This window comes from Stomoxys calcitrans, chromosome 5 (genome assembly GCF_963082655.1).
Source record: "Stomoxys calcitrans chromosome 5, idStoCalc2.1, whole genome shotgun sequence".
In the NCBI taxonomy this organism is placed as follows: domain Eukaryota; kingdom Metazoa; phylum Arthropoda; class Insecta; order Diptera; family Muscidae; genus Stomoxys; species Stomoxys calcitrans.
Genome location: NC_081556.1, coordinates 23,414,565 through 23,486,653, shown reverse-complemented (window position 1 = coordinate 23,486,653; position 72,089 = coordinate 23,414,565). Strand labels below are relative to the sequence as shown.

Below are 72,089 nucleotides of genomic sequence, written 5' to 3'. Positions count from 1 at the left end.
ATTTTGCACGACGTGTTTTCTTAATATATCCAACAACAGTTCCAAGTATGGTTCAAATCGGTCCATAACCTGATATAGCTGCCATATAAACCGATCTTGGGTCTTGACTTCTTGAGCCTCTAGAGTGCGCAATTCTTATCCGATTGGAATGGAATTTCGCACGACGTGTTTTGTTATGATACCCAACAACTGTGCCAAGTATGGTTCAAATCGGTCCATAACCTGATATAGCTACCATATAAACCGATCTTGGGTCTTGACTCCTTGACCCTCTAGAGGGCACAATTCTTATCCGATTTGAATGAATTTTTGCACGAAGTATTTTGTTATGATATCCAACAACTGTGCCAAGTATGGTTCAAATCGGTCTATAACCTGATATAGCTGCCATATAAACAGATCTGGGGATTTGACTTCTTGAGCTTCTAGAGGGCGCAATTCCTATCCGATTTGGCTGAAATTTTGCATCACGTATTTTATTTTTACTTTCAACAACTATGTCAAATAAGGTTCAAATCGGTTCATAACCTGATATAGCTGCCATGTAAACCGATCTGGGATCTTGTCTTCTTTACCCCTAGAGGTCGCAATTACTATCCGATATGCCTGAAATTTTGTACGACGGATCCTCTCATGACCATCAACAAACGTGTTTATTATGGTCTGAATCGGTCTATAGCCCGATACAGATCCCATATAAATCGTTCTCTCTATTTTACTTCGTGAGCCCCAATGGGCGCAATTCTTATACGAATTGGCTGAAATTTTACACAGGTCTCCAACATATAATTTAATTGTGGTCCGAACCGGACCATATCTTGATATCGTTTTAATAGCAGAGCAACTCTTTTCTTATATCCTTTTTTGCCTAAGAAGAGATGCCGGGAAAAGAACTCGACAAATGCGATCCATGGTGGAGGGTATATAAGATTCGGCCCGGCCGAACTTAGCACGCTTTTACTTGTTTTCACTGACACGAAGTGTTATCAATTGAAACGGCCACATTTTTTATAAAAATATTTTTATTCAAATATATTTACTATCCTAATCCATATGAGGGGTATTTTCATTTCGTCATTCCGTTTGTAACACCCCGACATATTGTTCTAAGATTCCATAAAGCATATATATTCTTGATAGTCATAACATTTTTATACGATCCGTCTGTCCGTCCGTCCGTCTGTCTGTCGAAAGCACGCTAACTTTCGAAGGAGTAAAGCTAGCCGCTTGAAATTTTGCACAAATACTTCTTATTAGTGTAGGTCGGTTGGTATTGTAAATGGGCCATATCGGTCCATGTTTTGATATAGCTGCCATATAAACCGATCTTGGGTCTTGACTTCTTGAGCCTGTAGAGTGCGCAATTCTTATCCGATTGGAATGAAATTTTGCATGACGTGTTTTGCTATGATATCCAACAACTGTGCCAAGTATGGTTCAAATCGGTCCATAACCTGATATAGCTGCCATATAAATCGATCTTGGGTCTTGACTTCTTGAGCCTCTAGAGTGCGCAATTCTTATCCGATTGGAATGAAATTTTGCACGACATGTTTTGTTATTATATCCAACAACAGTGCCACGTATGGTTCAAATCGGTTCATAACCTGATATAGCTGTCATATAAACTGATCTGGGGATTTGATTTCTTGAGCTTCTGGAGGGCGCAATTCCTATCCGATTTGGCTGAAATTTTGCATGACGTATTTTATTTTTACTTTCAACAACTGTGTCAAATAAGGTTCAAATCGGTTCATAACCTGATATAGCTGCCATGTAAACCGATCTGGGATCTTGACTTCTTGACCCCTAGAGGTCGCAATTATTATCCGATATGCCTGAAATTTTGTACGACGGATCGTCTCATGACCATCAACAAACGTGTTTATTATGGTCTGAATCGGTCTATAGCCCGATACAGATCCCATATAAATCGTTCTCTCTATTTTACTTCGTGAGCCCCAATGGGCGCAATTCTTATACGAATTGGCTGAAATTTTACACAGGTCTCCAACATATAATTTAATTGTGGTCCGAACCGGACCATATCTTGATATCGTTTTAATAGCAGAGCAACTCTTTTCTTATATCCTTTTTTGCCTAAGAAGAGATGCCGGGAAAAGAACTCGACAAATGCGATCCATGGTGGAGGGTATATAAGATTCGGCCCGGCCGAACTTAGCACGCTTTTACTTGTTTTCACTGACACGAAGTGTTATCAATTGAAACGGCCACATTTTTTATAAAAATATTTTTATTCAAATATATTTACTATCCTAATCCATATGAGGGGTATTTTCATTTCGTCATTCCGTTTGTAACACCCCGACATATTGTTCTAAGATTCCATAAAGCATATATATTCTTGATAGTCATAACATTTTTATACGATCCGTCTGTTCGTCCGTCCATCTGTCTGTCGAAAGCGCGCTTACTTTTAAACGAGTAAAGCTAGACGCCTGAAATTTTGCACAAATACTTTTTATTAATGTAAATCGTTTGGGATTGTAAATAGGCCAAATTTGTTCATGTTTAGATATAACTTGTATGTGAACCGATTACCAGAATACAATTCTTGAGTCTCTAGAGGACACAGTTCATATCCGATTTGGCTGAAATTTTAAAAAGTTTCTACCATGTGGGTACAAGCAAAAAAAAAAACGTTTGAGACATTTTTAAGAGAATTACAAAATTGTTCTTTTATTGTAACAATGAAACCTTTCGCTTTAACCTTTCTAACTTAAGCCATAAACGTAGCATTATTGAATGTAACTAACTTTCTTTAGTGTAAGCCTTTTAGCAACTTCTTGGATTTAAGTCCCTTTCTTTTGTTGTAAAACCAAAAAATCATTAATGACAAAAGCGTTTAGATAGCCGAAACGAGTGTTCGTTTACCGCACCAATATCAATTCTCTGGTGTCAATCCTACTAGAGAGAATGGGTGAGACTAGTGATGGGCAAAAGTCTCGCACTATGTACGTACACATGACAATAATCCCAAGCAAGGCCATATGCTTGCACATAATTGATATTGTGTGCTCGTCACAAACAAAATTTTTTTCCTTTTTTTACCGACCAAAGAGCAGTCAGCTTGTTGAGCAGTTTGTCGAGTGCAGATCGAAAATGACAATTTTTAAATGTTCGCCGTTGGTACATTAATGTTGGCATGTCCAGATCTTTAGAGCAACAGACAAATGGCTGCCAGGTACAAGGAAACACAACCAGAATAGGCACATACATTGTTTGATAATATTTAAGCGATAAAGAAATAACTATCTCAAAATAGGTATTTAATTGTGCGAAAACAGCAACTACCATAAGTAATTTTTGTTTCACTATACCCTCCACCATAGGATACTAATTTCTTCATTCTGTTGATAACTCCTCGAAATATGCGTCTCGTATTCTTGATCGTCATGACATTTTAAGTCGATCTAGCCAAGTAAAGCTAGACGCTTGAAATTTTTCCAAATATATCTTATTAGTGTAGGTCGGTTGGGATTGTAAATGAGCCAAATCTGTCCATATTTTAATATAAATTCCATATAAACCGACCTAGGGTCTTGACTTCTTGAGCATCTAAAGTGCGCAATTCTTATCCGATTTGGTTCAAGTTTTCACGTGGTGTTTTGGTAACCTTTCCAAGAACTGTGTCAAGTATGATTCAAATCAGTGCATAAACGGATATAGCTAATTTTCGAAGGAGTAAAGCTGGACGCTTGAAATTTTTCCAAATATTTGTTATAAGTGTAGGTTGGTTGGGATTGTAAATGGGCCAAATTGGTCCATTTTTTCGATATATTGTAAATGCCATATGAACCGATCTTGGGTCTTGACTTCTTGAGCATCTAGAGTGCGAAATTCTTATCCGATTTGGCTCAAGTTTTCACGTCGTGTTCAGTGAAATCGTGCAATAAATGTGGCTTTTACAGGCTTAAGAACCAAAATCGTCAGACCGATCCTGTGTCGAAATATGGTCCGATCTGAACCATATTCCATTTGGACACCGCAGGGCATAGTAGTACGCATAATTCCAAATTTCAAGGAAAAGGGTTAATGCAAGCGGCTGTTATGCGCTAAAGACCATTAATTGGGAGATCGGACTTTATGGCAGCTATATCTATATATGGCCTGATTTTGCTATTTTTATAAACCAGCAAATTTCAAGATTGCAAATGCAAATTTGTTCATGAACATAATATTAAGGAACAGCGGCACGGGCTCACATATCAATGAGTGCTGTCCGATTCAAGTTTGGGTTCAATGATAATGGGCCTCATTTTTTTAGCGCGGGTCCGAAAGGCTTGCTGCAGTGCGATAACTCTTTGGGAATAAGATTTTACAAGGCTGCTATACCAAATGGTACAGAACCCCGCAAATGTCACCAGCGTTAGGAAGGGAAAACCAGGGCTGATTATTTTTTCTTATTTTCTCGCCAGGATTCGAACCCAGGTTTTCAGCGTCAAACCTCTGCGCTACAGTGGCCTCCTAATCATTCAAATTACTCTTTGAAATTTTGAATGCTGAGTGTTGACGAGTTATGGAGACCAAATTCGAATTTTCGAGGCCCTTAGTAGTCCGCGTGCCTCATAGCAGGGCCCTAAAGTCACCTCCGCATTTTGAAAAATAGTTCGGGCTGCCAAATCTATTGATTTCTGTAAACGAAGATAGAGGTGTGACCGTGAGTGAGTTTTCCTGTCATGCGTGAATTCGTGACTGTGATCCAAATCCAAGAATGTGGTCTTGCGTGACCGTCATTGAATTACAATCCTTCACGCGTGAGCTAGTAAAGTCGTGCACAGTCGTGAGTTGCGCGTGAGTAAATTGTTTGTCTAGTGAGCGTGCTTGAATGTAAAGACCAAAACAGAATGAGCGTGTTGAGTTTTGTTTTTTGCGTCGTCTTGCAAAAACAAATCCCACAAATGGAGGGTATACTAATCTAGTCATTCCACACATAATACCTCGAAATATTGATCTGGGGCCCAACAAAGTATATATATTCTTGATCCTCTTGGCATTCCAAGTCGATTTAGCCATGTTCGTCGGTCTGTCTGTCTAAAGGACGCTAACTTTGGAGGGAGTAAAGCTAGGAGCTTTTTTTGGAAATCACCGTAGTGCAGAATTAGGATATCCGCCTATGACGCTAAATGCCTGTTTTCGAATCCTGGCGATAACGAAACAAATTTTCAGCGGTGGTTATCCCCTCCTAATGCTGGCGACATTCGTTAGGTACTGTATCATTTGGTATGGCAGTCATATAAAAACACCTCTACGAAAAAGTGACGTGCTTCGATACGCCGTTCGGACTCGGCTATAAAAAGGAGGCCCCTTATTATTGGCTTAAACTTGAATTGGAGAGCACTCATATGAGAGATGTTTGTTCCCTGACATTTCGCTACACATTTTGCACAAATACTTCCTATTAGTGTAGGTCGGAATATAGCTACCTTATAAACAGATTTTCAGATTTGACTCATATAGCCTATAGAAGGCGAAATTTCCACCAGATTTCCAGATATATCTGCCAAACTAGAATCATTTCTAGTTACATGACATTGCCAATATAAGAGGCACCTCATTTTATTGATTTCAAACCACCAAAAGCATTGGCTTCTGAGTTTATCCAATAAGAAAGTAGAAAATCACAATCAGCTGTTGTTGGTGAACTCAAACACCTCAAAGTGAATAAAATGCTTGTTTATCACAACATAAATCCTTATTATGATACTGGTAGCGGTTTGCTCTATCCCAAAACAGACAAACTGGCACAATTAGGAGAATAAGAAACTCAAATGAAAGTTTATGAGAGAGAGTCGATTGATATCTAATTTAGGCGCCATCTGCGGGGCCTCACCACACCCAAACGCACATGTAAGTTGGTTGGGACAATAGGAGACACAAATGAATCGTCTGTAGAAGTATAACACAAATTTGATCCAAATGATTCTGACTCGACTCTGACTCAATTAAAGGTTAAGCTCAATGTTATAACCAAGTCTGAACAGCTTGTCGCAGAGCAACACCTCCTTGGAAAGAAGTTTTTACAAGGCACAGTACCTTACTAATGATGCCTGAAGAGGATATCCACCGTGAAAACTTTTTCTCATATTCTTATAAGGAATCGATCATAGTCGTTCAACTCGATATGCGTGCACGCTAATTTTTGCGCTATGGTGCCTTCCGTTTTAGTTTACTCAGCCCAAAAAATATTTGCCTATATTATTTGGGTCAACTTGTATAAACTTTTCATCGCAACTCATCAAGTCAATTTCTCTGTTTTTTTTATAACTAACTACGTGTACTCTCAATTTAAAGTGTCAACAAGTTAATAACAATGATAATTTTTTTGAGAACGTGTTCCTACATAGGCCTTAATTATTTAATGCTTATCAGCAGTTCTTTTGAAAATCAAATAAGTAAATTGAAGCAAATAGTCTTTCCGAGAACCATGCTAGAATCAAGTGAAATCCCATTACCAAATCAAGTCACACATTTGCAGTGAAAACCTAATTTCAAACGAAATAATTACCAGGAATTGCACGTGATTAAAAAAACGAAAATTAGGGGGCAATAAAGCATATCTATGTAATGGAAACCCGAAACGAAATCAGATCAACAATATGGCATATCAAACAGTATGCAGGCATAAAATTGCCCCAGAATAGTCACACTCCAACATACACTTTCCTTCACATTACCAAGAAATTCCATTTGAATAAAAGTCCCAAAACAAAAAAAAAAAAAAAACTAAAAGTCATATACTAAAGTGCAGACAGAAATCTGGTAAAACGTATGCAGGCAGAAGACAAACGTCCGAGAGCAGATAAAGTCATAAATAAGAAGACCAAACAGAAACCCCAGTGAGGTGCGTTATGGTTGGACTGTAATATTAAATGAATGGAATGAAAGGAAGAGCTACCCAAGAAGCATATCCTCATCATATCAATGATTGCAGTTCCAAAAACCTCAAAACGTCTGCTGATGAAGATGACACTGAGATGCTGGGATGTGAATTCAGAATTGATAGCATCTTTATGTAGAACAACTCGAACAATATATGTATATATGTTTTTTTTTTATTTTCTTAAACTAAAGAAATCCAGCTAACAAACAGAAGTGGTAGTAGAGATGCGTTCATTCATCCATAATAATGGACTTAAAATTTCCAGAGTTATATCAGACAGATATATCTTAAACAGCAATGTGGCAAGAACACACGCCCGCAATAACAGGAAACACAAGCAACCACTGAGCCAAGAAAAGGAGCCCAGCCTACAACTTACCAATCGACCAAAACTTGGAGCAATAAATTTCACCTCCTCACCGCCGTTTGCAACTATGACTTAGTTTGTTGATATTTTTTCAGGTTTTATCAAAAACAAACCAATTTCAACCTCTCGCCATGGTCTGCTCTCCCCACTACAGGCCCATGTATGGTTTACATGGAATAGATTTTGGTATGGTCACGTACTTCGACTGTCTTTTCCTACTGAAATTTTCCCAAGAATATTTCCTGTGTGTCGCCTCAGAGTCGTAGTTGGCTTTTATCATTTACTAGACTTCCCAAAACAAAAATCCACAAGCCCACAAGGCAAGAACAACATGTCAATAAAAGGTGGCAAACAAATGTTCACAAAATATTATCACACGGAATGAATGTTGGTTGTGCGTGTGTCCTGCTTATGGCCATATGCGAACAATGCGTTCTCCATTTGATTGTGATAGATACGAGTATGTTTTTGTATTGCCTTGCATTGTCCTCCTTTGTTGCCAGAACAATATCATCATAACATTGAATTTATGACCCGACCGATGACAAAGATGTTAAGACATGACTTTAGTCATTCTTACTAAACAGGTGGAGCTCGTTAAATGCGTAAATTTACTATACTTATATCTTGCCATAGCAAATCGCTTACTCTCTTATTTAGTTGGTTCCTACGTTCACATCCGCTAAATCAGACAGATTCTCAAAGAAATGAGAACCTAAAGTGGAACTCCTTCTGACTGCCAGTGCGGAACACACACACAGCAGATGTTCTATAGTCTCTACTTCTTCGATGTCCTCACAGCTTCTGCAAAATTCTTTATTGGCTACCTACTGTCAGCATGTTTTCCGATTATACAGTGACCTGGCATGACGCACACAATGACTGAGTAGACCTCTTCAAGTCTAGATTAGGCCATATAGTTTTGGAATGCTCACAGCCCCCTCTTTGTGATAATCTAACATTTGTTGCCTTTCGATCCTAATCCTGAAAACTTAGCTTTAATGGCGCCAGAGGCATACCCACAGATTCCAGTTTGCCTGGAATATGGAAGGTAGTTCCTTCAAATGCAAATTTGCCCATGAACATTCCATTTAAGAGCAGAGACATACTTCTCACATATCAATGAGTGTAGTCCAATCTAAGTTTTAAGCTCAATGAAAAGGGTCCTCCTTTTTATAACCGTGTCCGAAAGGCGTGCCCCAGAACGACACTTATTTTGAGTTCTTACATGGCATAGTTCCTCACAAATGTCGCCAGCATTAGAAGGGGATAACCACCGCTGAAATTTTTTTTTTTTATCGCCAGAATTCGAATGCAGGTGTTCAGCGTCTAAGGCGGACATGCTAATCTCTGCGCTACGGTGGCCTAGTTCCTAGTCTCGCGAGCTAGTCCGATTAACAATTCCTTGGAATATCTCTATGACCCGGCACCCAGAACAGGTGCATTTTGAACTGTTCAGGCATCTCGTTGAGAGATCAGCTACAGTTGAGGACGGTTTTTGTGTTCAGAACAACGTTCTCGAGGGATGTAATGGCTGTCTGGCTGTCTGAGAACATACATATGCCAACCGTCGTTACGACATTATATCTTAGCCATTCCACCACTTCCTTTATTGCAAAGATATCCGCTCAATACACATTGCAGTGATCGGGAAACCTTTCCGATATGAACAGTTGTAGATCTTTAGAGTACACCAGTAAGCCCACCTGGTCGTCTAGCTTGGAACCATCCGTATAGAATTATCAAGGACTTCGTAGTTCCAATCGATTCTATCAGGAATAGTGGTACAGTCCTTTTTATCAAACAGCGAGGTAGGATGTAATCCACGCTGACTGGAAAAGTGTCCGTAGCCGCCACATGTCTAAAGAGAAAGCTTCCTTAGCGTCATAGCAGTAGTCGCAGCAATTTGTCTAGCTACAACGTTCAGAGGCAATAGATATAGTATTAAACTAAATGGTGTCGTCCTTAGTACGGCTGTGATGCACAAACAGGCCATCCTTTGGATCCGGTTGAGTAATGAACAGTAGTTGGCCTTTTGAAGCGCCGTCCACCAGACCACCAGACCACAACACCATATAGCATTATAGGTCTGACAACTGCAGTGTATACCCAATGCATGACGCGTGGTTTAAACCCCCAAATTTTGCCAATGGTTCTCTTGCAGGTGTATAGAGCAAGAGTTGCCTTCCTTGCCCTTTCCAAGATCTTAGGTTTAAAATTCAATTTCCTGCCCAGCAAAACACCCAGGTATTTTCCGCTTTCTGTAAATGGAACAATATCGCCTCCCAAGGAGACAGGTGTCTCTGTGGGCAACTATTGTCTCCTGCTGAAAATAAGTGCTTCTGTCTCGCACGTATTTACGCCTAGACTACTTTAAGTTGCCCACTTTCCTGTTGCTTCCAGAAGTATATCTCTTAGAGTGCTGGGAAACTTTTCCATAACCGCAAATGCCACGTCATCAGAATACGCTCCCACTTTTACACCTTTTTCTTCCAGAGACAATAATATATTGTTAATGGCTATATTCCAAAGTAGAGGAGACAGTACAGCTCCTTGAGGTGTTCCTGTGCTGACCCATCTTTTTAGATCCACAGATGCCAAGCCTCCCGTAACGCATCTTTTAGTAAATAAGTTATTAATAAACGTTCTTACGGTAGAGTTGATGTCTAGAAACTCCAACTCCTTCATGATCGACGTCGGTTTTACATTATTGAAAGCACCAAGGAATATGAATTTCTTGACAGCGAGAGATCCCTCTATATAGCCGATTAGGTCATGAAGGGCTATTTCAGTGAATTTGTCTTTACTATATGCATGCTGCTTCCGCGACAGGCGATCTCCAGGGATCTTTGCCCTAGGATATGTTTCTATCAACATCTCAAGAGTCTTCAGGATTACAGACTTATAAGATGAAAATCTTTCGTCTTCGTGTGGTCGGGATTTCCCGCTTTCGGAATGAAAATAACCTTCGTGTCCCTCCGTTCCACAGGTATATATGACATTCTGATACAAGCAGAGTATATCTCCCTAAGCCAGGGAACCAGTCTATCAGACACAGCTTGTAATTCAACGGGTGATACATCATCAGGGCCTGACCACTTAAGGGAGTCGAAACTTCTTATCGCCCAAAGGATTTTCAGTTCAGACACAATTTCCCTAATAACCACCGACGATTGCATACCAGTGACAACCTCTTCTGGCGCCATGTTGTCCATTGAAGAATTTTCCGGGAAATGTGTATCAATGAGTAGCTCTAGTGTTTCGTCACTAGGCATTGTCCATACATTCTCTGACTTCTGAATATACCCCACCGTAATAGGTCTCAGAATCTCCCTTAGCCTAGAGGCCTCAGATATATCCTCCACGGAGCTGCAGTATTCTACCCAGGATTTGTTCTATGCCTTTCTCAGCTCGCCCTTATATTTTCTTAGCTCATCCTTATAGATGTCCCAATCGTGTGGCGTTCATGTGGCTTTTGCTCTGTTGAAGAGTTTTCTGCAGTTCTTCGTTAGGTCCACCATGGAGGTCGCTGTTTGCCTCTTGGCTTGACACTAGAACAGGCTGACACAAGCGATCTTTGTGATCTGCTTGTGTCTATATCCTCCGTAGTTTCCACTTCCTTTTCTGGTCTAAAAGGTATAGACGTGTAGAATTTGTGCCGAAATTTATGCCAATCCGTCTTTTTCTGTTTAGCCGAGGGACTACTTCTACAGTATTTTTGACAAGGCTGAAACTAAAATAACGATGATCAGAGAAGCTGTGGTCATCCAACACACCCCAGTCGAATATTCTTCCACTTATATTTTTTGATACAAAGGTAATATCTAGTACCTCCTGCCTGTTTCTGGTAATAGAGGTCAGTTTATCGCCTTTATTACAAATCGCCAGATTGCAACTTATAATATATTCTATAAGCAGCACACCCCTTTCGTTGAAATCAGAACTTCCCCATATCTGGTGATGTGCATTAGCATCACTTCCTACAATGTGGCTCTTTTTCCCCCACAGAAGCGGCTTCAACCAGCGACTTAAGGTTTGAATGCGGCATCTTTGAATCGTCGGGTCCCGATTCGATGCCATCCCCTGCTCCTTCGATTGTGGCAGGGGGATTTTCAGTCTCTTGCAATCCGTCAGACTTAAGCGATGTGGTCGATAGTTCTTCAGACAAACTAATAGGACGAAAATCTTTTGCCTTCGTGTGGTAAGGTTTTCCTGCTTTCGGAATGCAAATGTGTCAAAAGTGTCCCTCCATCATACAGGTATATACGACATGCTGATACAAGCAAAGTATATCTCCCTAAGCCAAAGAGACAGTCTGTCAGACTCATCTTGCTATATAACGGATTATATATCCTCAGGGACTGGCAACTAAAGCGAGTCTAAACTTTTTATAGCCCAAAGGATCTTCGGCAAAGGCACAATTTCCCCAATAACCTTCGACAATGCTCTTTTAGTGACATTCCCATTTTTTTGCCATTTGCAGATACGTTTCAACTCTGTTCTTGTAGTCTTACCTGTTTGCATCCAAATCACGCACTACGTAACAAGTTCAATTGACCTGTCCCAATTCCACGAAGATAGAGACATGATTTCATTCATACACTCTTACTTCCATATATCCAAAGACATCCATAATGTCGTCACACGTTTTTCACTTACGTACAATTCAATTTTCCTAGGAAGTCAATGTTCATCACTATCTGTGCTCCTTATCCTTGGGCGCATCGTTATCAGTGTCTCAAACAAAACTAACAGATATCAGACATGTTTCAAAGTATTTACGCTTTTGTTGTAGCTCCTTCACTGGTGTGGTGTTAGCAACTACACACAAACACAGGAGATAAGAACGTGTAAAAGATGTCCCTATAATTATTTGAACACATTTGGCTTTGGAAGAACAATTGATGCTGCCTCAAATCTTCAAATATTCTTTGAGTAACCTGAATATGCACACAAGTCAAAGAATAGATATGTTTACACATCTTGTCTAGGTTATTGTGGGTCTTCTTATTGCTTGTGGTCAATAGCATGTCGTAATTACTATGCGTAACACGTAACGGGCCACCTCACATTTATCTTGGACTCTCCATCTTTGCCATTTCCGAGTTCCTTTTCAGTTAATAAGCATATGTTTGGTGTTTTGGGCTTTCACCCAAGTGAAATCATTTATCGTCTGTGTTTTTATAGACCTAAGGTAAGATGACCTTACACAATGGGTGGCAAATCATGTTGCTATGGGCTATGTATTGTAGAAAAATGGCACCGAAATGATTACAGTGATTACGAACAAAAGTAACAGGCATGGAATTCATTAAGAATATTGAGTAGTAAGAAAATTAATACTAGGCAAAGACTTTTACTTTCCGTAACTGCAAAGGTGTATGTGTGTGTCCTGATTATAGTAATTAATTGAGTGAACGGATGTAGTATCCAATACTGAATGTATTCGTTCGTTATAATATGTTTTACAAGAAAGATATGTAGTATGACTTGCTTAGAACTAAACTATGGAATATAAGTAAAATGGCATTAAGTTCGGCCGGGCCGAACATTGGATGCCCACCACCTCGGGTATATATGTAAACCCTCTTTCGTCACAATCCGGTGAAAACTGTAAAACTTATGCACCCATATTCGGCACGGACATTGGTCTAATCAATATTAGTCGCTGTTGAATTTTGCATTTCAAATTTCAACAATATCGGGTAATAAATAAAGCTTTTAAGAGCTTATGAGATTAAGGGTCTTTAATCGGCACATCGGTCTATATGACAGCTATATCTAAATATAGACTGATCCGAACCACATTTGGGACGGATGTCGGGAAACCTAAAATTACCCACTGTTTCAAATTTCAGTGAAATCGGGTAATAAATACAGCTTTTATGGGCTTCAGACGCCTTATCGGTTGATCCGTCTATATGGCAGGACTATATGGACTATATCTAAATATAGTCCGACCTCAACCATATTACGTTCGGATATCAAGAGGCTCAAATCAACTCACATCAACAAGTTTCAGCGCAATCGGGTATTAATAAAGCTTTTGTGGGGTAATAAATAAAGCTTCAGACCCTTTATCGGCAGAACGGTCTATATCGCAGCTATACCTAAATATATTGCCAAACCTATAAAGGTTTTATGGGCTTCAGACCCTTGTCGGTCCTGCTTCGAGAAATACTCGTCCTCAGGGCCGACACCCTACAAACTATAGTACCAGCTCACCAGCCCTAGTAGACGTCCACTCTAGCAAAAAGCTTACACAGTGGAGGTCTCACTAATTCCATAACAAGATCTGCAGCAGTTAGCGTTCCATTTCAGACCAGCTCGTCGGCAGCTTCATACCTTGCTACAGCTTGATGGCTTTGGACCCAGCAAAGCCTGACAACCTTTACCATATTTTGAAGAAGCGCTTTGCATTTTTAAACCAGTTTTGACACCACGCGACCCGACGCCAGAGTGTGACTATGCACGTACATCGTGACATTCTGATCATGCCTCCGCATCAACATCATCTTCAGAACCTTTGAAAGCCTGAAAAACCTTACAGCTTGATGGCCTTGGACCCAGCAAAAACTGACAGCCTTTACCATGGTTTGAAGAAGCTCTTTGCATATTTTAACCAATTTTGACATCACCCGGTACGACGCCAGAGCGTAAATCGTCACAGTCTGATCATGCCGCATCATCAACATCATCTGCAGAGTCTTCGGAATCGCAAAGACTTTCGTCTGAAAGACGTTGCATCCGCCCAAAAGTCTATACAATTTCCTGATTCAATGGCCTAAGTTCGAGGAGCGCCAGGTTCCTGACTCCCTTAGTCTCATGGCAATCTTCGCCTGCATTTTAAAAATTTGGAGAAGATCTTGGCAATCCTTAAAGAATGTCGGTTTATACCGATGACAGTCCATTAACTAATAGTTACTCCACATGTTTCCAGTTATGGAAACATGTGTGCTTCTCCTTAGTTAGTAAGGATGGTTAGTAAGCTATACTTAGCGACATTGCCACAATACTATTGTTTGGGAAGGGATGTTCACTAAGTAATCAAATTCGGCTGTACCGTTCTCGAATAAAAAATGGGACGTCTGGAGTAGTTCACCAAACCAAATTAAGGGAATCTTTCTTCAGACTGGAGAAAGTCTCACCAAACCTCTCAATAAACCAGGGAAAATACCTCTACGAGAGTCCTTTGTTTTTGGCAGAGAGGGCCGACAACCTAGGTCAATGCCAGACATGCGTAGACGATATTGGACCGCTCTTGTCCTCAAGACCCAAATCAGGTGTTTATGTCAGAGGTCTCGGAAGGGAAGTCGCCTAGTGGAGCCTAGTGCAGTCACTCCACAAGTCAAGGTTTTTGCATCATACAACATGCTGTAGGGTCTTCGAAGTCCAGGCGATTTAAAGCACCTAATTTCGCTGAGAGGACAATACTGTTGTACCTATCCTGAATAACTGTAAGATGACCATGTACTATTAATACCTACTGAAGATACAATGTGATGTCCGTTGGTCAAAACACGTATTCAAAGCATTCAAGTGTTTGCGCTTTCTTAAGCAGTGCAAGAAATATTTCAACTCTTCTGATCTTCTCAATATCTATACTACCCACATCAGGCCGAGGATGGAATATATTGGGTTGCCCAAAAAGTAATTGCGGATTTTTTTAAAAGAAAGTAAATGCATTTTTAATAAAACTTAGAATGAACTTTAATCAAATATGTTTTTTTTTAAACTTTTTTTCTAAAGCAAGCTAAAAGTAACAGCTGATAACCGACGGAAGAAAGAATGCAATTACAGAGTCACAAGGTGTGAAAAAATTTGTCAACGCCGACTATATGAAAAATCCGCAATTACTTTTTGGGCAACCCAATAACTCTCATATATGGGCAGGAGCTCCAAAATCATCCTTGGAGCTACTTGACAGGACATGGTGTTGATTGGTGACAGTAGGGTATCCAACTATATTGCTTCCCTTGAACATCGTCGGAATGTGGATATTGCTCTATCGTTATTTTCATGGCGTGTGTTCCAGGGATATTCGTCTTCTTATCCCTGACGTTAGGATGTTCACCAGGAATACAAGACTTGCCAGGAACTTACACCCGTTTGTAATCGATTGGTAAGTCGACCGGATCATGTATTACCGAGAAAATTCATTTTTCGCCCGAATTATTCGTATGTGGAATCGACTTCCAGCTAATGTCTTTCCCACCGATATTGATGTTCAGAAATTTAAGACTAATATCAATAAACACTACTCCTTCTTTCCCCCATCCAACCCTTAACTTTCATAATTGCCAACCCAATGCATTGCATGTATAGGGGACATCCCCTGTGTATTGGTTACGTGAAAAAAAGAATACCATATCGACTATGTGACAATAACTAAAAGTTGTCTGTCACAGCCAATTATCAATTGAGTTTCTTCTGCTAAGTTTTTTACATTAAAGAAAAATAGTATATTTTTTTAATATTTATAAAATAGACATAACATTTTTCGTAATTTCAAAACAATTTATGAATTATTCATTTTCAGTAATTTAATGCAGTACGAACATAATTATACATTTAATAAGATAATTAGATCTCCTTCTTCTAATTGACTCTTTCCTAAATATCTAATCCTTAATTCTCTTATAATTGGGCTGCAATGAAATGTTGAATAGTTTCATTTTGCTTTGTGTTACATAAGGTACACTGTGTACTAACCGCTCGGTTAAAAGAGTTGACATTTAATGACAGTATATCTGCTCTTGTTCTCATTATAATGGACATTTTATCCAGATTATAGAAATCGTTCATGTAATCTACGCCAGCATTGTAATTTAAAAATCTGTAGTAATGGGTTTCGCTTGTTAGGGCTCGATCAATTTTTCCTAAATAATTTCGTAACTTGAGTTCTTGCATCAATGCATTAGTTTTTATATTCCATTCTTCTGCAGCTCTTATAATATTATCAGTTGAGACATTTGCTTCTGCCCAGAAAACGCTACTTTATGCGGCAGAATTTCGTTTCCATATTGATACAGCGCCTTGGAAATATAATTTATATGCATTTGTAGCGTCTAGAAGTGATTGTTAACTGTATCGGTTTCTAACGGCAATATGTAGTTAGGTATAAAATCAGGGAGTTTAAGAGCCCTTTTAAGAAAATTCCATTGATGCTTGTCCACCTCTTCAAACCAGGAGTAGCCCTATATGTGAGAAGCATACGACTACGTGGATCTGCATACACTCTTAAAAATTCTCCACTTTGACAAAAAGGGTAATCTGTGGTCGGTGGTTTATCAGTGCTTTCCACGTTGAATTAATGCAGCTTTTGGATAATCTATTCCTTTTTTCAACATGTTTTGTGAATGACATCGTGGGTGTTAGTATAACTAACAAGTAACAATATTCATTTACTATTTCGATGTTCTGATTTCGGTATGATACAGGATGCTTAAACTAATAAAAATCACATTTATATTTAGTCAACTACTAATTTCCGAAATGAACCACCCACACCAAATAATCCCTCCAAATCCAATGGTTTTCCGGGACGTAAACTTTCATCGGTACCATAAAGGGCGTTCTCCTTAAAATAATCGCAATGCAATTCAAACAGTTTTGTATAGTCTTGTATTGAATCGTTGAAGGAACCATTTTCCCCACCATAATCCCTAGGCAAGTATTTTAAAGGCACGTATTGGGCTAACTCCTTGATGCCATTGCTCAAAATATGAAGCTGAAATAAAAAATAGTTTAAGCATTGTTTTATATTAGAGCATCACTAGCGATTTGTTTACCCTTTTGCGTAATTTTTCGGATACTAAGGAGATGGCAATTTTCAATATTGCTTGAGCTGCGGGTGGAGCGTTAATAATGTAGATAGATTTTATTCGCACAGGCATTGATTTCTCCATGAATGAAACTACTTTCTTAAGAACTGTGGGAGTAATTTCAAGCAAATGTCTTGTAGTGCCTTTGGCCAAATCGTATATGAAAACAAAGCCATTTATGCCAACATAAGGATCGTTGAGCATTGCCAATTCAAACATGGAACATGCCGGATAGTAGATATCCTCGTTTGAGAATTTATCGATGCAGTAGTTGAATTGATATACACAAATGCGTGCTCCTGTCTCATGCAGAGGTACTGGTAATAGTGTATAACAGCTAGAGTGAAAAAGCAAAACGAAATCAACTGGATTCATTTTTATTATTAGGTATCTAGCTTCCACCTCTACTTACCCCAAGCTATGAATTTCCTTAAATTTAGGTTCATTCACATCTGTAGCCCCAAACATTTCAGGATATTTAGTTTTTAATGAGTAAAACAGATCGATTTTCTGTTTGGCCTTCTCCAGACTGTATTTACTACCCCTCAAGAATTGTATTAGGAATTGATCATCGATTCGCGCCCTCAAATAAGGTTGTTGTTGAATCCATGTTCTAAGAGCTTGCAAATCTTCTGGTATTCGAGACGGTTCCTCATTTAAATCTTTAATTGCAACTTTTTGTAAATCATCCGGCAGCGGTCTGATATTGGCCATTTTTCGTTTGGTTCTGTTTGCCTTTAGAGTAGAAATACTTTGAATTACACTAGAAATAAGTTTTTACATAAAAAATTGTTAATCAAATGATATTTTTTTTCTATCTTACATTACTATTACTATCGAAACCTGTTTTCTTATGTTGGATTTTTTGTCATTTATTCACCATCCCACAGAATGGCAGCTATAATAACATTTTCATTAAGTTTGTAACATAATCAAAAATTAATTTTGGGCCTATGGAAAATTTGTGCTCTTAATCGCCCTAGATCGATAGACAGACTGAATTCATTCAGTAAAATGTTAAAAGTCTAAAACGTAAACAGTTTTTAAACTTTTGAGCTATTGCTAAAAAAATTTGCCATTATTTTATTTTTTCTATAGATTTAGTTGTTACTAATTCCATCCGAAGCGAAAACGGTAAATATTTGTCGGCTAAAACCGGCTTGCACCCAGGCTATAAATCTATTCAACTTCATTATAAACAAAAATATTTTATGCTTTTAATTTTCGTATTCTAAATTTGGATATTTTATGAATAGAAAAAGAAAAAACGCAAAACACAAGCGGCTTGAATCCAGTTTTGGAGAGGAGATATTAGAAGGTGCAGATGTTGAATGAGTATGCTATGCTATGTCACGCGCATTGAGAACAGAGGCGATGACGTATTTTTATACCCTACACCACTACTGTGGTACATGGTGTTGTAACTTAGTACATTTGTTTGGAGCACCCAAAATGAAACCAGTAAGAAAAGACAAAAGTCGGACAGTGACGACTTCATAATACCTTACACCTACTCTATTGGTACAAAGTGGGAGCTATATCTAATTCTGAACCAATATTGATGGACCTCGGCGGATGTTTTCAGATGGGTTATTAAACAATCCGTATCAAATCTCGAGCAAATATGTTCAAACTGTAATAAATACAGTTGACAAATGACAACATTATTGCAAATTAGCCAAATTCTGACGAACATGTATATGGGAGCTACATCTAAATCTGAACCGATTTTGACCAGATAAGATAAGATATTGTGGTAAGCGTCGAAGAAAGAGTTGTGCACATTTTTTTTTCAATATTTTTCAATATATATATATATGAGGGCTATATCTAAATCTGAACCGATTTCTATGAAATTCACCAGTAATGTCGAGAGTCTTAAAAAATCCTTCCTGCCAAATTTTGAAAGAATAAGTTAACAAATGACCATTTTATTACATTATTCCTGCAAATCGGACGAACATATACATGGGAGCTATATCTAAATCTAAACCGATTTTGACCAAACCTCTTAGATATTGTAAAAGTCGTCAAGGAAAGCTTTGTACAATGTTTTGGGAAAATTGGTTAATAAATGAGGTTGCAGTAGCTCTAGGAGCGAAAATCGGGCGATATACATATATAGCAGCTATATTTAAATCTGAACAGATTTCTATAAAATTAACCAGTAATGTTGAGAGTCATATGAAAATTCTTCCTGCCAAACTTCGAAAGAATTGGTTGACAAATGACCATTTTATTACACTATTACTGCAAATCGGACGAACATATATACGATATATATGAGAGCTATATCTAAATCTGAGCCGATTTCCATGAAATTCACCCATAATGTCGAGACTTATAAGAGAACCTCTCGTGCAAAATTTCGTGAGAATCGGTTTACAAATGACGATATAATTACAATTGTAGTCCAAATCGGACGAACATATATATGGGATCTCTATTCAAATCTCAACCGATTTTTTCCAATTTCAACATGCATCGTCTCTACGCCCAAGAAAATGGTTGTGCCAAATTTGAAGATGATCGGATGATCATCTTCTGTACTTTGTACACAAATTAACATGGACATACAGATAGGCAGACGGTCATAGCTAAATCGAATCAGAAAGTGATTCTGAAACGATCAGTCTTCCCTCTGGGTGTTACAAACAAATTCACTAGGTCATAATACCCTGTACCATGATAGTGGTGTAGGGTATAAAAAGATGACCACATTAAAAAGTACATGGATTTACTCAGAATATGTTTCTGATTTGATTTAGTTATGTCCGTTTGTCTGTCTGCTCATGCTAATTTGTGTACAAAGTAGCACAAAAAATGTTTTTGCCCTAAAGACGAAGTTTATTGGAAGAAGTTGGTGCATGTTTGAATAAAGCTCCCATATATATGGGACTTATTTTGTAATAAAATGGTAATTTTCCAATCGATCTTCACGAAGGAAAAATACGCTAGTCACGAGACACCCATTACTTCAAAATCGTTTTAGATTTTGTTACACCTACCATACCAGAGGTAGAGGTTTGCATGTCCGCCTATGACGCTGATCGCATGTGTTCGAATCCTGGCGAGATCATCAGAAATAAATTTTCAGCTGTGGTTTTCCTCTCCTAATGTAGGCAACATTTGTGAGGCAATATATCATGTAAAAGCTACTCTCCAAAGAGGTGTCGCACTGCGGCACTCCGTTCGGACTCGGCTATACAAAGGAGGCCCTTTATCATTGAGCTTAAACTTGAATCGAGCTGCACTCATTGATATGTGAGAAGTTAGCAACTGTTCCTGTTTCTTAGTGGAATGTGCATGGGCAAAACTTACTTAACTTTAACATACAAATGTCTAGCCCGATTTTCAAGAGGGTGCGGTTATTAATCCGCCCCACTCCACTTTGGACATATAGCCAGTAATCGGCTTGTTGTTGCGCTCTTAATACTGAAAGTAACCTTGAAAAAGAAAATTTAAATCAGGAATTCCGTGCTGCTTACATAATCTCTAATTATTTTCCATACCACGCCTCTTAGTTGGTTTATATCTGGTATTGTGTCCCCACCTATGTGTCGGTGTCTGTAAGCCGCTAAATCCGGATAGTGACATAGGAAATCCTCCAATGTCTCATCATCTTCCCCGCGTATCCTAAACATGCCATCACTTGCCGCATCGATTTTGCATAAGTGAGCTCGTAGTCCGATGTGTCCTGTTATGATACCGAAAACTTTGCTGACCTCCTGCTTGCTTTCTTTCGGTAACAGCCTCATCTTCTCACAATCCGGATCTCCCTCTTGGAGTTTCGTCGTCCTGCCGAGCGTTTCGCTGTTCCACCATTCGTAGCCACCGCTCTTAACTCGGCCTGCGTCAACCCGAAAGGCTTCGGGTTATGCAAGCTTTCTTGACGGCAGTCCTCTGGTCTTCACTGCTAAATCGTCTCCATTTTCGTTTCCCCTTACTCCGCTATGACCCGGCACCCAAACGATGCGAATCGTGCCATTCTCAGAGAAGGCGTTAATCTCCTTCATACACTCCAAAACTGTTCGTGACTCGACCTCAAGTGTCGTCTCAGATATCCGATCGGAAACCTCATCATTCCCTCGAGGTTTCTTATGGTTACCTCGATTATACCGCGGTGGTATGACCTGCTCCTATCCTCTATCCATTCTTCCCTCGCCTTAAGTCTCATAACCGCACACTTAATCTGTATGTCTATGGGTCGGATATCTAGAATAGTCTCCAGTGCCCTAGTGGGCACGGTCCTTATCGCTCCCCTATGTCAAGACAACATGTTCTCGGAACCTGTTGTATTATGCTAACGTTGCACTTTTTTCCCATAGCAGTTCACCAAACTAATGAGGCTTAACTAAGAATTGATATAATCACGCTCCAGTGGACTGTCCTCGGATTCAGGCCCCATTTCAAGGATTCTTCTATTTTATGCACAACTTCGTGCAGGGCAGTCTCCACCCATCTTCCCTTGACATAGGTATGCTGTTTGTATTTGAGCAGTTCACTGGATTTCCAACTCTTTATCATGGTATCCACAATGCGTTCCATGGTTTTGAGTATCGACACTAAAGACCTGTAGGTATTTAGTGTCGCATACAGGCCAAATGGGGCGCCAGATAGTCTCCCTCCTTCTGTAGTAACGCCGAAAATATTCCATCATGTCCGGGTGACATAAATAGTTCGAAGTTCCTCAAGGCATCCTTTACCATAATTTATGTAATGACAAGCTTTCTCTCAAACTCATCGAAGGTTATCACATTGTATTCTTTGAGCCGTGTGTAATACACACATCCCAATGAATTTTCGCATTTTTACAATGTTCTCTGGTATAAAGTCTGTAGACTTCTTTCCCGATGTTGCGAATCTTTCCGGTCATTCAGGGGTTTTCTTGGGCTAAATTCATTTCTCGAAGAGGACAACTATTTTCGAAAAAACCAACATTTGCAACCGTTATCCTGTTGACTTTGTTATTTATATCTTCTATGCTTGGACAATCTAAATTATCTTGCCCTAGTCTTCTTCTGAGTAGTCTTCCGAATTATGTCCAGTTGGTTTGCAGCTTATCGGGTTCGGCGCTGGCCACGCTATTCTAAACCTAATGTAGCGATGATCAGGGAAGGAGTGCTCCATGTATACCCTCTAATCCTGAACCTCATCGATTCCAGAGTCTTTGTCAGCGAATTTCTTTATAGTTCGTATCAACATTTTGCACAATGTTCTCTTCAGTTGTTGTTGTAGCAGTGTGATGTGTTCTATCTTTAGTCTGCTTGATTCTGTTGAATATTCATGTCCAAGAACTCTGCGTCTAAGGAAGGGTGCATTCAGAGTTATCTGAATTTGAGTCGGGAGGGTCTAGCTAGGCAGTCAAACAGATGACATGTGCCGTGTGGTCGCCGCTCACAATCGGAAAATGTGTGGCTCGGTATTGATTTTTGTCGAAATCGGTTAAGGTTTGAATATATCTCCTCTGTAGATAATGCTCATCCGATTTTGACTAGGTTAGGTTTTAGTGGCATTCTGGCACCAAATTTACCCAGACGTCCATTGTGATACCACAAGAAGAGGAGAAGTTTGTAGTTTCTACCGTTGAACCATCCAGATCGCTTTAAAAAGTCCAACAACTTGCGAATGTTCACATCTGCTATATCAGACACGTTCTTAAAGAAATAAGAAACTAAGTTAGAACTCGTTTTGTATGCCAGTGCGGGATATACATGTCGTTACGGCTTCTGCAAAAGTCTTTGCTTGCAACATTCAGTTTGTCAGCATATTTTTCGGTCAGACATGGATCTGTCTTTACGGTCACAATGACAAAAACGTCTGTTCTAGCCAGCGACAGCAAAGCGATAGACCTCTTCAAGTCTAGATTAAGCCACATATTTTTGGAATGTTCACAACCCCCTCTTTGTGACCGTCTATCATTCGTTTCCCTTTGGGCCTTATCCTAAAGATTCCAGTTTTCCTGAAATGTGTTAAATAGTTCCTAGTCTCGCAAGCTCGTCTGCTCTACAATTCCCTGGGATACCTGTGTACCCAGAACAGATGAATTTTTAACTGTTCCGCCATCTTGTTGAGAGATCTGCCACAGTCGCGGATGCTTTTTGAATTCAGAAAAGTGTTCATCAGAGATTTAATGGCTGTCTAAGAAGATATTTGTGCGAATCGTCGCTATAATATTATATCTAAGCCATTACAAAACTTCTTCAAATGCAAGGATCTCCGCTTGATACACACTACAGTGATCGGGTAATCTTCTGGATATGACCAGTCCTAGTTAGTCAGAGTACATCCCAAAGACCCTGGTCGTGTATATTGGATCCATCTGTATATAAGTCTTTGTATATTCTATTGTAGTTCCAATGGGTTCTATCAGGAATAGTGGTACAGTACTTTTATCATAAAGTGGCTTAGGCAATATGTAATCTACCCTGCCTGGAACATCCGACACTGTATCATGGACAACACAGTATCCATAGCCGCTTCCTGGCCAAAGAGAAAGCTCCCTTAGCCCCACAGTAGTGGTCGCAACAATTTGTGTAGCCATAATGTCCAGAGTCTTTAGGTTTAGCATTAAATTCAGTGCATCAGATGGTTTCGTCTTCAATGCGGCTGTGAGGCACAAACAAGCTATCCTTTGGATCCAACAAAGTATTAGGTTGACTTTTGAAACGCCGTCCCCCAGATCACAACACCATAAGGCTTTAAAGGTCGGACAACAGCAGTATATAACCAGTGCCAACTTTTGGCAATGGCTTCCTTGCAGTTAAATAGGGCAAGAGTTGCCTTTCTTGTCCTTACGATTTTTGCCAGTAGTGAAGTAATTTGATCGTTTGCTAACCTAACTAAATACTAATTGGTAGCGACACCAATAGGTAGAGATGTATTAACATAGCAGGATACCTCACAAATATAGCCAGCATTAGTAACGGATAACCAACGCCGAAAATCTTTTTGATGTTTACTCCGGAAATTGAACCCAAGCGTTAGTCGTCATAGGTTGACATGCTAACATCTGCTTTACGGTGGCTCCGTTTGCTATAACATTAGTATGTAGCATAACACGCTGTATAAACCCATAACTTTTGTCAATGTCCATCATATTGGTGTATAGGTCAAGAACTGACTTTCTCGCCCTTTACAAAATTTTGAATTTTAAGTTGAATTTCGTTTATTTTCAACTTTTCGTAAGAGAAACATTCTTTACTACCAAGGAGACAGGTGCCACCGTGACTACCTTGCATCTCCTGATAAAAGAACAACTATCATATTAGATTGATAACTAGACAATTTCAGACGCCTAATCCGCCGTTGTACGCAGGGTTTCTTGAAGCATATCCCTAATTGTGCCAGAAAATTTTCTCCCTAACGTTTAAGCTCCGTAATTTATTTAACCCTTTGTTTGGTTGTAGAACTACTAAAGCGAGTCGTTTCTGCTCCGCTGGACCATCAAATGGATGTCCTCCAAAGTTCTTACTTCCTTGTCAAATCCACAAGGAACACCACCGTAGAATTTGTGGTTAAACTTATGCATCACAAGGGCCACTATTCATTGAGGCTGAAGCTAACATTGTATTTATTTTATTTTTTTTTTTGAAAATCTATTTTACAAAATTACAAAATTGTACTCTTTTTTTTACTAAATTTAAGGGATTTCTTGTATGTGATAAACATTTCTATTACAAAAAGTTAATTCCCACAAACTCTGAAGTATTGCACGTATGTATATGGGATAACAATGACAGGTCCTCGTGCATTGTAATAAATTCCTGTTTTACATATTCGATAATTGTGTTCGAAAAAGATTAGTTTACTTCACCTTATGACCATCATTCGCTTTGAAATCTTAACAAAAGATAGCTCCAAATTTTGTTTGCTTCCTTTATTATATGTCAACTAAATTTCAATAGGCTATGGAAATTGGAGCAATAAAAGTGTAATCCACATCCTTATTGACCTTTAACATTTGTAAACTCTTGGAATAATAAGAAAGTCCCATCCACAGAACAAGTGCCTACTTAAGCTCCTTGAAACTCTTGCCTAGCTAGAAAAATACTTCAAGCCATTTGTCTTATACTTCCACATTTATTGAATGTTTAACAAAAAGATTAAATTCAAAATAGAACTGCCCATGAGTGGGACAAGATTAAATCTCCCTCTACAAATTTCCATTCATACCACTTGTTTTCACTTTTCCCCCTTCTGTTAGTTGAGAATAAAATCTGGGTTATTTTCATAAATCTGTCAAAATGTTCATTGTTCATTGAAGATTTTCAACAAAAAAAAAAAAAAAAGAAATGACAGAAAACTGACGAAGATTTGAGAACAATTAATGAAAGGCCTGTAAAATTTCATAAATTTCAAGCTTAGCTTAATAACCATCCATATTCATTTCCTACGCCACCAAAGCGGCAACATGCATTGCACCAACCAACAACAGGGCAAATGATTCATAAATTTCCTTTCAAGTTTAAATTGAAAATGAAATCATTTGTATGCGTTTTGTTGGAATCTTCGGTCGTAAGGTTGTGTCTTAGTGGAGAGTGGAATTATGAGGAATGAGTGCTTCTTAAATGTTTTTTTAAATAACCTAATCCTTTTTGTGTTAATGTCAAATCACACCCAAGAAGCAGAAGAAGAGAAAAAAAAGAAGAATGCCATACCATACGAGAACAAAAATCCCAATAAGATTCTAAACCATATTTCGTATTGAACAATACAGTTTTGTTTGTTTTTTAGTCGTTTTTATGAGCAGGGCCTTCCCTACGCATGAAAGGAGAATACAATTCCAATTGTTTCTGAATGGGTTGTTGGAATATCTCTTCTGTGTCTTCTATTACATCTTGTTCTTTTGGAAAGGTTCTATTCTTTACTTTGGAAATTGTTCTTTTTTATTCTTAGTCTCCAGTAAGTCTCTGAAGGGTTTCCTCTTGGTGGCCTTTTTCGAAGTCGAAAATGCTATACAATGTTAATTGGTGTTCGGTATGGGAGAAATAACTACGCTTTTTGTGAAATAGACCACAGCATTTTGGATAGATTGATTTTATGAAAATTTCATATTAGTTGAAGATAATGTGAGGATCACTGATCACTTAGGTTCGAAGATTAGGTTCAGTCTTCTATTTTATTAAATTTATTATTTGGTGACTGTGCTCAAAAATTTTCTTGAATAGTAGAGAGGGGATGCAGGTGCATACATAAGCCACCCCTGGTATATAGTCCACCTTATCATATCCGGAAATACCATCGATATGATGGATGGGAACCCAAATCAGCCCTATATAATGAACCTGGTTTATATTAACGGAATCCGTTATTCCAATACGAGCCCCGACCTCACCATCCACGATTCCAAGCCCTTGAACGCCGCCATACAGCGTACTTAAAACCGAGTTTTGAAGGTGGATTGCTTTACTGGATATCGTAAAGGCACAGATCTCTCTCTATCACATGGCCTGGGTTGATTGAAGCCACGGCAAATGTGTGTTGTTGTGGTATGCAGTCTGCGGTCTGGTATGCAGTCTGCGAAATCCATGCTAATGTTCGGCGTATAGAAATTCTCCAACTAGGCTCGGGAGGAGTAGTCCCTCTATCGTTTTGGATACTTGTGAGATAAGGAAGATCTTTCGGTAGGCCTCCCCCTTAGTCGGGTTCTTTCCAGGCTTCAGTAGCGGGATCACTCTGCCCATCTTCCAGAGGATTCAAGGACAGTTGTAAGCTACTCGACTCCAGATTCTTCAGCACCAATGTAGAGATTCCCTCGGGGCCCAACGCCTTGGATGACATGGCACCACGGATGATATTCAAAACTTCGTCCACGGTAAATTGTGATGGTTGTCCATAGGCTCGAAAATCACGGATAAGACGAATGCCACTCTCGGGATGCACTATAAATTGACTGTTGAACGGTATAGCGCAGCTTCGTTGCGAAAAGTGACTGAGGTCTTGTCATCCCTTCTACCGGGGTTCGAGAGTGACTTTACCGTAGTCCACAGCTTGCCTATACATACACCGGTACCTATTTTACATTGCTCCAAATAATGCCGTCTATGTTTGACTACCCTGTTTATCTCCAGATTGAGCTCCCCTATTCTGGGGTTATTGAGGTCCGTGCAACAAATCGTATCACGCTCGTCTGCGAGTACTTTTTTCGTTATGTTGCTATGTTGCCAGGATTGCACTTAAACTCCGACTTAGCCAAGGCTGAGTGATTTGATTTAGATGCCGAGAACTTTTAAACAAATCACTGTTTCATAGAAATCGGGCGATACCTCCGATTATTATTGGATTAAGACTTTAAATTGGTCTATTTGACAGCTTTATCTGAACCATTCTGTGATCGGAAAATAATGGAAATCGGATAATAAATATTGATTTTATAGGCTTGGTCTATATGGCATCTATATCCATATATGGTCTGATTTGGCCCCCTATAGGAAGTTAATCTGAGCACAATTTCAGCTCAATATCTCAATGTTTGAAGGTTGAAGAGTGATTGCAGACACCAATACTACCCGAGCTGTTGTATGACTCGAAAGCATGGGTGTCTGCGAAAGCAGATGAGTCAGTACTTGGAGTGTTTGAGGTAAAAATCCTTCGCTAAGTATATAGACCAGTTTGCGTTTATGGAAAATATAGCTTCATGATGACTATAGTATAGATAAACGCTTGAAAATACAACGCTGTTGTCACAATTGATGAAGAAACCCCAGTAAAGAAATATTTTGAAGGCGATCACGGTGGTAAGCGCAAAGCGGGACGACAAAAGCCCGATGGAAAGATCAAGTGGTGGGAGAAACCTCGAAACTTGGTGTCAGGTATTTTGGAAGGAGGGCAGAATATCGAGGCGCTTGGAACGCTATACTACGTTAGGCTAATGGGACAAATCTTCTGTAAGAGTGATTACAACAGACTGACGGACAGTCAAGCGGACATCGTTAGATCGTTTCAGAATTTTAGGGCGAACAAGAATACATATACTTCTTGGGGTCGAAAATGGATACTTCGATGCATTACAAACGGAGGGAATAAGTGAATATACCCCCTATCCTATAGCGGAGTGTATAAAAATGGCTTGGCAACCATGCAAAAACTTCTCCGCTTGGTGGAAACGTTCCGGCTTGAGATTTTGACCAAGTCACTGTTTGTCACAAACGTTATATCTTTAACTTGTTCCCTGAACTGGTTGTAGACGTTCTACATTCTAGATTCAGATATTAAATATAATCAGAAACGAGCTCATCTCTATGTTTCGAGGTTACTTTTTAGCATTTGAAGCGCACAACAAGTCGTTTACTGTCTTAGGTGCATGTCCATAGTGGCATGGGGCGGATTAATATCCGCACCATCTTTTCAACCTAACCTAACTGACTTCCATTCTTCGTGTCCGTGCTTCTCCATATATCGTGACGTCCACAAATATTAAGTCGTGCCCCCATTTTTTGTGAAACTTGCCATGTCCGTCTAGCCATCCTACCATCTCTATGGCGAAATCACGTTCGTATTCGAGCGAACAATATCTGTGTTCGTGAAATTTTGTGTTTTGTGAAATTTTGCACAAATATTTTGTATACCTTCCATTGTAGGATGAGGGGAATACTAATTTGTCATTCCGTTTGTAACACCTCGAAATATGCATCTAAGACCCCATATGGTATATATATATTCTTGATCGTCATGACATTTTAAGTCGATCTAGCCATGTCCGTCCGTCTTCCCGTTCGTACGTCCGTCCGTCTGTCGAAAGCACGCTAATTTTCGAAGGAGTAAAGCTATGCTCTAGAAATTTTGCACAAATACTTCCTATTAGTGAAGATCGATCAAGATTGTAAATGGGCCAAATCGGTCCTTGTTTTTATATAGCTGTCATATAAACCGATCTTGGGTCTTGACTTCTGGAGCCTCAAGAGGTGGCAATTATACTCCGATTTGGCTAATATTTTGCACGTGGTGTTTTGGTGCCACTTTCAACAACTATGCTATGCATGGTTCAAATCGGTTCATAACCCGATACAGCTGCCATATAAACCTATCTGCCAATTAGACTTCTGGAGCTTCTAGAGGGCGCTATTCTTTTATGATTTGGCTGAAATTTTGCAAATATCGTTGAGGAAATATTTCCAATAACAGTGTTAAGTATGCTCTAAATCAGTCCATAACCTGATATAGCGACCATATAAACCGATCTGGGAACTTGATTTCTTGAGCCTCTATAGGGCGTATTTCTTATCCTATTTGGCTGGAATTTAGCGCGTGGTATTTTGGTATCATTTATAATAACTGTGCTAAGTATGGTTCAAATCGGTGCATAACCTGATGTAACTGCCATATAAACCGATCTCCCGATTAGATTTCTTGATCTTCTAGAAGGCATAATTCTTATCAGACTTAGTGAAATTTGACACATATCGTTAAGGAATGACTTCCAACATCTGTGTCAATTATTTTCTAAATCGGTTGATAACCTAATATAGCTGCCACATAAACCAATTTGACACTCTGTGCCACAGGAGGGCGCAATTTTTACTCGCTGGAGCTCATAATTTACTAATCTACACAGATAAAAATAATTTAGAAAAACATCAACTTTGGTGGAAAAAACAACTACGAAAGTTGTTAATTTTCCTGCAACAATTTATTTTGAATCTCAACGACGCGAAATACAAATTCGTTATTGAAAGCCACTCTTTGCAAGCCAACATATAACAACAACAACAATATAACCATAAGCAGGGCAAAAACCCATCTAACCAGCCAACCGCATGCGCTTTGATTCGGGTGGTGGTGTTTTTGTTTTCTATGTTCTTTCAATAATTTTGTCTGTCAAGTCTATTGTAGAGACTCACTTACGTACTTCCACAAATAATGTCTTCGATTTAATGCTAAAATTCGTTGAGAATTTAAAGTTTCACAAACAAATTTGGTAGTTGGTTTTTTCTAAGAGTTATTTTTTTCTGTGTATTTAAGAATGGGGACGACACGCTTACTAAGCATCTGCACTAGCTCACCTGCATAATCTGGTCCATTTAAAATCTGACAGATAATGTAGATAAAACAAAATGAATGGAACCTCCTTTGAACCCCTGAAAATACAAATGTGATGAAGGGAAGTAATTTTATCTACCATGGGAACACCATAGACGAAGAGGACGACAAAAGATATCGTTCAGGAAACAGACCCGTTCTAACATAACGTGTTTTTAAATCCCAAGACAAATTTATTAACTTAAACAAATTTTCAATTCCACTCGCAGTTGAGTATATTCAGATCATAAAATTGTTTTCTTTATATCAGAACATGCTGTCACCCTTAAGCACAAAACCCTTTTCCATTCATACATTCCCAATTCATCAAAGTGCATGCATACATATATCCCAAATGGACAGCAAGCAGGGTGTAGTTTTATCATCATTTTAGACCATCAGGGATAGTTGAAAGTATATGTGGTTGACTTATTTGCCACACAGATGCATCAGTGATAAATAGTACATTGGCATTGCATGATGCATTGGTGGATAATATTGATTTTAATGTCTTTTACTGATGTAGCAGCTAAGACAACCGAAACCGAAATCTTTTGGGGGTTAGACAGACAGAGAAACAAACAAAGAATACCAGAGAAGTGCATTGAGATCTTAGCAAACACACTCCAAAAGACATTTAAAGAAAATTGTTATGCCAGCACTCTGTTACATGTTTTATTATTTATTAGCTTAGGGATTTACAAAGCCAAAGCATCAGGACTCACATGGCCTGAGAGGGAGATATCCAAACAGCAGCAATGAAGGCGGAGGCGATATCGATGGACATTGTAGGCAACTCATGTTTAGCTACTATCCACTTGTCTTCGATGGCATTGCCCTAAAGGAAAAACGTCCATCAGCCTGACTATTCCAAGCTCATAAATAAGTAGTTCCTTTGAAAGGGGAGAGATAGAAGGAGACAGAAAATCACATTATTTCCGAACATTAAAATCTCATGAGATGTTCATTTGAGCAACACCAGTGTGGAAACATTAACGAACGAAAATTGAAAACTGATTACTTAACCAAGATCCAGAGAGATTACAGAGGATTCTGTTGATGTTGGTGACATATATAGGAGAGATCGTTAAAACACCCTGGCAATGGCATTCAATTCTAATGAGAGTGTTCATTTTTGAAATCAGTTCGTTTTTATTACATTTTCGTTTCCAATTTTAATGATTTCAAAAATTCCTTGACATTTTTATTACCCAGCACTAAGCCTTAGTAAAGAATGGACTCATAAATGTCAATGAGGGTTTAGTATTTTTAAAACCCATCTCTGACTATTAAGGACCAGATAAAAGTGAAGTTTGTGTTAACCAAATGTTGATGAGAACAACTCGCTGCAATACTGATTTAATTGAGTAAGATAGTGACGATATAAATTGCAACTGATTTATTTGAAAAAAGTATCCTTTAAAATTATGTGCTACAATTGAAATCAATTTTCAATGAAGGACTTAAAAACCTAAAATCAATTTTAATTAACAGATACCATAAAACAGTGATACTTGTTGTTGATTTGAGGAGAATAAAATGAAATCGGAATGGTTTCAGAACCATTAAGAATTCCTTCTTTTTAAAACAGTTATTCGATCATTTATTTTGACAGTTAGAGATCAGATCAAGCGTAATAGAATTAAAAATGAAAATTTACCCATGAACTTTCCGTTAAGGAATATGGGCCCGAACATCACCCGATTTGGACTAATATTGCAATAATGTGGTCATCTACAAGCCGATTATCGCGAAATTCAGCACAAAGTATTCTCTCTCGACTCCCGGCGCTGCTATTGAATTTCATAGAAAACTGTTTGGATTAAGATATAGTTCCCACATATCGTCTATATGTTTGTTTATATGTCATTCGAGTAATAAATATGCCGTGTGAGCACGGGTAGGTATATCTCTTTGAAATCTAAGTCATCTTCATCTTTGAATCTCTAAAGTCTAAAGCTGGCCATGTCTGTATTTCGAAAATTTGTTGGGGCTGCCAAATCTTCGTTTGTGGTCCGATTTCCAAAATTGTAAAAAAAAATAAAAGCGTGCTAAGTTCGGTCGTGGCGAATCATGTAAACCCACCATCTTGGAGTCTGCTAAAAATTAATACAAACTAAAATTAGTTGAAGGGTATAATTTTATTCTAGATACCAAACTTCTGTCAAACCAGCAAAGTTAAAGCTTCTAGGAACCGAACAAGGATAATCGAGAGACCGGTTTGTATGGGAGCAATACTTGGCACAGTTGTTGGAAGTCATAACAAATCACTAGTTGCAAAATTTTAGCTAAATCGGAGAAAATTGCGGCTTCTAGGAGCTGAAGAAGTCAAATCGGGAGATCGCTTTATATGGGTGTTGTATCAGGTTATAGATCGATTTTGACCGCACTTGATAGATTTTGGAAGCCGTAAGGGAACACAGCATGCAAAATTTCAGCCAAATCTGACAAAAATTGCGGCTTGTAAGCACTCAAAAAGTCAAAACGGGAGATCAGTTTATATGGGAGCTATGTCAGGTTAAAGACCAATTTGAACCATACTTGGCACAGTTGTTGGAAGTCACAACAGAACACTATGTGCAAAATTTTAGCTAAATCGGAGAAAATTGTGCCGCCAGGAGCTGAAGTAGTCAAATCGGGAGATCGGTTTATATAGGAGCTATATCCAAATCTTTTCCGATATGGCCCATTTGCAATCCCCAACGACCTACATCAACAGTAAGTATCTGTGCAAAATTTCAAGCGGCTAGCTTTCGCGTTCGACCGCTATCGTGTTTTCGACAGACGAACGGACGGACGGACATGGTTACATCGACTCAGAATGTCGAGACGATCCAGAATATGTATACTACATGTGGTCGCAGATCAATATTTCTAGATGTAACAAACGGGATGACTTTCAAAAATTAAAAATGACTACTGCCCGAAATTTGTCACAGAAATATTCATAATACCCATTTTGGATAATTTTTAGTAAATTTCCTGTGGAGGCTACTTACATTGTTAGGAGTAAAAAATATTTTGCATGGGTTAGGGGAACATATGGAATAATAACATAAAATGTGCCCTAATCGGGGTTCTGGGCTTTAGAATTTGAGAACTTGATGAGTTTTTTTCAAATTTTTAATAAAAAACTAGTAAGGAAGGTCAAAAGTCGGGCGGTGCCGACTGTATAATAGTCTACACCTACACTATAAGTAAACTGTGGGACCTATATCCAATTCTGAACCAATTTTAATGGACCTCGGCGAGCAGATATGTTCAAACTGTAAAAGCTACGGTTGACAAATGACAACATTATGGCAAATTACCAAAAATCTGACGAACATATATATGGGAGCTATATCTAATTCTGAACCAATACGAGCTAACTTTTCAGTTATCTAGTAGTCGTCGAAAGCATTGTGGAAAATTTTGGCAAGATTGATCAATAAATGCGCTTGCAGTGGCTCTTGAAGTGAAAATCGGGCGATATACATATATGACAGCTATATCTAAATCTGGACCGAATTCTATGAATTTCGCCAGTTATATTGAGAGTCATGAGAAAATCCTTCCTGCAAAATTTCGAAAGAATCGGATAAAAAATTATCATTTTTTGCAATATTTCTCAAAATCAGACGAACCTATATATATGAAAGCTATATCTAAATCTGAACCGATTTCGAGAAAACTCTTCAGATACTGTGGCAGTCGTCGAGGAAAGCGTTTTGCAAAATTTTTGGCAAGATGGATCAATAAATGCGCTTGCTGTGAATCTAGAAGTTAAAATCAGGCGATATATATATGAGAGCTATATCTAAATCTGAACCCATTTCCATGAAATTCACCAGTAATATTGAGAGTCAAGAGAAAATCGCTCCTGCCGAATTTGAAGAAAATCGGTTAACAAAAGACCATTTTATTGCAATATTACTGGAAATCGGACGAACATATATATGGGGGCTATATCTAAATCTGAATCGATTTTGACCAAACTCTATGTATATTTTGGTAGTCATCGAGGAAAGCGTTGTGCAATATTTTGGCAAGATTGGTCAATAAATGTGCTTGCAGTGGCTCTAGGAGTGAAAATCGGGCGATATATACATATGAGAGCTATATCTAAATCCGAACCGATCCATGAAATTCATCAGTAATGTCGACAGTTGTTAAAAAATCCTTCCTGCCAAATTTTGAGAGAATCGGTTAACAAATTACCATTTTATTGCATTATTATTGAAAATCGGACGAACATATGGGAGCTATATCCAGATCTGAAACGATTTTTTCCATTATCAATAGGCTTCGTCTCTAGATCGAAAAAACATGCCTGTACCAAATTTGAAGATGATCGCGTGAAAACTGCGACCTGTACACAAATTAACATGAACAGACAGACGGACATAGCTTAATCGAATCAGAAAGTGATCCTGAGTCGATCGGTATACTTATCAATGGGTCTACCTCTCTTCCTTTTGGGTATTACAAACTAATTCACTAAGTTATAATAACCTGTACCACAGCAGTGGTGTAGGGTATAAAAACTATCGTATTGAAGCAAGTTTTGTCAGTAAAGAGTAGTCAATGAAAATCCTTTTTTGAACCAATAAATGCAAAAAAACCCTTTTTCCCATTTTTTGACTTCCAAACTGTATAACTCTTAACTGAATAATCAGATGTGACTGCTTTTAGCGGCAAAGTCGCAAATGTGAAGTTTTATTGAAACACGTAATTTTAATAAAAGATTTTCTAAACTCAAAATTTAAACAAAGTTTTTTTAACAAAATTTTACTTCTTCAGCCCCTAAAGTGCGCAATTCTTACAAGATTTGGCTGAAATTTTACACAATGACGTCTACTATGATCTCCAATATTCAGTTCAATTATGTTCCGAAATGAACCATAACTTGATATATTGTTCCAATAACATGGCAATTCTTTTCTTTTATCATTAGTTTGCCTAAAAAGGGATACCGTGGCAAGAGCTCGACAAATGCGATCCATGGTGGAGGGCATATAAGATTCGACTCGGCCGAACATAGCACGCTTTTACTTGTTTGAACTTCATGTAGCCATGATTGGTTTATATTCACATTTTGGGAGGTGTTTAGGAGATGGTAAGGCCTCCCTTTCTTGAACCACACTTTTAATGTCATATTCGTATTCAACTTTCGAATTCTTTTCATTTCGGTCCGTATTGACATGATCGTCTAATATGCCTATTTTGGGCGGGTTTTGTGTGGCCCTCTAGGTACTTGGATCCAATTTTTAATTTTATATTCTTACTCTACTCGCGAATACCTTTTATTTGAGTGCCATCGTGCCCCGATCGGTCCACTTTTGATTTTGGGTAGTACTTTTGGCGTGGTTTTGGGCTCGAGGCGGCCACCTGGTTATTCTTGCTCTACACCTGAATACCTTTTATTTCCCGGCACGGGATAGTTGTGAGCACCACAAAGGTTGAAGCATTGAGGTCCAATCTCTGTGGTATTCATCGCTGTCACGACCTTACTTAGCTGCGAGCTACAGGTCGCGTCCACAGGTTGCGGATAATGGAATGCTCAATACGGAGTAGCTGCAATGGCAGTCACGAACAATCAGCGGTATTGAGCGAAGAGACCGGGCCGCACCGGCTCTTGCACAAACACTGTGTGCTGATGCTCTATATAACAACGTGAGTTATTGGCGCCTTTAAATAACCAATGGCCACCCTGTTCCCACGGCGATCGGTCCTTTGGACCGGAACGAGCTTGGTCATCTACAGGAGTTTGGCGAGGATCGCCACCTCCACATGAAAATGTGGCTACAACAACAACCTTTTATTTGAGTCCCATATTACCCCGATCGGTCTACCCTTTATTTTTGCGTGGTACTTTTGGGGTAAGGGGGAGGGTCCGCTCCCCACAATCTGTGAACATTTCAAGAAAATCGGTAAGGGACATACAAATTTATGCATTGAATAAACAAACAACTATGACTTCTACTACTACATTTTCCATTATCATTCCATTAAGGAACAAGAGATACTTGGGGATGTTCTTTCATATCAATGAGTGCAGTCCGATTAAAGTTTAAGCTCAATGATAAGGGGCCTGCTTTTTTATGCCAAGTCCGAACGGCGTGCCGCATAGCGACACAGATATTTTAACACGGCAGGATATCTCACAAATGTAGCCAGCATTAAAGCCCAACAAACATACACAATATCATTTTTTATATGTATAGATGGGGTCGCAGATCGATATTTCATGGTGTTACAAACAGAATGATTTGGTTAGTATGGTGGTGGGTATAAAAATTCTCCAGAACGGGAATAAGTCAAGATTATATTAGTGCAGCTTGCAACTCGTTTTTTTAGCCGGCTCAGATAAATAGACAAGGAAATACAGTCATATCGAGTAAAAGTGTACGGATTCCCAAAATTATATTACTTCCACACTTTCTTTTATGAATCAATAAAAAATGTGGTCCTTTGAATTAGCAATACAATGTGACAGTTATCCTTTATTCGAAACCCGGTCTTAGGAAAAAAACGGTTTATTGATCACCCTAGTATATCCCCATCTTACGGTTGAAGGCATATAATTTCACGGAAACTCATCGCCCAATAGCTTTCAGTTAAGCCAACAACGTTAATTACATACTACACTCTTTGAGCTAATCACGCCAATAACAGGCTTCAAAATTCTTAATACTCTTTTTATTGAACGTTTTGTTAGTTCGTGGAAAATCCGCTTAAACTTCTTACCACGAAGAATATATGTGACAACCGAAAGGCGTTAAATTCTCTACATACTCCAAAGCATTCTTGGCATTAAGGAGGTAAGGCTTTGTCTCAAAAAAAAAACGAAAAACAAAATTAATGAAGTGCATAATGCCACCTTGTAAACTTTAAAGCCACACATACACTGGTATGCCAAAACGCCAAAATACATGCTATTCTGAAAACGCCCATAAAAACCCATCACTCTTTAATGGAGTAAAAAAAGGGGAAAAATTCGAAGCAAATTCTCCACAAAAAGGGAACGAGCGGCTATAAAACATGAAACACATGTCACAGATTTGTTCCTTTTACAGAAGCTATGTTTTCAGCAAATTTGTTGCCTTCAAACGACAAACTTACTTACGCTGAATACTGCGACCGCCAAACAACAGCGCCAGACTCCATACTACTTAGCCGACTGACTGGCTGGCAGAGTAAGCGCTTGGATGGGACTCCAATGATTCTGTTTGGAGCCTCATTGTGTTGATTACAACTCATTTTGGGTGGTACAAAACATTATGCAAAAATTTCTGCCTGTCTGTCCGCATGTCGCTCTGTGTCTTTTCTGCCTTACCGAAATGAAATCCTCCATAAAATAATGATGTATATGTTCGCAGTCTGCTGATGGAGGGATTTGCAGTGTACTGCACAGTGGGTCAAATTAGAACGAATAACAAATTCAATGTGTTGTTAACAACTCCACATATACGTAGCTCCAAAATTTCAGGTTGGACTCCCAGGGAAAACAGCGAAAGATAAATTTCACACTTAGTCATATCCTTACTGATGCTGGCAATTTTCTAGACACGGGCATAAATATGGTCTTAGTTTGGTTCGTCTGATACACACCTCAAGTTCAAAATCGTTTTCATCTTATATATAAAAATCAATTTGTGTTTGTTTGTCAGATTGTTTGTTTGCTTGCGTGTTCCTTATAGACTCAGAAACGGCTGAACCAATTTTCTTGAAATGTTCCCAGATGGTGCATAATGATCCCGTGGTGAGTATAGGGTACTAAATTTTTTGATGTCTGAAGGGGGGCGGACGGAAATGGGTAGTGCGATTTAAGCCAAATTTTGTGTGCTCTTTTAAAGTAATCTAAAAACAAAATTTGGTATCCAAATTTCGGATAGGATACCGAGGGGGGCCGCCCCACCCCCTAAACTTACCAAATATATATATAGACCAATCACGACAATATGGAATTCAAATGAAAGGTATATAAGATAAGAAAACATATCTTATATCCAATTGTCGGACTAAGTGTTTGGAGTACCAACCCAACCCCCAATACACCCCTAAATTGGATATATTTACCGATCATGGCAATATGGGACTCAAATGAAAAGTATTTGCGAGTAAATAACGAATCTGATATCCAAATGTGGGACCAAGTTTCTGGGGGTCCACCCCTTCCCCTTCAATGAATCTGATATTAACATTCGGGACCAACTTTCTAGGGGACGTGTCACCACCATAACAACCCCCAAACAGGACGTATTTGCTCACTAAGACAATTTGGTTCTTCAAGTAAGTGGAGCTCGATATTCATAGTTTTTAGGGCCCATACCCCAAACCGGACATATTTGCTGGCATTTGCTATAAGGGATTTAAATGAAAGATATTAGAGTATAGAAAACGAATTAAATATCCAATTTTGAGGCCAATGCCAATATGGGGTTCAAATAAATGATATATAGATATGTGAGAATAAAGGACGTTGATGATATATTGTATTTTCAGGGCTAAGTGTTTGGGGGACCAACCCACTTCCCAATACACCCCTAAATCGGGCATATTTACCGACCATGTCGATGTGGGGCTTAAATGAAAGGTATTGGGGGGCAGAGCAAGAATTGCTACCTACTTTCGGGACCAAATATTTGGGGGTCTACCCCTCTCAAATGAAAAGTATTTGAGATTAGAAAACGAATGTGATATCCAATTTTGGGGCCATGTGTTTGGGGGACGCCTCATCCTGTAAACTTCCCTTAATACCAATAAATGGTATTTGAGAGTAGATCACGATGCTAATATTTTTTTTAAGGCTAAGTGTCTGGGGGAACTCCTCACCCCGGAAAACACCCCTATGAAAAAATGTACCACCCATGGTAGTAGAGCACGAAAGTCGTACCCACTTTCGAGTCCATGTTTCTGGGGTCCACACCACCCCCTTAACCCACCAACCACCACCACTTGGTCCATCACAGTATCTACATAGAAGTCTTTAAAGAATGGTGTACATCTAACCTCAAAACTTAAATTACCTTAAACGCTCTGAGCGAATTCAGACACCAATATAGATCATATGGGATTCAGATATGGCATTTATATTGTTATACTGTAAGTCTAGCGATAAACTTATACTATTTCCGTAGCATGGAATTTCACCAAAAGCTCTTTAATTGTCGAAAGTAAATATTCAAAGGATAATTATTTTCCCATAATAAGTAAAATATGGCGCAGCGGAGCGGGCCCAGTTCAGCTAGTTATCCATACAAATGATCTTCCTGCGCTAATTTCATACCCGCATCTTTCACGCAGGTCTAACATGGGAACTACGCCGGATCCCTTAAAATGGCTGATCTTTCCAATATTGCCTAGCGCATTTTACATACTATTACATCTCTAGAAGTCGACAGTCATCCTGTGCTGACCTACAACTCAAGCCCATCGATACCGGCCAAACTAAACTGGTAAGCATTTCAATGTAAACTCTTAGTCAATAAAGCGTGTGGTGTTTCGCCCCCTCTTTAACTGATCTCCCAAATTGATTTCTCAAGTAAGGGAAAGTCTCGTTATCAACACAAGTCTCCAAACCCATTGTGCAAAGCTAACTTATAACATGTTTACGAGCATGTTAAGCAAACATACACTTTGACAGCTTCGTTTGGCTTTATTTCTTCCTTTTTGTTTAATAAAGAACCAAACTGAATAAGTCTGAAGAAATGTGTTTAATACGTCATCACAAAACAAAGGAAATGGATAATTGTATGGCTTTGTATGTTGTGGGTGATTCCACAAGCTCCCGAGAAAGGGCATATGTACCAATTCTGTAATCCTCTCAAAAGATTAAAATTTTGTCATTTTTTCACATTTCGTGAATATTGAATTTAATGCATTTTTCTCTGAATAATTTACTAATCGACTAATAGTCTGACAATGACTTTTTGCCCGTGTGCCATGCAACTAATAGTGATTAATTAAATTTGTATGGTCATTGATAATTACTATTCGTGTTTGATTAAGAAATCAAGATTTAGTGCATATTCCGCTTGAAACGTGTGTTTCTGTCATCAATCGTGTGGTTAATTTTAAGTTGTATAGCGGTCTGGTTTTAATTAATGCAAATTTATGGCATTTTATCTAAAGTAGTGATTATTGCAACATTAGCCTTATAATAGCGAATCAGTGACTGATTTATGTATTGTTTTCCTTATGAATTATGAGATTATTTTTACACTCAGAGAAAAATTTGAACTTTACTCATACATTTTTTTGTCACAGAAGCACATTAAATTCTCTGCTCCAACGTTTCATAAATCCAAGGGCGCGGTAAGCTTTACCAACTGCCATAGAGATATGGTTCGTAAAGTTTAACAATGGATCCATAAGTTACCCAAGGTCTTTAAATAAATCGACTGATTCTAGCTCATCGGATCCGATAAAACAATTTGTGATAAAAGGATTTCGTCTTGAAAAAAGCATTTTTGCATTTTGAAATATTCAGTTGCATAACATCACCACCATTCATAAGAGAGATCAAGATCGGACTGGTGATAATACTGATAATCTGGGTCATTAAAAGACCTAATTTTCACATCATCGGCAAAAATAAAAATATTAGAATGCTTCATTATGTTAGGTACATCATTAATAAAAAACAAAACAAGATCGGGTCGAGATGGCTGCCTTGGGGAACACCGGATTAAAATTTCACATTTTGGTACGGCCAATCATATATGAACTTAGCCATTTTAACACCGATAAACTGAAACTACATAAATCTAATGTCATCATCAGAAGTGTATGATTAACCTTATCGAACGCTTTACTAAAATCCGTATATACGGTATCAGTTTGTATATTGTCCCTGAAAGCATCGTTGACAAGACATGTAAATTCCAACAGATTTGATATGGTTGAGAGTGATATCCTGAATCCGTTTTGAGAGTAATGAGAAAGCCCGATGAGAAATAGATACAGTCAATATCTTCTCCATTATCTTGGGAATAGCTCTTAGTATGTAGATACTCCTGTAATTACAGGCATCATTACGACTGCCCGTTTTAAACAATGGCATAATAAAAGATTTTATCCATATCTGAGTCGACCTGGCCAAGCCTGTCTAGCCGCTTGAAATTTTGCGCAGATACTCAATATTAATGAAAGTCGTTGGGGATTGCAAATGGGCCATATCGGTTCAGATTTAGAAATAGCTTCCATATTAACCGATCTCCCGATTTGACTTATTGAGCCCTCACATGCCGCAATTTTTGTCCGCTTTGGCTGAAATTTTGCATGCGGTGTTACGTTATGACTTCCAAAAACGGTGTCAAGTACGGTTCGAATCGGCCAATAATCTGATAAAGCTTCCATATAAACCAATCTCCAGATGTGACTTTTTGAGCCCTTAGGTTAGGTTGAAATAAGGGTGCATATATTAATCCGCCTCATGCCACTATGGACATACACCTAGGCCAGTCATCGGCTTGTTGTGTGCTCTAAAAACTATAAAGTAACCTCTAAAAAGAAAATTTTAGGTTAGGAATTCCGTGCTACTTACAAAATCTTTAATTGTTTTCCATGCCCTGCCCTAAGTTGGTTCATGTCTGGTATGGTGTCCCCACCTAAGTGCCGGTATCTGTTAGACGCGAAAGCCGGGCAAAGACAAAAGAAATGCTCCAACGTCTCATCATCTTCCCCGCATGCCCTCCCGTCATGATACCAATACTGACTTCCTTCTTACTTCCTTTCAGTAATAGTCTCGTCTTCTCACGATCTGCATCCCCCCATAGGATTAGGATTTTCGCCATCCTACCGACTGTTTAGCTGTTCATGCCCAGTCGTCGCCCACGCTCTTAACTCCGTTATGGCCCGGCACCCAAACGATGCGGATTTTTCCATTCTCGGAGAAGGCTCTAATCTCCTTCTTACACTGCAAGACTGTTCGTTATCTTACCGTCCTGGTTCTTATTGGTCTTATGGCAATTTTACTGTCCGAGAAGATGTTCACACTCGACGACCTCGCGTTAATACCACACCACCTCACGCGACCAGTGATCGTCCGCCACCTCATGGATAGGCAGTCTAAAACAAATCTCAGTCCCTGGGTTCTCAATGTAGACCCCACTCTGTCCTCTAGCTTTGATCCATCCGTGTAGCATGTTCTTCACGACGGTAATATTAGTTTTCCGTCAATTCAAGACTGTGCCGCTGGCAGCAGTGCCTCGCACTCGACCTCAAGGTTCATCTCAGGTATCCGATCGGAAACCTCTTCCCTTCCTTTCAGGTTTCCTATCGTCACCTCGATTATACCGCGATCCAATCTCCCATCGTCTTAAGTCTCATAGCCGCAGTGGCTGCCTCACACTTAATCTGTATATCAATAAGTCGGATATCTAGAATAGTCTCTGGTGCCCAAGTGGGCTCGGCATTTCGAGGTTACGGCTCGTTTACATATAGCCCTACATCTGTGAGCCTTCTTAGTACGCTCCTGAATGTGACACTTTCAATTTAGTTTCCTGTCCAAGATCACACCTAAGTATTTGACATTGTCAGATATTGAAATCGTCTTATTGACGAAACGTGGTGCTTTAAATTGGCCCACCTTCGTCTTCCTCCTGAAGGGGCATATTTCAGTCTTCTCTGGGTTAACATTGAGACCCCTGGGTCTAGCCCAGACATATGCAATATGCAAGACCTTTCGGCCCTTCTGCATAGACTTCTTGAGTCCTTACAAGTCGTAATTTTTGTCCGATTTGGCTACAATTTTGCAAGTATGTTCCGTTATGATTTCCAAGAACTGTGCCAAGCATGGTTCGAATCGGTCTATAACCCAATATAACTCCCACATTAACCAATCTCCCGATGTGACTTCTTGAGCCCTCACAAGCCGCAATTTTTGTCGGATTGGGGTGAAATTTAGTATGTAGGGTTCTGGCATGACTTTCAACAACTGTGCCAAGTACGGTCCAAATCGGTCTATAACTTGATATAACTCCCACATAAACCGATCTCCTGATGTGACTTCTTGAGCCCTCACAAGCCGCAATTTTAGTCCGATTTGAAATTTCGCATTCGATGTTCTGTTACGACTTCCAACAACTGTGCCAAATACGGCCCAAATCAGACTATAACCTGATATAGCTCCCATATAAACCGGTGTTCTCGATTATCCCTGTTCGGTTCCTAGAAGCTTTAATTTTTGCTGGCATAACATAATTTTGGTATATAGAATAAAAATAAGCGCTTCAACTTAATTTATTTTGTATACATTTTTTTTCCATGGGGGTGGGTTCCCCAGATTCGCTCCGGCCGAAGTTATCACGCTTTTACTTGATCTGGTTAGAAGAGACTTATTCATGTTAATATGCTGATATAATCTAGTTAATGATTCATCATGTATCATTAAATAACAACATTACCGACAAACTTCAGCGTATTTTATTGAATCTTATAATCACACTATAATTCCGATGTCAACACTGGAAACCAACTTACTTACCCTTCCAAGAACTTTAAGCTCCATGTGAAACAACTATTTTTTATTTCTTATCCAATAACTGTTGACTTAGTCTACAACCAATTTTCTAAATGAACCTCCTACTCCAAAGAGCCCATCCAAATCGAGAGGTTTTCCCGGACGCAAATTTTCATCTGTCCCATATTGGGCGTTCTCTTTAAAGTGTTCACGATATGACTGAATGTGTTGATAAACTTCCCGAGTTAGTTCAACACAATCACCATTTTCACCGCCCATATGTTTAGGCAAATATGCTAAAGGTATGTGTTGGGTCAATTCCTCAATGTTCTTGCCTAAAATATAGACCTGCAAAATAATTGAATATCTTAAATTATTTCAACTTATTCTTAATTCAAACTCGGCTCGGTCTTACCCTTTTACGCAACTTTTCTGATAAACAAGGTAGCAAGAACTTAAAAAATTGCTGCGCAATTATTGGAGCATAAGCGAAGATAATTCCGCGAATGCGTAACGGCATAGACTTTTCCAGATACGAAGCCGACTGCTTACAAAAAGTTGGTGTTAGCTGCAGATAATGCGCCAAGTTGGATTTTCTCAGGTCAAATAGGTAAATAACGCCTTGTATGGTGGCATGTGGATCGTTGAGTAAAGCCAACTCAAACATGGGACAGGTGGCATATAAAACTTCCTCCACAGTGTTCTCAGTGTTGAAATTGAATTGTACAGCCACAATACGGGGACCAGTATCATGAAGAGGCCTGGGCAGAAACGTAAAGCAGCTGAAAGTTTAAAGTACAACATTTGTCATTACTTAAGTGTTAAAAAAAAATCGAATCTTAATACTTACCCTAAATTAAAGAAATGTTTAAATTTTGGATCATCCAAATCGGTTAAACCAAACATTTTGGGGTATTTTGTTTTCAATGAAAAATACAAATCAATTTTCTCTTTTGCCCTTTCCAAACTGTGTTTACAACCTCTCAAGAATTGTATGAGAAACTGATCATCCTTGCGAGCTCTTAGATATGGCTGTTGGTCAATCCAAGTTCTGAGGGCTGCCAAATCTTCAGGTATCCTAGACGGTATTTCATTCAACTCTAGTATAGCGATTTTTTGTAAATCCTCTGGCAGTGCTTTAATTGCTGTCATATTTCAATTACTTGCTAGTTTGGCTTTTGCGTTTCGAATGTTTTCAAATCATCCATATATTGGTGTGTGCTTTATTTGACTGACGTTGAGTTAAGATTCATTGTTATGGTTTGACTAATGTGGTGACATTAAAGAACGTATTCTGGAGTACTATTTCATTCACATGTGCCAAGCATACATAATAGGGACATATGTTAATTGAGTAAAAAAGTCATAAAGGCTGAACCAATCATTTAGAATACTTCATCATATGGTTAAGGTGTGAAAAAAGAGTATTATGTGATTTCAAGAAGACTTCAAGAAGAATATATCCTTATTATCTTAATATACTTATAAACTTTTTAATTCGACACACCGGCTTAATTCGACCTCAAGAGTCTCATATGTGCTAATTTTTAAGAAAATTCAATCAATAATTCGATATGTATTTTTAGAACGCATAACGAGCTGATTACTGGCTTAGGTGTATGTCCATAGTGGCATGGGGCGGATTACCATCCGCATCCTCCTTTCAACCTAACCTATGCATAAAAGACAGAAAGACGGACCAAATCATAGTGAAAAGTGATTTTGACTCCATCAGTAAACCTAAAAATGGGAATATCTCATCCCATTTTGAGTATAACATACAAACCCTCTTAGATATAATATCCTCTATCACAATATTGGTGTTCTAAGAATAATATACAGTTTTAACTGGGAGTCAATGAATAAACCAAATTGGTATACCCCCATCCTATGGCGTATACAATTTTAGTTGAATACGGTAGCCTATTGGTAGTATTAAAAATAGTCATATGTGCGTTAGTCATAATTGTAAGAGTATAATCAACTGTTTTTTACCAATTGTTTGAGAGTCAATATTTAAAAATGTACGTGTTCTTCTTGACAAATTTGATATTGCTCTGACACCGTATACGTTTTCTAAAAATAAGACTTTGGGAATTTGCCTTGAGACACAACAATCAATTGCGAAAACAAGTAAGGATGGGCTAAGTCGAGTAAAACCAACTTTTGATACCTTACACCACGTTGGGTATGTAAGCGTTAGTCATAGTAGAAAGTATTGTCAAAATATTGGGAAGATCGGTTGATAAAAATTCTTGAGTATATAGGGGGGCTATATAGTTAAATCTAAAGTGATTTCTATGAAATTCATCATCGATCTGAAGAGTCATAAGGGAATTTGTATTGTCCAAAAGGGATTAGGGTTGTTGTCAAGAAGACGTTAAAATATGTATATTACCCAGAACTTGGCTAAAAATAGCCTTTAGATAAAATAGACTGTGATGGAAGATATTGATATTGTGGTGGAAGTTGTTGACGGGAGCCGTTTAAGGGGCTAGCTAAGCAGTCGGGTGGGGGATCCAGACCTTTCTCATTCAACTGATTTCCACAATCTTGGACACAAACAAACATTTTATTATAGACTCCCAGTGAACGAAAGCACGATAGATCTAGACTTTGAAAACTAAATGAATCAAACCAAATTAAAATGAAACTCCCCCATTTATCTGGTATTGTAATTGACGCTAAAGAAACATAGGAGATAAAACAATTGGATTCACTGAATACATGAGAACCCTGGCCTTAAAACTCTACACTACCATGCAACTAATGGCCTTAAAAAAGTTGAGTGCCACTGATGCAACATCTACTTCATCTCTATAACACCACCAAGGAATGCTAAAAGAGTCTAGAAATCCATTTTAGATTATGTATCTACATTCAAGAAATTTCATAAAATTGACGCTATGTAAGCCAATGTCTTAAGAAATACGATCACTTGATAGAAATACATGGCTAGATTTACTTCGAATGTCAAAATGATGCAGATTTCAAGATGAAAGAAACGGAATGAATAGATTAGTGTACCCCTCATCCTATGATGGGGGGTATAAAAAAGTTATGCGTCAAAATAAATGCTTTCTGAATGGAGATATAAAATTTCGTCATATATGAACAAAAAATTTGAAAGTCTACATACCCCACTCATAAAACGTGTTTTATAAAATGAAATTTGTATGCGAATAAGTTTTTCCGCCATATATCGAATGTTGCTAAAATTGTTCACTCTGACCAGCAATGCCATAATTAGTTAAAATTTATTGGGTTATATCATATCATTACATTACCGTCAGTTTACAAGGGTGTGTAGACTTATCTGTGCCACTGTATATTACTTAGAATTAATTTAGAGAGTGTGTACTATATGTGTTTTGGGCACGTATTACCCAGCGGCGGAGTTCACGTCCTAAGAAGGCCTCTTTTCAAGTCTGCCAAGTCATTCTAAACAACTGTTAACTTAAAGAAAATTAAGGTATGAAGGGAAGTGATTATGGCATGCTACGTTCAGAGTAACAAAATAAAGCAAACAGAATGCCTGTTTACAGGCCTTCTTATGTAGGCCGCACTACAAATGAAAAATCAGAACGAATTTAGATTGTTAAACGGAATACATTGGCATTTACTGCATCAAATACGCCTGAATTCGCTAATCACCCTCTTCATTCCGCCGCTGGTTATGCGCTTGTGATATTACATAACTATGGAAATTTGGCTGCATTTATTCTCCTTTGGGCTACCATTATACTGCTCTTGTTTCAATGAAATTCTATTTCCTTCAACATGAAGTTTGCAAATTGTTGTAAAGGGAGAAGAAACACGACTGCAGTTGCGTTTCCAATTCATAAATGAAAGTGTTCCTATCTAGTGTGATTTCGTAGCAATCCTTTGCTCTGTAAGGGGTCATTATTAAACTGAGTGCAACTCATCATTAATTAATGTCCGGTAGGAATTCTAATGCTTAAGCCTGAAAGCTTTTGAGAATGGGCATTCAATGAATGTGGGGGAAAAGGTAATTTTCCAGATTATGACAACATTGAACTCATCACTAGGGAAGGGAATATGAACAACCATCGACCGAATAACAACAAGTAAAAATGCATTAAGTTTAGCCGGGCGGACGTTTGGATATATATTAAACCCTGGCAGATATATAGCTATATATGGTCCGATCTAGTCCAAACCCAGCACTGTTTTAAAATTCAGCAAAAAAGGTAAATAAAAAAGCCATTTACGGGTGAGAGAGTTAAATACGAATATAGTATTAACAAGGAAAAGCGTGCTTAGTTCGGCCGGGCCAAATCTAATATACTCTCCACCATGGATCGCATTTGTCAAAACACCAGTCATAGAAAAACATCACCTTCAAAATTTCAGGCAAATCGAATAATCATTGCCCCCTCCAAAGGTTCAAAAAGTCAAATTAGGAAGTCGGTTTATATGGCAGCTATATCAGGCTATATTCCGAATTAGGCCATACTTTGAACAGTTCTTGGAAGTCATACCAAAACGACATATGCAATCTTTCAACCATATTGGATACGAATTGTGTTCTCTAGAAGCCCATAAAGTCTAATCGGGAAATTGGTATATATGGCGGCTATATCAGGATATGGACTGATTTAGATCAAACTTGAGAAAGTTGTTGGAAATCAAAATAAAAAACTTCATGCAAAATTTCAGCCTAATCCGATAGGAATTACACCCTCTAGAGGCTCAAGAAGTCTAATCGGGAGATAGGTTTATATGGCGGCTATATCAGGACATGGACTGATTGGACTATACTTGGCACAGTTATTGGGAGTCATACCAAATCGAATTAGAGGGAGCAATTCTTTTAGAAGCTCTAGAAATCAAAACCCAAGGACGGTTTATTTGGCAGCTATATCAGGTTATCGAAAACCTGAGTGCAAAATTTCAGCCACATCGGATGAGAATTGCGCCCCATAGAAGCTCAAGAAGTCAAGACCCAAGATCGGTTTATATGGCAGCTATATCAAAATATGGACCGATTTAGCCCATTTACAATCCCAACCAAGCTACACCCATAAAAAGTATTTGTGCAAAATTTCAAGTGCCTAGCTTTACTCCCAAAAGCAAAAGTGGACTGATCGGGAAAATATGGGACTCCAATGAAAGAAATTCCAGTGTAGAGTACGAATATGATCGTCGAATAGATATAGCTACTATGGGTTCATAAATGATGCATTTTTCACCGTATTATGAAGGAAAGTCAATGCCTTTATACTTGTTGAATTTGGACCATGTCAAAAGGGGCCCGCAACCACAAAAAATGGATATAGCGAAGCACACCATCTACAATAGTATCCAAATATAATTGGATCAGCACCACATCCAAGATGGATTTGTTGGGGTCTACAACAACTAATTTTCATAAATTTCAACAAAATCTGGTAAAAAAATTTTAATTTATGAGCGAAAAACCTTAAATCGGGAGATCGAGTTTATAGCTGATATTTCCAAATATGTTTCGATCTGAACCATATTCCGCGCTGGCGATGAAAGGCCCAGCAAAGCTCACAATGACAAATGTGATTGAAATCGTATAATAATTGGACCTTCTATGGGCCTTAGTTTTTTAATCGTGACTATAGGAGCCATATCAAGATAATGCTATATCTGGACTATATTCGATACAGGTATTGGGGGTCATCGGACAACTCATTGTGCCAAATTCCAACAAAACCGAGTAATAAATGTGGCTTCTATGTGCCTTAGACCTCATAATAAGTAATAAATGCGGCTTCTATGTATCTTTTATCTCAAGGCTAATAAAGGCGACTTCTATGGGCCTTAAAACTCAAATCGGTATTTATGGGGCTTATATCAAGATATTTTCTGTTCTGAACCATACCAACCACACATTTCGAGGATCCCAAGACAACACATTATTGCAAATTTCGGTGAAATTGGATAATAAATGCGGCTTCTATGGGCCTAAGACCTTAAATCCGGAGATCGGTTTATATGAGGGCTATATAAAAATATTGTCCTATGTAAACAATTTCCGATACAGACATCGAGAGATCTAAGACGCTAAATTCAGCGAAATCGGGCAATAAATGCCGCTTCTATGGCATTGGCCTATGAACATAAATCGTGAGATTGGGGGCTATATAACGCTATTTCCGTTCTGAACCACGCTAATGCCAGATTTCGGCGAAATCTGATAATAAATGCGGCTTCTATGGGCCTAAGACCTTCAATCGGGCCATCGGTCTACATGGCGACTATTGTGCCAAATTTCAGCGAAATCAGCTAACTAATGGTGCTCCTATGGACTTTAGATCTTAAATCCATAGACGGCCCGATATAGACCATCACCGAACTTAAAGTGCCCATGGTAAAGAAAACAAGTAAGAGCGTGATATGTTCGACCGAGCCGAGAATACCGCATGCAAAATTTTAGCCAAATCGGACAAAAATTGCGGCTTGTAAGGCCTCAAGAAGTCAAATCGGGAGATCGGTTTATATGGGAGCTACATCATGTTATAGACCGCTTTGGACCGTACTTGGCACAGTTGCTGGAAGTAATAACAAAATAGTGCATGCTCAATTTCAGCCAAATTGGAAAAGAATTACGGTTTGTAAGGTCAAGAAGTGAAATCGAGAGATCGGTTTATATGGGAACTATATTAGGTTGTAGACCGCTTTGGACCGTACTTGACACAGTTGTTGAAAGTAATAACAAAATAGTAAATGCTTAATTTCAGCCAAATTGGAAAAGAATTGCGGTTTGTAAGGTCAAGAAGTAAAATCGGTAGATCGGTTTATATATATGGTAACTATATCAGGTTAAAGACTGATTTGGACAGTATTTGGCGCAAATGTTGAAAGTCGTAACAGAACACTTTGTGCAAAATTTTAACCAAATCACACATAAATTGCGGCTTATAAGGGCTAAAGAAGTCAAATCGGGAGATCGGTTAATATGGGATCTATATCAAGTTATAGACCGATTTGGACCGTACTTGGCTCAGTTGTTGAAAGTAATAACAGAACACTTTTTGCAAAATTTCAGCCAAATTGCGGCTTATAAGGGCTCACGAAATCAAATCGGGAAATCGGTTCATATGGGAGTTATATCAGTTTATAGACTGATTTGGACCGTACTTACCACAGTTATTGGAAGTCATATCTGAACACTACATGCAAAATTTCAGCTCAATCGGACAAATTGTGGCTTCCAGGCGCTCAAGAAGTCACTTTGGGAGATCGGTTTATATGGGAGTTATATCTAATTCTGAACCATATGGCCCATTTGCAATCCCCATTGATCTACATCAATATTAAGTATCTCTTTACGCGTTCTTCCGCCATCGGGATTTCGACAGACGGATGGACGGACATGGCTAGATCGACTCAGAAAGTCGAGTCGATCAAGAATATGTATACCTTATGGGGTCTTAGACGAATATTTCGAGGTGTTGCAAAAGTAACGACTAGATTAGTATACCCCCATTCTATGGTGGTGGGTATAATTAACTGTGCGAAGTTTCAGCCTAATATCATAATTTTTAAAGACCGTGGCATGATTACCACCGCCAGACGGACGGACATGACATGATCATCTTTGTAGGGTCGGAAATGTATATTGCGGTATTTTACGAACTTCCTTCAGTGATCGGTTTAAAAATACGTAACGAATTATTTTTCAGGCAATTTAGCGACTGTCGACGTTGTGTCTGTCGATCTGTTTGCCTGGCTATCCATATACAATTGAAATCAAAGCACAAGGTTGTAACTTCCTTTGGGTAATCTTGCAATTTGATAAGGTCGTTCTTTTAAGCCTTCGAAAGCCTGGCTAAGAAACCTGAATCAAACATAGAAATCTGGAAAAAAACACCAATGTTTCGTTTACATCTCATTAAAGTGGGTTACTTTTTTTTGTTATTTCTCCACTGATTAGCCCGAATTTTTGTCCTTATGTAATTTCTTTAATATTAGATTACTGTTGTTAGAATAATGTAATCTTGGGTTGAAATTTTCGTAATCCCATCACATGCAATATAAAATTTCAAACCTATATTTTCAAATCAAAACTAAATTTCTTACCGCATGACCCATTATCTCCACTAATGTTGTTTAAGCTATTTTGTAAATCCTTTGTAAAACGCCTTTCTTTAATACTCCCCCAGCCTGGGTCTTATCTCCCACGGGTATGCAATGAAATTTACCACAAATTTGTAATCTGTCAAACAAAATCCACATAATCAGCATTATTCACTGCAGCGGCATTGACGCTGACAATATGCAGTTACGCATGCTCACGCCCTATTTAAGTGAACAATTATCAAAGAAAAAATGTTTATATTTGTGGAAAACATGAAAACCACCCATTAAGTATTTGAGACACACTTTGCCACGGCAATAAAATCGGGGTGGGGGCTGGTGGTAAGTCTTGATCTGAGTTTTGGTACTGATTTTTTCCCCCAAGCACAACATGAAATACATTAACGCCTCATGAAATGTGGCAAAGCAGTGTCATTGATTGCCAAGCAACCGCTCAACCAAATGTGTGCGTGTGTGTGTTTGATTTGTGATAATGCTGCGCTTAAGCCCTTTGACGGCCAGCCTGTGACACTTTTATGATCGTAAAACTGTCAAACAAATTGACAAAAATCGAATTTCATGAATTATTTATCTCGGTGTGTGACCGAAAAAATGCTTGCTTTGTTTTATCGGTGCAACATGAGACAACAGCTGAATTCCCATAAGCTTGGACCACCTACTTGTTCATTTTGGATTCTAGTGTGAGTGGCAGCAAACATTATCGACATTACCAATAAAGTGCAATTCAAAAGTTTGCTGGATTGTGATTTGGAATTGATTGAAATGACTTTCTGCAGTCATATAATTTGTCATAAATGAAAATCATATCAGAGTTTCACATTAATGGGGTGACTTTTGATGGGAGAGGCTATGAGGTTAGGTTTTAGGGACATTCTGCAATAACTGTCACACATTTTATTCCATTGTGATGCCACAGGAACAGGAAAAGGACGATGAATCTTAGTTTCTGCCATTGAACCAGCCATAGCGCTTTAAAAAGCCTTATTACCTGCGAACTTTACATAATTCAGAGAATTCATCAATGTAATATGAATCTCATAAACCTTCCTTTTTATACCCTCCACCATAGGATTGGGGTATACTAATTTCGTCTGTTTGTAACACCTCGAAATATGTGTCTGAGACTGGGGTCTCATATATTTTTGATAGTTATGAAATTTTAAGTCAATCTAGCCAAGTCCATCCGTCTTTTGGTCTGTCTGTCTGTCGAAAGCACGCTATCTTTCGAAGGAATAAAGCTAGCAGCTTGAAATTTTGAAATTTTTATTAGTGTAGGTCGGTTGGGATTGTAAATGGGCCACATCGGTCCATGTTTTGATATAGCTGCCATATATACCGATCTTCGGTCTTGACTTCTTGAGCTTCTAGAGGGCGCAATTCTTATCCGATTTCACTGAAATTTCGCACGTGGTGTTTTGGTATCACTTCCAACTACTGCGCTAAGTATAATTCAAATCGGTTTATGTTTTGATATAGCTGCCATATAAACCGATCTTGGGTCTTGACTTCTTGAGCCTCTAGAGGGCGCAATTCTCGTCCGATTTGACTGAAATTTTGCACGTAGTGTTTTAGTATCACTTCCAACAACTGTTTTTAGTATGATTCAAATTGGTATAGCTGTCATATAAACCGATCTTGGATCTTCACTTCTTGAGCCCATAGAGCGTGCAATTCTTATCCAATTTGCCTGAAATTTCGCATGCGGTTTTTTGTTATGACTTCCAATAACTGTGCTAAGTATGGCGCAAATCGGTACATAACCTGATATAGCTGCCATATAAACCGATCTGGGATCTTGACTTCTTGAGCCTCTAGAGGGCACAATTCTTATTCGATTTGGATGAAATTTTGTACAACGGCTTCTCTCATTACCTTCAATATACGTGTCTAATATGATCTGAATCTATCAAATATGGTTTCAATACCTTGATACAGCTCCCATATAAACCGATCTCCCCATTCTGCTTCTTGAGCCCCTACAAGGCGCAATTCTTATCCGAATAAACTGAAATATTACACAATGTCTTCTACAATGTTCAGTATTCATTTGTGGTCCGAATCGGACTATAACTTGTTATGTTTATTTTTGTGTTGGGGCAAATTTAATTTTTTAAACTCCCGTCCTTCGGTGTTGAAGGACGAAGGTTTATTGATTTTTTCATTTCATTTGAAGCGTATTAAAATATCCACTCCCGACTCATAAAGTATATATTGAGCTTCTTAGATATTAAATGGCTTGTTCAAATACTCTGCACTCTACCTTAGTGTGAAATAATTTACTCTAAGATAGAGTGCAATTTTAATGTAAACAATATTTTGCGGTCATCAAAAAATAAATAAACCTTAAAAGGGGTTAGTTTAGGTTAGGTTAGGATGGAGTGGTATATATTTTCTAATCAGAATCTCTTAAATGGTTTTAGTCCATTGTGAAACCACAGTAGGAATCAAGCCCACAACCCCATACATTGGTAATCCGAGCACACTGCCAATTCGTCTACTGGGGCGATTTTCAATAGAACACGATGCTGATATATTTTCAGGGCTTAGTGTTTGGGGGACCACCCCACTACCCAAAACATCCCTAAATCGGGCATATTTACCGACCATGTCAATGTGGGGCTCATATGAGAAGTATTGGGGAGTAAAGAGCGAAATTGATACCCACTTTCAAAACCAATTTCTTGGGGGTCTACCACTTTCCCGAAATAGACCCCAAAAACTATATGGGGCTCAAATAAAGGTATTTGGAAGTAGAATACGAATATCCAAATGTGGGACGACGCACTTGGGGCACCGCTCAAGGTATTTGAGATTAGAAAACTAATTTGATAACCAATTTTGGGGCCAAGTGTTTGGGGGACGCCTCATCCTACAAACTCTACTTATACCAATGGCAATATGGGGTTTAAATAAATGGTATTTGAGACAAGAACACGATGCTGATATTTTTTTCAGGGCCCAGTGTTTAGGGGATCACCTCACCCTCGAAAACACTCCTAAATCGGACATCATGAGAATATCGGGCCGAAATAAAGTCTTTTTAGAATGACATTAAATCCTCCGAGCGAATTCGTAGTCCAATAAAGATCATATGGGATTCAGAAAAAGGCACTTATATTATTAAACTGTTAGTCAAGCGATATCCCTATACTATTTTCGTATTTCACTAAAAGCTCTTTAATTGTCCAAAAAACAAAATTCTAACGATAATTTTGTTCCATATAAAAGAAAGGAAAGCCGCAGCGGAGCGGGCTCGGGGTTTGCAATTTGCGTTTTAATATTTCTGTCTCTAGTATTTAAAGTGCACCCTAAGGTCCACTTTTTTTTAAAAATTTTACATTTAAAATTTAGTACCATAATAATATAAAATGTCTCTGAATGTCTGTGGTCCAATAAGGAACAGCATCAACTTATTTTATTTGCCTTAGATAAAAGAGTTTATAGTAATCAATTAGTGGCCTCTTTTATGGTTTTCAATGGCCTACCAATACCGTTGTTCTATCAAAAAGCATTAATGATTGATCACATAAAAAATTTATAGCCAGACAATAGTGTCGCTGCCATTTCTAGTTTTTACTCGATAGAATTTTAGTGTGTCGTTACTTAAGCTTTATGGTGAAGCACTTTATGGTTTTGGTCTCGTTTCTTTTCATTACAAAAGATATCGAAAATTGATTTTTTATGTTGTTGTGGCCACAATCAAACGTTTTTTGTTGTGGACTACAGGGACAAAATATTTAAGCATAACATAGCCTTTAATTAATGAATAATAATACAGGGACAAGTAAAAATAACCAAAATAGGACCGTGCCATAAATGCCCATCGTCAAGAATTCCCCTCAGTTAATATGAGGGATTTTGAAGAAAATTGGTGAATGAGTTGGGCTTTTAAGTGCTCATGAAATCAAGTGGAGGTAGGGGGTTTTATGGGACTATATCCATCAAGGGATCTATCAAACAGTATTTAGTGCGGGTTTTAAGGTTTAAAAGAGTGCTGTACATACCAAAAGTCTTAAAATGGTTTGAAAACAATCTCGATATTCAAAGTTGCGAAATATATTGAAATTTCATTTAACTTTCTTCCAACCAGACCAACATAGACTACAATAGGATCTCAAGAAGATCAAGAATGTTACAAATTCTTTAACTTTCTTTCTTATATGCTTTCGTAGCATCCCTTGAAGCATTGTCAATTCAACAATATTACTTATAATATATTTCATAAGACGAAACTAAAAATTCCCCAGGGTAGAGCACTTTATAATTATCGAGATGCAGTAACTTAACGCATGCCAACAATGTCCAAAGATGATTTCAGCGCCTGCCGCAAATATGGATATTGTTCTGGTTCTTCATTACCACTGCATTGTGGCTTAAAAAGTGTTAGCCAACACTTTGCTTCCGAGTGTGGTTCTCAATAAACGATGTTAGGCATGCTTCTTGTTGATTTTACTGCTGCCTTCGTTACCGCTGTTCTTTCTGTCAGGTTTCATAAACAGTATACACCATAAGCTACCACACAGCAACAGCTACAAACAAGTAGCAAATGCAGCTAGCAAATTTTAAATTAAAATTGGAGTGGTTTTGTAAGTTCCTCAGCTCAAATATGTGTTACAACCAAAGGGAAGGTATCCAAGTGTGGTAGAACACATACGGTGAGGATTCTATAACGTTACCATAAATACTTGAACTAATTAAACCCATCACCATTAAATAGGGTGAAGAAAACTACTCATTCTATTGGGTTGCCCAAAAAGTAATTGCGGATTTTTTAAAAGAAAGTAAATGCATTTTTAATAAAACTTAGAATGAACTTTAATCAAATATACTATTTTTACACTTTTTTCTAAAGCAAGCTACAGCTGATAACTGACAGAAGAAAGAATGCAATTACAGAGTCACAAGTTGTGAAAAAATTTGTCAACGCCGACTATATGAAAAATCCGCAATTACTTTTTGGGCAACCCAATATATGTAACATCTTGAAATATAGGTTTGCGTATACATAAAGAGAAACAAAATTCAGAAAAATGCATGAAATCTCTATTTTAATCGATAAATTATTTCATGAAAATGTTGACAATGATTGCGCTTGAAATGGTTCATCCTCTTAGTCCAATTTTGGCATAATCTTTCCAACCTTTCGGACGGTATCTCACTTCAATGTTGTCTTCCAACTCGTCAATTGAAGCTTGCTTATCTATAGACATTAACATAGCCCCACAAGAAAAGGCGTTAAATCGCACGATCTAGGTGGCCAATAGTCCGGTCCCGAACGTGAAATAAAATGTTCAATGAACTCGCCTCTCAATAAGTCCATTGTTATGCGTGCTGTGTGGCATGTGGCACCGTCTTGTTGAAACCACATGTCATGCAAGTCAGGCTCTTGCATTTCTGGTAAAAAAAAATTGGATATCATCTCATATCATAGCGTTCACCATTCACAATTACGTTACGCATCATATTTGAAGAAGTACGGTCCAATGATGCCACCAGCCTATAAACCGCACCAACCTGTGACTTTTTCTAGATGCGTTGGTAGCTCTTGCAATGCTTCTGGCTGATCTTCACCCCAAAATCGACAATTCTGCTTATTTATGTACCCATTGAGCCAAAACCGAGTGTCTTCTTTAAAGTGGAAGATGTTCGCGATGAACTTTCTTAACAGAGCACGCCTTTTTGATAATAAAATGCAATAATTTTCAAGCATTGTTCGTTTGTAAGCTGATTCATGGTTAAATTATACACCAAACTGCAGATGTTTGACAGTTAAACAAAACACGAAACATGCGTGAGCTCTTTAAACTTATGTTGCCAAAAAGATAATAGCTAAAAAATCACCCTTTATATTCTCGATCGTCTCGAAATTCGAGTCGATATAGGCATGTCTGTCGAAATCACGATAGCGGTCGAACGTGTAAAGGTAGCCGCTTGAAATTTTGCACTGATACTTAATATTGATGGAGGTCGTTACTTTTCTTACTTTAATTGGCTATGACGGAACATTTTTTCAGCTAGCCGAACGTTGAATAGAGTTCCAAGCGCCTCGATCTTCTGCGCTCACTTTATAATCTCTGATATCAATCTTTGAGGTGTCTCCCACCACTTGATTTTCCATCGGGCTTTTGGTCGTCCCGGTATGCGTGTACCACCGTCTTTGCCTTTAAAAGCCTTCTTGGCTGGAGCTTCTTCATCCATTCTGACAACATGACCTAGCTTACGCAGCCGTTGTTTGATGCGTGTAACTATGCTATCGTCGTCATACAGCTCGTGGTTCATACGTCGCCTATATTCTCCATTAACGCAAACTGGTCCATATATTTTACGAAGAGTCTTTCTCTCAAACACACCAAGCCTCGTCTGATTTTATAAGTACCCATGCTTCAGAACCATATAACAGCACGGGTAGTATCAGTGTCTTCTATAGTGTAATCCTCGACTGATAAAGCTGCCATATAAACCGATCTGGGATCTTGATATCTTTAGCCTCTATAGGGCGCACTTCTTATCCGATTTAGCTGAAATTTTGCATGAGGTGTCTTGGTCTAGCTTTCAATAGCTGTGCTAAGTATGGTTTGAATCAGTCCTTAACCGATCTGGGATCTTGACTTCTTATACCTCTAGAGGGCGCAATTCTCATCCGATTCAGCTAAAATTTTGCATGCGTTTTTTTAGTCTGACTCTCAACAACTGTGCTAAGTATGGTTTAAATCGGTTCTTAACCTGATATAGTTGCCATATAAATCGATCTGGGATCTTGACTTCTTAGACCTCTAGAGGGCGCAATTCTTATCCGATTGGGCTGAAATTTGGCATGAGGTGTTTTAGTCTAGCTCTCAACAGCTATGCTAAGTATGGTTTAAACCGGTCCATAACCTGATATGGCTGCAATGTAAACCAATGTTGGATCTTGGCTTTTTGAGCCAATAGAGGGCGCAATTCTCATCCGATTTGGCTGAAATTGTACATGAACTGTTTTGTTATGACTTTCAAAAACTGTGCCAAGTATGGTTCAAATCGGTACATAACCTGATATAGCTTCTATATAAACCCATTTGGGATCTTGAAGTTTTAAGCCTCTAGAGGGCGCAATTCTTATCCGCTTTAGCAGAAATTTTGCATGACGTATTTTATTCTTACTGTCAACCACTGTGTCAAATAAGGTTCAAATCGGTTTATAACCTGATATAGCTGCCATATACTCCGATCTGGGATCTTGGCTTTTTGAGCCTCTAAAGGTCGCAATTATTGGGTTGCCCAAAAAGTAATTGCGGATTTTTCATATAGTCGGCGTTGACAAATTTTTTCACAGCTTGTGACTCTGTAAATGCATTCTTTCCTCTGTCAGTTATCAACTGTTACTTTTAGTATATATTTGATTAAAGTTCATTTTAAGTTTTATTAAAAATGCATTTACTTTCTTTTAAAAAATCCTCAATTACTTTTTGGGCAACCCAATATTATCCGATTTGCCTGAAAGTTTGTACGACGCTTTCTCTCTTGACCATCAACATACGTGTTTATTATGGTCTGAATCGGTCTATAGCCCAATACAGCTCCCATATAAATCGATCTCTCTATTTTACTTCTTGAGCCCCCAAAGGGTGCAATTCTTATTCGAATTGACTGACTTTTTACACAGGTCTCCAACATATAATTTAACTGTGGTCCAAACCGGACCATATCTTGATATCGCTCTAATAGCAGAGCAAATCTTTTCTTATATCCCTTTTTTGCCTAAGAAGAGATGCCGGGAAAAGAACTCGACAAATACGATCCAGGGTGGAGGATGTATAAGATTCGGTCCGGCCGAACTTAGCACGCTTTTACTTGTTGTAACTAAATGAACTTGCTTTTAGCCTATGGGTATCCTTCTCCTTCTACAAATGGATACGTTTTATAAACATTAAATCTTAACAGGAAGTGGAGGCGTCAGTTAATGCATAAATACATCCAACATATCTGCAAACAAATACACGTATCCATACGTTCCGTAAGAATAAACAAAAGGGTGGATCGGGTAATTGTAAAGCCCAGTGACCAAACCAAAAACTGAATGGTTTCGTTGTATTTGGTGTAAACAGACAACAAGTACAGCAAGACTATGCATTGACTCAAATTGGCAGTTCAGTCGTAGAAGACTTAAGTGAATAGTGAAGTGCAGCTAATATGACCACTACAGGCGAAGACAGCATGGGGCAATAAGAAAATATACTTCATGTCGAGTATTTGGAAAAAAAATGTGGACCAACATATTTAACGTAGCAATTGACTTGGGATTTTAAAAATAAATCCACAGGATTTAGTATGTAAATGACAAAAAAGAAATTTCAAAGCACAACACACCTTACCAAAAATATAAATGTTTACCCAAAAGCACACAACCATAACACTTCTTGTTAGAGTTGTAACTTTCCGAAGGCCGAGCAGCTCATAATTATTTTCCCTCCCAACTTTTTCCTTTCCACACCAAAAAAAAAATTCTCTAATATTTTCAATTTCTCACAACTACATTGACAAGTTGGCAGCTTAATTATATTCGCTTTACCTCTTCCCTTCCTATTCCAACTATTGTTGCTCAGTTTTATTAGTTTCGTTGTAATTCTTAAAAAGGTGTCATTTAAAATTAAGCCCTCAAAAAGTTTTAGTTGCAAAGTGATCAAAACCAGTTGAAACTATCCAAAAGTGTGCTAAATTAAGGCAAAAGTGAAGTGCAACTAATATACTAATTGATTAATATGAAAATTCATTGGCATTTGCAAATAAAGAAACTGCAGATATTTGTTATGTTGGACTGCGGCTATTGCGTTTGTTTGTCGCCGTGTGTGTATACCAAAGAGCATAAGATTTTTTACGCTCCTTGGTATTCATTGTCCATTGTTTTGATTTTATGCAAAGAGAGTGAGAGAGTTGAGGTGAAAATGTCATGTTCTCAGATTTAGGTGTTTTGTTGTTAGTTTCTATTGAGTTTGATTGCACCTTTTTCGTGTTTGTGGTTCTCGGTGTATGTTCATTATCTACTTTGTTGGTTTGGTTTTTTTTATTTTTGCCGATAGAGAAGGAGAGTGCGGAGAGCTATGGTTAGGTGAAAATGTCAAGTTGAGTTTTGATTTAAATATTTTGGTGTTTTTCTAAAATGAAGCTTCGCTTAGTCAAGTTTCTCACCAATGGAAAATAATTCCGATTAGCTATATGTCACCCTGTTGCCTAAACAAAAAAATTTTTCCAAGTTAGCAATAAGATAGCCCTAATAAAAGCCGTATGTGCATTTTATGCACAAATGCAATCATCGATCAATCATTCCTGCAATCATCGATCAAGAAAATTTGCCGTTAGACATTTTTCAGGTAAGTGTATAAAAAACGAGTAAACATTAAGCCACAAATTCGCCTTGCCCCAAGGCAACCAATGAAAATTCATCAAATAAATGTTCAAGATATTTGAAAAATCTTTTCAAAAGTTGAATTAATCGCTTAAGATGAGGCAGAAGTAAAACAGCTTAACCCTAGGATGACCAAACATTTTGTTCTACGTTGTAATGAGGACGTGGCCTATCCAGACCATAACCTTAAAAGACCTATAAAATGTTAATGAATTTATTGAAATTTTATTTTTGGGTTAAAAAATGTTTAATATTAATTTTAATTGTTTAAAATGAAAATTTAAAACAAACGAACAAAATTATGGGGATATTGTTACGAAAACAACAGAATTCTGCCAGAAGAGGCAACAACTGAAGCTTACAGGGACCGTGGAAGACTAATCAGGACATGCTATCTATTCCAGCTTGTAGACCGTTTTAGCAAATAGTTATCATGGATCTTGAAAGTCATAACAATACACTCCGTGCAAAATTTCACCCAAATCGGGTAAAAAATCTGGCTTCCAGAGGCTTGGATACCAAATCAGGAGATCAGTTTTTATGACAGCTATATCTGGTTAATGACCGATTTGGACCGCACTTGGCATGGTTATAAGAAACCCTTAAAGTACATGCCATACAAAATTTCAACCAAATCGGACAACAACGGCAGTTTTTAGAGATCGGTAGATCGGTTATATCCAAATCTGAAATGATGAAGCCTAAATCTAAGGCAATCATCAACGAACTACATCAACAAAAAGTCCCTGCGCAAAATTTCAAGCGCTTGTCTTAAAATTAAATTAACCCAACTTTCTTTTAAGCCGAAAAATTTAAATAAAAGTTTCACATCTGTTGACAGCATCAGCATTTGTGAAATGCTTGTTATGGTCCAGAGTGGTAAGTTTCATAAGCATATAATCTCCAAAATAATTCCGAAATTTTTAAATTTCTCCCGGTTATTTAGAACCCTTCATTTTACTTAAACATTATGCAAGTCATATACTCCGAAAGCATGGCAGGAGGCAAGTGTTATGTTTATACCCAACACCGCCAAGGCAAGTTATGTGACACCAAAGGCCTACATAAGCCTTGCGACCTTTTTACTCAGAACCATGGAACGTATTGTGGACACCATGATAAAGAGTAGGACATCCAGCGAACTGCTCAAATACAAACAGCATGCCTATGTCAAGGGTAGGTCGGTGTAGACTGCCCTGCACGAGGTTGTGCGTAAAATAGAAGAATCCTTCGATATTTTATCGCCACTCCGATGGGTGACCACCATAATGATCTATTACGGATGCTGACTGAGGAGGAATTTGAACACGTCTACTACACAGACGATGTTATAATACTTCTAAGGGGCAAGGATCCGAAAAAAGCTATGCAGAAGGGCCGAAAGGGTCTTGCATATGGCATATAACTGGGCTAGACCCAGAGGTCTCAATATTAACCTATAGAAGACTGAAATCTGCCTGTTCACGAGGAAGACGAAGATGGGCCAATTTAATGCACCATGTTTCCTCAATAAGACGATTTCGATATTTGACAAGGGCAAATACTTTGGTGTGATCTTCGACAGAAAACTGAATTAGAAGTGTCACATTCAGGAGCGTACTAAGAAGGCTCACAGGTGTTGGGCACTATGTAGACGGGCCGTCGGCTCCAAATGGGGCCTGAATACTAGGATTGTCCACTGGCTCTACAGGAGCATGATTAGACCAATACTTACTTACGCCTCAGTAGTATACTGCTATAGAGAAAAAGTGCAACATATGGACCATACAACAGGTTCAGAGAACATGTTGTCTTGGCATAGGCGGAGCGATGAGGACCACGCCCACTAGGGCACTGGGGACTATTCTAGATATCCGATCCATTGACATACAGATTAAGTGTGAGGCAGCCACTGCGGCTGTGAGACTTAAGGAGATGGAAGAATGGATTGAGGATGGGTGCAGCTCATACAATTGCGGTATAATCGAGGCGATGATAGGAAACCTGAAAGGAAGGTAAGAGGTTTCCGATCGGATACCTCAAATGAACCTTGAAGTCGAGTGCGAGGCACTGCTGCCATCGGCACAGTCTTGGATTGACGGAACTCTAGTATTGCCATCTGGAAGATCATGTAACACGGATGGATCAAAGCTAGAGGACAGAGTGGGCCTGGGGGTTTACATTGAGAACCCAGGGATTGAGATCTGTTTTAGACTGCCTGACCATAATACGGTCCTGCAGGCGGAGATCCGGGCGATCACGGAATGCGTGAGGTGGTGTGGTATTAACGCGAGGACGTCGAGTGTGAACATCTTTACGGACAGTAAAATTGCCATAAGGGTAATAACAACCAGGACGGTAAGGTCACGAACAGTCTTGCAGTGTAAGAAGGAGATTAACGCCTTCTCTGAGGATGGCAAAATCCGCATCGTTCGGGTGCCGGGCCATAACGGAGTAAGGGGAAATGAAAGGGCAGACGATTTGGCGGTAAAGGCCAGAGGACTGCCGTCAATAAACTTGGTTAACCCGAAGCCTTTCGGGTCGACGCAGTCCGAGTTAGGGAAGTGGGCGACGAATGCGCATGCAACATTGTGGAACAGCGAAAAAGTTGATAGGACGGCGAAATCTTATAGGGAGATCCAGATCGTGAGAAGACAAGGCTATTACGGAAAGGAAGCAAGTTGGAGGTGAGTATAGCTATTGGTAACAGAACGGGACACATAGCACTACGAGCTCACTTATGTAAAATCGGTGCGGCAAGTGATAGTATGTGTAGGACATGCGGGGAAGATGATGAGATGTTGGGGTATTTCCTTTGTCATTGCCCGGCTTTCGCGTCTAACAGATACCGGCACTTAGGTGAAGACACAATACCAGACATGAACCAACTTAGGGGAGTGGTAATGAAAACAATTAAGAATTTTGTAAGTAGAACGGAATTCCTAACTTAAAATTTTCAAATTTTCAGCAGATTTCAGCAAAATCTTTTAATAAATGTGTCTTTTATGGGCGGAAGACCCTAAATCGGTAGGATAGGTCTATATGACAGCTATATCCAAATCTGGACCGATCTGAAATTAAAGAAGAATGTCGAAAGGCCAAACGCAACTCACTGTCCCAAATTTCAGCAAAATCGGATAACAAATGCGGCTTTTATGGGCCTAAGACCCTAAATCGAAGGATCGGTCTGTATGAGGGCTATATCAAGACATAGTCCGATATAGCACATCTTCGAACTTAACCTGCTTATGTACAAAAAAAGGATCTGTGCAAAGTTTTAGCTCAATATCTCTATTTTTAAAGACTGTAGCGGGATTTCAACAGACAGACGGAAGGACATGGCTAGATCGTCTTGGATTTTTACGCTGATCAAGAATATATATACGCTAAAGGGTCGGAGATGGATATTTCGATATGTTGCAAACGGACCATATACCACCATCCTTCGGTGGTGGGTATAAAAACACATATTTCAGCTATTGTCATCCACTCACTTATATAGTTCCCATTCGATAATCTTTCAGCTCCATACATTTCTCAAAATGATGCAATAGTTTGTCTTACAAATAAATGCATCGTCTTCCGATCCACCCTAATTTACCATTAAATTCTTATACTTACTTACTGGCAAACCTCTCTTCATGGCATTAGAGCACGGTTCAAACACAAATCCAATCAGTGCATTGAAAACAGTGCAACACTAGCAGCGATAGCGACAGTGGCTGGCCTCCTTTGAAAATTGAACGGAGGCAGGATTTCAAATATAAATTATAATGCCACAGACTGGCAGCAGGTGTACTTGATAACTGATTGAAAATAATTTGCATAAAGCGAAAATGAAATGCAAAGAGGAATCACCAAAGAATAAGGATGGATAATTTAATCACACCCATGGAGGATAAAAAGCCGGCGGAGAAAAAAAAATTACTCTAATGAAAATTTAAACCCACCATGACCACATATTAAAAGTTTAGCATTTCATTTGAGAGTTAATAAAAAAATACTCACTAAGAAAATATATGACAAAGCACAGACATGGTATTGCCAATCTGGCAGCAGGCATGACAAATGATTTCAAATCGTTAAATAAAAAAAAATGAAAGACATTTTTAAAGAGCAAAAAGTTTGAAAGATTTAAATTGTAGCAGCCCCATCCATTTCTATAGTCAATGGTTGTGTTAGGATTCAATGTGGAGAATTGTTAAAACAATACAAACTACTCGCCACAACTTTAAATACAAGCGAGAAAATACTGATTGAATTGAAAATATTTTTATTATCCCTACTGAAAGTTGTAGCTAAATAGATAAAAATTGACGGATGACCAGATGGATTAATAGAATTTTACGACGATAAATTACAAACAAAATGACAAAATGACGAGAAAGTAGAATATATTTTAACGGAATTAACATGTATGCGAAGGAAGCTACTAGTTGGTGTTGTATACCGACCTAGTAAAAGGGTAAAATACCATGACTTCCTAGAAAACCTTGGAGAAATTATACCTCATTACAGTGATATTGTACTCACTGGGGATTTTAACTGCAATGTTCTCGAAGAAACAGGCTTGTAAAGGAGCATGCAATCGATTGAGTTACATATTGTTAATTCCAACACTCCTATGCACTATTCAACAACAACAGAAACTCATATCGACTTAGTTTTTGTAAGTTCAAGATCTGATGTGGAACTTTATGATCAGTTTCGGCACCCTTATTTTCGAAGCATGACTTATGTTTTCATACCCTCCACCATAAGATACCAATTTCGTCATTCTGTTTGTAACTACTCGAAATATTCGTCTGAGACCCCATAAAGTATATATATTCTTGATCGTCACGACATTTTACGTCGATCTAGCCATGTCCGTCCGTCCTTCCGTCCGTCTGTCTGTCGAAAGCACGCTAACTTCCGAAGGAGTAAAGCTAGCCACTTGAAATTTTTTACAAATACTTCTTATTAGTGTAGGTCGGTTGGTATTGTAAATGGGCAATATCGGTCCATGTTCTGATATAGCTGCCATATAAACCGATCTTGGGTCTTGACTTCTTGAGCCTCTAGAGTACGCAATTCTTATCCGATTGGAATGAAATTTTGCACGACGTGTTTTGTTATGATATCCAACAACTGTGCGAAGTATGGTTCAAATCGGTCCATAACCTGATATAGCTGTCATATAAACCGATCTTGGGTCTTGAATTCTTGAGCCTCTAGAGTGCGCAATTCTTATCCGATTGGAATGAAATTTTGCACGACGTGTTTTGTTATGATATCCAATAACCGTGCCAAGTATGGTTCAAATCGGTCCATAACCTGATATAGCTGCCATATAAACCGATCTTGGGTCTTGACTTCTTGAGCCTCTAGAGTACGCAATTCTTATCCGATTGGAATGAAATTTTGCACGACGTGTTTTGTTATGATATCCAACAACTGTGCCAAGTATGGTTCAAATCGGTCCATAACCTGATATAGCTGTCATATAAACCGATCTTGGGTCTTGAATTCTTGAGCCTCTAGAGTGCGCAATTCTTATCCGATAGGAATGAAATTTTGCACGACGTGTTTTGTTATGATATCCAATAACTGTGCCAAGTATGGTTCAAATCGGTCCATAACCTGATATAGCTGTCATATAAACCGATCTTGGGTCTTGACTTCTTGAGTCTCTAGAGTGCGCAATTCTTATCCGATTGAAATGAAATTTTGCAAAACGTGTTTTGTTATGATATCCAACAACTGTGCCAAGTATGGTTTAAATCGGTTCATAACCTGATATAGCTGTCATATAAACCGATCTTGGGTCTTGACTTCTTAAGTCTCTAGAGGACGCAATTCTTATCCGAATTGAATGAATTTGGCACGTAGTATTTTGTTATGATGTCTAACAACTGTGCCAAGTATGGTTCAAATCGGTCCATAACCTCATATAGCTCCCATATAAACCGATCTTGGGTCTTAACTTCTTGAGCCTCTAGAGGGTGCAATTCTTATCCGATTGAAATGAAATTTTGCACGACGTGTTTTGTTATGATATCCAAGAACTGTACCTAGTGTGTTTCAAATCGGTCCATAACCTGATATAGCTGTCATATAAAAAGATCTGGGGACTTAACTTCTTGAACTTCTAGAGGGCGCCATTCCTATCCGGTTTGGCTGAAATTTTACATGACGTTTTTTATTCTTACTTTCAGCAACTGTGTCAAATAAGTTTCAAATGGGTTCATAACCTGATATAGCTGTCATATAAACCGATCTGGGATCTTGACTTCTTGAGCCTCTAGAGGTCGCAATTATTATCCTATTTGCCTGAAATTTTGTACGACGGATCCTCTCTTGACCATCAACATACGTGTTTATTATGGTTTGAATCGGTCTATAGCCCGATACAGCTCCCATATAAATCGATCTCTCTATTTTACTTCTTGAGCCCCCAAAGGGCGCAATTCTTCTTCGAATTGGCTGACATTTTACACAGGTCTTCAACATATAATTTAATTGTGGTCCAAGCCGAACCATATCTTGAAATCGCTCTAATAGCAGAGCAAATCTTTTCTTATATCCTGTTTTGCCTAAGAAGAGATGCCGGGAAAAAAACTCGAAAAATGTGATCCATGGTTATATACCATTATAAGATTTGGCCCGGCCGAGCTTAGCACGCTTTTACTTGTTAAAAATAATATTTCCCCATATTCTGCCTTACATTTGTTATTTCTTTAACAATATTATATTAAGGAGCTGCTATCCACACTCCTGGAAACAGGCAAGAGTAGTCCCGGTACCGAAAAATAATCAAGAATTTAGACCTATGGCCATACTTCCATATATTGGGTTGCCCAAAAAGTAATTGCTGGTTTTTCATATAGTCAGCGTTGACAAATTTTAAGCAAATTTTAACCATTAATCGAATTGGATCGTCATGTAACTGAGAGTGAGATAGAAGAGAAGTTGAATATACCAAAATCAACCGTTCATTATCACATAAAAAGTCTTGGACTGGTGAAAAAGCTTGATATTTGGGTACCACATGTATTGAAAGAAATTCATTTAAAAAACCAAATCAACGCTTGTGATATGCACCTTTAACGCAATGAATTCAATCCGTTTTTAAAACGAACCATAACTGGAGATGAAAAATGGATTGTTTACAACAACGTTAGTCGAAAACGATCATGGTCCAAGCATAGTGAACCAGCTCAAACCACTTCAAAGGCTGATATCCACTAAAAGAAGGTTATGCTGTCTGTTTGGTGGGATTGGAAGGGCGTGGTATATTTTGGGCTGCTTCCAAGGAACCAAACGATTAATTCGGATGTTTGCTGTCAACAATTGGACAAATTGAATACAGCCATCAAGGAGAAGCGACCAGAATTGGTCAATCGTAAAGGTGTCATATTGCACCAGGACAACGCTAGACCGCACACATCTTTGGTCACTCGCCAAAAACTGAGTGAGCTTGGCTGGGAACTTTTGATGCATCCACCATATAGCCCTGACCTTGTACCATCAGACTACCATTTATTTTGATCTTTGCAGAACTCCTTAAATGGTAAAACTTTCGGCAATGATGTGGCTATAAAATCGCACTTGGTTCAGTTTTTTGCAGATAAAGGCCAGAAGTTCTATGAGCATGGAATACTAAATTTGCCAGAAAGATGGCAAAAGGTTATCGAACAAAATGGCAAAAATGCATTTACTTTCTTTTAAAAAATCTGCAATTACTTTTTAGGCAACCCAATATTTCGAAGATATTTGAACACCTTTTGAACAAAAAAATTTCGCAACATATTGCGAATAATTCACTTTTAACCAACCTCCAATCAGGATTCTGGCCGAAGCACAGTTGCACTACTGCACTTTTGAAAGTTGTTGAAGAAGTAATATTGATCGGAACAAAATCACTTTTCGGGTTCTTTTAGATCATTCTAAGGCGTTTGACTCTGTTGACCCCAAAATTCTCTGTCTTAAACTTACAGATTTTTTTAAATTCTCCGAATCTTTATCTGTATCGGTTGGAATTCGTAATTCTAGATGTCTTCTAGTTTCACGAGGTGTTGCACAAGGTTCCATGTTAGGCCCTCTCCTTTTTTCTTTATACAGCAATGACCTTCCCAAACAGTTGCAGAGTTGTAATATACATATGTATGCCGATGATGTTCAACTGTATATAAGCACGTCAGCTGAGAAAATAAATGATACCATAGATCGTCTGAATAACGACCTTGACAATATTAATGCGTGGGCGAATGCGAATGGCCCTCAATTGAATCACTCGAAGTCAAAACGCATAGCCATTTCCAGAAATCGCACAATATTGCCAGTAAATAATAATATTGTAATGAATGGTTCTGCAATCGAAATGGTGACCTCAGCGAGTAATCTTGGCGTGGTTTTTGATGATAAATTGTCATGGGCGAATCATATTGTAAGTGATTTCAGCTTAATTAGATAACAATTGCGCCCTCTAGAGGCTCAAGTATTTGTGCAAAAGCGCCTAGCTTTACTAATATATTGGGTTGCGGATTTTTTAAAAGAAAGTAAATGCATTTTTAATAAATCTTAGAATGAACTTTAATCAAATATACTTTTTTTACACTTTTTTTCTAAAGCAAGCTAAAAGTAACAGCTGATAACTGACAGAAGAAAGAATGCAATTACAGAGTCACAAGCTGTGAAAAAATTTGTCAACGCCGACTATATGAAAAATCCGCAATTACTTTTTGGGCAACCCAATATATATACTTTTGGGGATCTGATACGCATGTTTCGAGGTATTACAAACGGAATGACGCAATAAGTGTAATCCCATCCTATGGTGGAGGGTATAATTAGAAATATTAGGGAAGAGTGCAGAATACCAAAGGAACAAATATCTATCTAGCTTTTCTTAATTGGGCTATGTAAAATAAGCAAATGTCTTAAATATCTTATCACTTAAAAAAGTACGACTCAACATTTAAATAATCATATTTTAAACTCCCTTCCCATCAAAGCTATTGTCTCAAGAACAATATCATTGAATTAATACAAATGTATCAAAAGTAATGTTCCCTACCAAAAATATGCATACATGTCACTAGCATACCAATAATTTCCTAATCGACATATGTATGACTTGAACTAGCTCCAATGTTCAATTTTGACTTGATGCTGTCTGGCGAGGCCAGTTGGACGACATGAGAGTCGGTCAGCAAAAGACTCTCCACTCCACTCCGCTTCTGCTGAGTGTGGATGGTGAAATCTATAATAAATATGTTACATGCCCACCTCATATCCATGACGAATTTTTTCAATTACTGACCATGAAGTTTTAATTTGTTAAAACTAGTTTAGTTTACTTTTCTTGCAGTTTAAAGTTCCAACATCAACAACAACGACAATATAAAGTGCACCACATATGAATGCAAGTATCTATGCATATGAGTTGCCATAGCTGTACTGCTCCTTAATATAAAGTAAATGTTTGTTTTTTGCTTTTAAAATTGATTGATAACTAGGGTCATATAATAATGTGGGTGAAAGGCACATTAATACCATCGTATTATACGAAAATGTTGAAAAATTGAAGAACATTATTATGCAATAGCAAGAGCCAATTATTTAAGAAGTTGAGAATGACATATTTGTTGGCTTGTTCTATACAAATATTTCAGAAAATTTTGACTAAAACAAGTGATTTTGAAAATTCTTAAACTATTTTTTTACCAAAATCTAAATTTCACTTGTTGTGTTTGAAATTCAATTTTTAGTTAAACTTTCTTCAATATGTTCATTAAATTTGAAGGAATTTAGAAGATTTTTTAAGAATATTGTCCCAGAAATATGATTTGGTAAATTTTTAATAAAATCTGTTTTGAAAATTAAGTTAGGTTAGGTTTAAGTGGTAGTGTGCCATCAGTCTTCCATAGACGTTTTCGTCCATTGTGATAGTTCCTACCGTTGAACCATCCAAATCGCTTTAAAAAGCCCAATAACTTGTGAATGTTCACATCCGCTAAATAAGACAGGTTCTCAAAGAAATGAGAACCTAAAGTGAAACTCCTTCTGACTGCTAGTGCGGGACACACACACACAGAAAGTGTTCTGTAGTCTCTTCTTCCTCGATGTCCCTACAGCTTCTGCAAAAGTCGTTGCTGGCAACCCTTAGTCTGTCGGCATGTCTTCCGATTAGACAGTGACCTGTAATGACGGACACAATGACTGAAATGTCTGTTCTAGCCAATGAAAGCAAAGCAATAGACCTCTTCAAGTCTAGATGAGGCCACATAGTTTTGAAATGCTCACAGCCCCCTCTTTGGGACCATCTTTCATTTATTGTCTTTAGGGAGTGCTCCTGAAAATTTAGCTTACATGTCGCTAGAGGCATACCCACAGATTCCAGTGTCGCTGGAGTGTGTAAGGTAGCAAGCTCGTCTGCCTTAGAATTTCCTGGGATATCTCTGTGGCCCGGCACCCAGAACAGGTGAATTTTGAACTGTTTAACCATCTCGTTGAGAGATCTGCGACAGTCGAGGGTGGTTTTTGTGTTCAGAAATACATTCTCCAAGGATTTAAGGGCTGCCTGGCTGTCTGAGAAGATATTTATGCCAATCATCGTAATTATATTATATTTTAGCCATTCCTCCACTTCCTTAATTGCAAGTATCTCCGCTTGATACACACTGCAGTGGTCTGGTAACCTTTTCGATATGACCAGTTCTACATCTTTAGAGTACACCCCAAAGCCCACCTGGTCGTTTAGTTTGGAACCATCCGAATAGAAGTCTATGTAACTTCTGCTACCAGGGGTATCGTAGTTCCAGTCGGTTCTATCAGGAATATTGGTACAGTATTTTTGTCAAAAAGCGGCTCAGGTAGGGTGTAATCCACACTGCCTGGAACATTGAATATTGTATCAAGGATAACACAGTGTCCGTAGCCGCCACATGACCTCCCGTAACCTCACTGCATTGGCCGCTGCAATTTGCATAGCCTCAATGTCCAGAGGCATAAGATGTAGCATTAAATTCAGTGCACCTGATGGTGTCGTCCTCAGTGCGGCTGTGATGCACAAACAAGCCATCCTTTGGATC

General features: G+C 38.5%; 1 protein-coding gene across 1 annotated transcript; it reads right to left on the bottom strand.

The window, feature by feature from the left end:
* Positions 1 to 16,743: 16,743 nt before the first annotated feature.
* On the bottom strand, positions 16,744 to 44,777 carry LOC106091345 (uncharacterized). The gene is made up of 7 exons (XM_013257836.2): positions 44,413 to 44,777; positions 43,978 to 44,344; positions 43,689 to 43,910; positions 30,841 to 30,953; positions 17,508 to 17,858; positions 17,063 to 17,432; positions 16,744 to 17,001 (listed from the first exon to the last, which is right to left on the bottom strand). Exons 1-7 carry the CDS (start codon positions 44,712 to 44,714, stop codon positions 16,744 to 16,746), a joined length of 1,983 nt encoding a protein of 660 aa, XP_013113290.2. The 5' UTR covers positions 44,715 to 44,777.
* Positions 44,778 to 72,089: the final 27,312 nt, after the last annotated feature.

What these genes read in the sequence shown, in the direction of transcription:
- LOC106091345 (XM_013257836.2), bottom strand. Translation starts at nt 44,714, where the DNA reads ATGACAGCAATTAAAGCACTGCCAGAGGATTTACAAAAAATCGCTATA. An exon ending in ATTTGGATGGGCTCTTTGGA is followed by an intron (nt 30,954 to 43,688) that starts GTAGGAGGTTCA and finishes TTTTTCCTTTAG; the next exon opens with GGCAATGCCATCGAAGACAA. An exon ending in ATATCTCCCTCTCAGGCCAT is followed by an intron (nt 17,859 to 30,840) that starts GTGAGTCCTGAT and finishes ACTTATTTCTAG; the next exon opens with TGTAATTCAAAGTATTTCTA.